Source organism: Lontra canadensis, unplaced genomic scaffold (genome assembly GCF_010015895.1).
Source record: "Lontra canadensis isolate GAN:19392208 unplaced genomic scaffold, GSC_riverotter_1.0 scaffold59, whole genome shotgun sequence".
Lineage (NCBI taxonomy): Eukaryota > Metazoa > Chordata > Mammalia > Carnivora > Mustelidae > Lontra > Lontra canadensis.
Genome location: NW_022631053.1, coordinates 2677320 through 2745649, shown reverse-complemented (window position 1 = coordinate 2745649; position 68330 = coordinate 2677320). Strand labels below are relative to the sequence as shown.

Below are 68330 nucleotides of genomic sequence, written 5' to 3'. Positions count from 1 at the left end.
TACCACTTGGATAGAACCAAGTTTATCTTTATTTATTATCTTTATTGTTTAGGATTTTAGCATATTTCTTTTCAGTTATTCTCCAGTGCATCAGCTTTCTTTTAAATATAATTAGAACTGAAATGCTACACCTTCCCTTCCTGCATGTTTACTGAAGACAAGAAGAAAAACATTCGCTACTTATGAAATACCAGTGTGTGCCAGGCTCTGCACACATTGTTTTCTCTGTCTCATTTAATCCTTAATGTGATCTTGCAAAGTAGCTCTTCTTCTGATATTAGAGATAAAGAAATCAAGGCTCAGGGAAACAGCGCAAAATGATTCTTCTAGGACTGGAACCCAGGGATATCTCTTTCCACTCTCTCTGAAAGTCAAATATTTTTGTCTGTATTACAACATTCTTTGCATAACTCTTATTTTAAATGAAGGCATTTTATACTCAGGAGGGACTGTTTCATAACTTACTCAACTACTCCCCTATTGTAGAATCTGTGGGCTGCTTCCTTCCCTCTCTCCCTCTCTCAGGCTATATAAACAATATATAAACAACAATGAACATCTTCGTAGATACCATTTTTCACCAATTGTTTTCTTTTTTTTTTTTTAAGGTTTATTTATTTTAGAGAGAGAGAGAGCGTATGAGCAGGGGGAGGGGCAGAGGGAGGGAGAGAAGCAGACCCCCCGCTGAGTGTGGATTCAGATGCCTGGCTCAGGTCCATCCTAGAAACCCAAGATCATGACCTGAGCTGAACCCAAGGCAGACGCTTAACTGACTGAGCCACCCAGGCATCCCTGCTAATTGTTTTCTAAGGGGTTGACCTCATCTGAATTCCATACTCAAACAACATTGGCATATTATTATTTCAAAAGATAGCCGATACTTTACTAAGCAGAAAAGCATCTTGATGTAACTAGCCTACATGTGAATACATTTGGTTTTAGTCAAGAAACATTTCAGGGGTACCCGCTGCGTATCAGGGATGATGGCAGGAACGGAAGATACCAAGACATTTTTATTGTACAACTCAGCCAGAAATCCAACACCAAGGTATTTCAGTTAAGTCAACCCATAACTACAGCTGATGGTTTCAGCGGCTGTGTCAGTGAGGCTCCCACTGAAAGGCTGAGGGGTGATGTGGGCGGAAAATAACAAAATAACGGGCTGGTTTCGTCAGCTCAGGAGAAATGATGTGGGGTGGATGGGATTCCCAGCTGACCGCTGTTAGACTTCCTTACTGGGTCTTAGCACCCAACCATCACACTTAATACTCGCCTTTGTGCTGTGGGGTTGGGACCGGCTTTGCTGGCCGGCTCTGTTAGCTTTTGCCAATAGGGGGCGCCAGAGGGAGCCCGGAAGGTGCTTGCTTTCTGTGCTTTTCGCTTTTCGTGGGAGCTTGGCCTCACAACAGCCTTCACCTTGCCTGCCACAGGGCCTTCCTGTATCAGGAGCTGAATCCAGTTGGCAGTCTTCCCAACACTTGGAGACTCGGCTTCACCGTGGCTTCATCACTCCCCGTGTGACTGTTGTCTCCTTGTCGGAGTCTGGCTGATAGAGGGCAGGCCTTGAGCCTCAGCACACAGAAGCTGGTGGGGTGTCTCCAGGCTCTCTCCCTAGATTAGCGTACATGCAGATAGGGGGAATATCCCAGGCCGGTGCACCTGTGGGAGCTGCCATGTTGGCTGAGAGAAGGCGGCCTCTTCCAGAACATTCTGGGGCTCTCTTGTCAGGTTTCAAATAGAATGTGTCTCGCTAGGCTGAGGCACTTCGGACAGGAGAAATTGCAGCTGGAACAGCTGGCTCCTGTCCGTTCCTTGAAGTCACCGGCATCCCCTGGATGAGAATCTATTTAAAACAGTCTGTCTTCATAAATGTCCACAATTATTTTGTGTTTGAAGCCTGACCTGGTTCCACAATAGCTTTCATTTCAGCTCCATTTCATGAACCTAAGTGAGCACCAAATGAAGATCAGATGCTGTGCAGACCAGAGGGGAGTTGCAGATAGAATCACCAGTCCTTGGTCCCGAATTCCCACTGGCTACTTGTGGGCGACACTCAGGAAAAAAAAAAAAAAAAAGACAGCTTCCAGTTAAATCTGGTAGATGGAACACACATATTTAACTTTGTTTTCTTCTGGAAACCCATAAGACTGCGATGAGGTTTGTTTATTTAAAAAAATTTATTTAGATACAAATATAGTTGGTTGTTTGGAAAATGAGAGCTGGTTTCCACATGATTGATATATTATGGGTCAATCTGTGCATACTGTGAATTTTGCATTTCCTTACGCACAATTTTGTGTGTGAGGAACGTGGGTGAATGCTGAAAACAGCACCCAGTCTAACCGAGTCACGGAGGATTACACAAAATGCAAACAACTCTGACACGTACCCTCTGCCAGCCCTCCCTGCCAGGCGGTACCCCCCTTCCCTGGACCTCAGATCACCCTCATCCTGACGGTAACTCACAGTAACTTCATGGTAACTGATAAGCTCTGACCCATCTGATGCCCATGTCCACAAGCAAACTTAGTCTCTTGCCGGATAAAATGCCTAATTTATGGTAGTCATTATGAACTTCTTAACGGTTAAATAGGTGTAAAACTGTTTTACCCTTTTCACTAAGTTTCTTTTTTTAATGTGTCACTGATGATGTTTCTTAGTATGATATCCCTAACCCGACTATTTCTCCCATAAGCCTTGTGGTTGTGTTGCACGTTTTTGTATAGTGTGGTGATTTTTAGGAATGCGTATGTTATGGCACAGCAGAACTGGCTATCCGTAAGACAAAGAAAACAGCAACGGAGATGATCGTAGAACACTTCTGAAAGCTAGAAAGAAAAACAACTTGTAACTAACTGTGAGGTAATACCAAAAAAGTGTATATTGGTCACTGCCCCCAGTTTCCAGGACAGAACTCCTAAAACCCTTGTAAATTCCTAAGTGACAAGAATATTAGGAGTGTCTCTTTGACCCTGTCCCTAACACAGGGCTCCTAAAACCCTTGTAAATTCCTAAGGGACAAGAACATTAGGAGAATCTCTTGTTCTAATATTTGGTCTTTGACCTGTCCCTGACACAGGACTCCTAAAACCCTTGGAAATTCCTAAGTGATAAGAGCACTAGGAGCACCTTTTATTCTATTGAGGCAACTTTGGATGGGCTCCTCAATGGCTCCCGGATGGGGGCCAGTCACCAGACCAAACCATGATTAGAAATTTGGAATTTTCAGCACCCCCCCATCCTCCAGAGAGGGGAGAGGGGCTGGAAATGGAGTTAATAATTGATTGTACCTACATGAGAAGCCTCCATAAAATCCCAGTAGTAGGGGTTTTGAGGAACTCCCAGGTTAATGAACATATCCATGTACGGAGAGGGTGACATACCCCAACTCTATGGGGACAGAGGCTCCTGGACTCAGGACCTTCCCAGACTTTACTCTTTGTCCTGTCTTGCTGTTCGTATGCATCCTTTATCATATCCTTTAATAAACTGGTAAACTAAGTGTTTCCCTTAGTTCTGTGAGCCACTCTAGCAAAATAACGAAATCAAAGGATTTTGACCTGAGCTGATGGCAGACTCTCAACCCACTGAGCCACCTTGTTGCCCTTGTTCTACTTTTCATTTCCCCTACTGAATTTTAAACTCAGGATTCTTTATTAGTTGCCCAAACCTCTTATTCCCAGATCATTCTTAGCAATGTGTCATTGAATCCTCATAGAAGTCTCTCTGTTGGGGCACATTCAATTCTACCTGACTTGTTCGCATACATTTTTCCCAGTAGGAGGCACTGGTTCTGATTTTCACCATGGTGTCCTCCCTTCAGGCTGCTGCAAGTGGTGGGTAGACAGGACTCCCTTGACTGAAATATGGAGAGAGGCTCTTTGGGGTCCCCAGGTATGAACAGTTCTGTCCCAGCTCAGTTACAGAGTGGATCCTCTCTGGGGTGACCATCATCAGTAGGTTTAGGGGGCTTCTCTCCAGAATTTTTGCGGAGTGGCCAGGGCTGAGTCCTTTCCTTGCACTGAGGAAGTGGATCCCAGGATCATGAGCCTACCAAGATTAATAAAAACAAGCTATATACCTCATCATATCCTGGTGAATTTCAGAACTTAAAAAGAAAGAAAGAAAAAGAAAAACAAAGTGAAAATCCTAAACAAAATCCAGGTGTAAAAACAAGAAACCACAAAAACAGGGGACCTGAAAAGGACAGAGAAAGAGAATTAGACTTTCACAACTTGAAAAACCCCAGGAATGTGGAACAGTGCCTACCACTTCTGGGGAAAAGACTCAGATCTATGAATCTTGGCCAAAATATTCTGAAGTATGAGGGAGGAGACAGACATTTTCAGGTCTGCAAGGATGTCTCCATCCATGAACAATTTCTTAAGAAGCGATTCAAGAAGGTGGTTAGTACAGGGGTGCTTGGGTGGCTCAAGTCGTTAAGTGTCTGCCTTAGGCTCAGGTCATGATTCCAGGGTCTTGGGATTGAGCCCAGCATTGGGCTTCCTGCTCAGCGGGGAGCCTGCTTCTCCTTCTCCCACTCCCCCTGTTTGTGTTCTCTTCTCACCGTGTCTCTCTGTCAAATAACTAAATAAAATTAAAAAAAAAAAGAAGGTGGTTAAGACAAATGAAAATTAAATTTGAGAAAACACAAAAACACCTCACAATAGGGGTAGACAAAGAGAATGTGAAACAGTGGAGAGCAAGAAATCTAGTAAAATCTGTAGCAAATTGATGGGTGATGATAAATGGATCCTAAGCTGTGTTATAAATTAGAAAAGATCTTTGAAACAGAACCCAAGGGGGAAAGTCCTCAGTAACAGGTTGAAACTGAGGTTACCCATTGACCAAGCCTGGGCTATGAGATGGACATACTGTTGGGGTGGAGAGGAAAGAGGGGATAAGTCTAGGGAAGGAAAGCCGTTGAGGTCTGCTCAAAGTTGAGGGAGGTCATTGAACTATATAATTTTGGTGTGTTGATAGTGAAGTACAGGTTGAACTATAACTTGAAATATAAGAGTAACTGTTAGTAAACTTGAGATAGGTAGACAAATTCCCAAATACTAGGAAGGTGTTTAAAAAAGAAAAATCTTAAAAAAAAGTTTGGAATGATACCTATTAATAGTAACGACCTATGGGATATGTGCGGGGATTTAGGGAAGTAAGGGAGAACTTGCATTTTCCCTTTCCACATTCTTTGATTTTCCATTCTTTTGAACAGTTGAAATGCACTGATCAATGGCCTTTAAAATTAAAGACAACAGAGCAAGAAACACTGAAAAATTAACAGTGTTCACAGGGGCAAGGTCATGCCATGTCTCTAGAGAAACTTTCTCCAATTCCTCCTTTTTTTCCCCCCCAGGGTGATTTTTCATTCTTCCACAAATGAATAATGACTAACTAGAGGAAAAAGCCCAGAGAATGGCATGCGGAGAATTCCTGAGCCCCACAGGAGAAACTGAGCATACGCCATAAATAGAGATAGTTATCTGCGTACTTATGGGTCCACATTTGCTGGAGAAGGGTGATGTTCTGGCACGCCCTGTGGGGGGCTCACTGTTGTCATCTTTAGGAAACAGAACTCTACGACGGGAGTTAGAAGACACCGGGTTTGAAGTCGCCAGAGATGATGAAATCTCTGGCCTGGTTCTTGACCTCAAGGTTAAGGTGCCTAAAGTTCAGTTATATCGGACATTTCTGTGAACCGTGCGCCTTTGTGCAAGTCATCTGACCTCTCTGAGATGAAGTGATCTCCCCAGACATACTGGGTTGTGGCACACAGTCAACGTTTCCCAAATCTTTTTTTCTAAAAGATTTTATTTATTTATTAGAGAGAGAGAGAGAGAGAGCATGCTGAAGAGTGGGAGAGGGAGAAGCAAACTCTGCTGAGCAGGGAGCCTGATGTGGGGCTCGATCCCAGGACTCCAGGACCATGACCTGAGCAAAAGGCAGGCACTTAACTGACTGAGCCACCCAGGCACTCCATCCAAATGTTTACTGAATATATAAGTGGTTAAAGGAAAAAGTGAAGGGATTTGCTTAAGGTCACCCTTCGTGGGAGCTATTCCTGAAGCCCAGAGGTGTCCCAGTGAGCACGCAGTGAAGATGGGTCTCTCCCATTGGCCTCAGCACTCGGTGCACCTCCTGGAGGAGGCGCTCCTGGCTGTCCACGGAGCACAGGACCAGGGTGCAGACCACCACGTCCACAGAGCCATCGGCCACCTGCTGCATGTTCTCCCCTGCCGCCACCACGAAGTGCTCCAACTTCAGATGTCAGTTCTCCGCAATGCTCTTGATCAAGAACTTCTCAAAGTTGGGGTTGGGGTCAACACAAGTCACCCGGCATCCGGGCGGGTAGAACTTGAAGTTGGCCCCAGTGCCGCAGCCCACCTCCAGCAGGGACAGCTTCCCAGAGGGGCCCACAAAGTCCTGCAGGTTGCTGAAGAGCTCCCGCTTCTTGCTTGCCATCTGCTCGTTGTAGATCACGGTGAACCTCTGCGTGAAGTGGGGGAACCATTTTTTGCATATCCAGTTCCACAAGCTCAGAAAGTTCAGCAGGAATGTGGGAGATGGATGTACCAGAAGGTGGGTGAGGATTGCTGGTGTGCAGGAAGGAGAGCGCAGAAACTCGGGGGTGGAGGACGGGAGCAGGGTGCAGGTGGTGGCACCCCCGTGGGTAATGTTAGACCCCACAGACACCCCCACTAGCACAGACTCGTCAAATGAGGGACAAATCAGAGAGGCAGTGTCTCAAGTCCTAAACTTCTTGGGTTCTTACAGAAGAGAGAGGATAGAAGTCACCCAGAGGCCGGCAGATGTTCCAATGGCCATCGGTCACAGTAACTTTAGCATCAGCAACAACTCCCATTTACTGAGTCTTTAAGTACATTTTATACTATTATCTTCTTTGCTACTTAAAAGAACCCATGAGACAGACACTATTAATTTCCCACTTTATAGAAGAAGCTGAGTCCCATAGAGGTTAGTGACAAGGTCGTGGCTAGTAAGTGACAGTCCAAGAGAAACCAGATCATCGCCCTGGCATTGCCTGGTTTCCCCCGAGACTGCCGATCTCTTTTTTGGGGGGGGTAGTTGTCATTCAGACGGAGACCAGAGAAAGTACATGCACAGGGTGACCAGGTGTAGACAGTGTAGACAGAACAACACTATAAAATGTCTAGCACAAATAGCTATTCTCATAGTCTGTAGAAACTTCTCTGAACAAGCCTCCTCTGTCCACCTTTGAATATCTATAACTTTTTTTTTTTTAAAGATTTTATTTATTTGACAGAGAGAGAGAGAGAGGGAGGAAGAAGCAGGCTTCCTGCCGAGCAGAGAGGCTGATGCAGGGATCAATTCCAGGACCCCAGGATCATGACCCAAGCCAAAGGCAGGTGCTTAACGACTGAGCCACCCAGGTGCCCCTGAATATCTATATCCTTGTCCATCTTTAGCTCCTTCCTGCCACGCAGAAGTGTTTCTCCTCTGCACCAAGGCCGGTCCCACCTGGACTCTTAAAGCCACCTGCCCCTTAAGGAGCTCCTCCTGCCCCCCATATTTAACCTCTCTCCTTATGGTCTATCTCCTTTTTCTCCACCAACTCGCAGGCTTGAGCCTCTCCAACCTATAAAAATCCTTTCCTTTAGCTTGCTTTCCATGCAAGCTAACTTCCCACTTTGCTTTCTCTTACCGCCAAACTTCATGAGAAATTGTAGCTGGCACTCGCGGTTTCCACATTCTTGCCCCATTCGAGCCTCTGCCTGCTGACATGGGGCTGGTGTCTCCACAGCCCCAGTGAAGTGCATGCAAACGGGAAGGCAGGCAGAGGGAGAGGAGAAAGAGAAGGTGACAGTCTTCAGAAGTAGTGACCAGTGAACGGAATGTTCTCTCTGAAGTGTTGAGGGAGGCCGGTGTCCCGGTGGAGAGAGAGTCTGTCCTTAGAACCTGGAGGAAGGAAGAGAAAGATGGGTGCAGAGCTAAGTTTGGGGGGAGGAGGGAAGGGAAGGAGTTTTTACCAGAAAGTCTGATTTTCTCAGTGAGGAAGAATGCTGTGTTACATTGTTGAAGGCAAGGGTGGAGAGGGTAGGATGGAGCACAGGGGGAGAGTGGAGAAGCTTTGCCGTAGCAACTAGGGGGATTGCAAAACTTGTTGACCAAAGGCAGAGAGAGGTTCCCAGGAGCAGGGAGGATGCAGCTGAGCCTGGGGACTGGGAACGAGTGGTACGGTGAGGGTACGGTGTTCGCCAAGGCTGTGCGGTTGGGAACTCAAGTAGAGTTCAGCATTGAGCCTGACCCAGGCTGGGGGTTTGTCCAGGTGGAGGACACTGAAGGGTAAGAGCTCAGAGACTGAGAGGAGTAAGGGGCCCAGATTGGAAAGGAAGTCGGGGGCGGGGGTAACAGGTGGGGAGAAAACAGAAAAATGGGGTTCATGCCTGGGGATGCTGGCACAGCAGAAGAACCCGTCTGCTGAGTGGGATGGTTATGACTGGCTCCATAGGATGAGACCAGAGTTTGACACTCCTGAGATGCATCAGGTGAGGTTCTAGAGCGTGGCCACGTGCAGAGATAAGAGGAAAAGGATGGATGTGAAGGTCACCGGAATTGAGGAATTAAGGAACGGTCAGGCTAAGATGCTGGGTGGAGAGTGGGGGTGCCAGGCTGGAGAGGAGCTCCCGAAACCAGGTGTCAGAGTGAGAGGGAGGGAGTGGCCAGGAGGTCAGGAGGTGACTGTGGAGCCGGCAGGGGACCAGCCACAGGGGAGTTGTGTTGGATGGCTCTAGCCTTTTGGGTTTTAAAAATAGCAGTGATCTGTGCAATCAGTATGTAAAGGCAAAAACTCAATCAGCTTGAAAGGATTTCATTTTAGTTTTTTTTTCAATAAACAGCACCCCTTGAATGTATGTAACTTAAAAAAAAAAAAGATTTTATTTATTTATTTATTTGACAAGGAGAGAACACAAGTAGAGGGAGGGGCAGGTAGAGGGAGAGGGAGAAGCAGCCTCTCTGCTGAGTAGGGAGCCTGATGTGGGATTCAATCCCAGGACCCCAGGATCATGACCTGAACTGAAGGTAGATGCTTAACGAACCGAGCCACCCAGATGTCCTGAATATATGTAACTTAATCCATTTAATCTCCTTCCACTAATGGGCATTTGTGTCATTGCCTGGTTTTCACCTATGGAAAAGGATGGCAGCAGAGACCACATGTGTGCTCTTTGGGTGAGAGCATCTGTGGGGTAAGTTCCTGGCAGTGAAGTACTTAGTCAAGAACAAGTGTATTCATTTCGTTTGTCTTATTTATTGAAGGAAGGGCAAATGACTTTAATTTTGAGAGCGAAGCCTACCAGCCCTCCAAAGAGGATGTGCCAGTGGACGATCCCATGAACAAGGGACAAGACCCGCATGCTCGCCATCAGTTAGCAAGCTCTGTAGCTGCCAGTGTGACAGGTGACAAGGGACAAGGGCCTTTCATTGTTTCTTGTTGTATTTTTTTTTTTAAGATTTACTTATTTATTTGAGAGAGAAAGTGAGAGAGAGAGTGACAATATGCAATCAAGGGAGGAGGAGAGGGAGAGAGAGAACCCTCAAGCCAGCTCTCTGGTGAGCACTGAGCCCAATGTGATGTGGTGGGGGGGTGGGGTGCTCCATCCCACAACCCTGAGATTATGACCTGAGCTGAAAGCAAGAGTTGGACGCTTAACTGACTGGGCCACCCAGGCGCCGCTTGTCGTATTCCTTTGAGTTATGTTGAGCATTTTTTTTTCCATGTTTGCTATTTAATTTTCTTTCCTTTTCTTTTTTTGTAGGCAAACTAGTGGCTCAAACTGCCAGAGTTCAAATCCTGGATTTTCGACGTCTTCGCTGGGTGACCTTGGGCATTTACTCAACTTTGTTGTGCCTCTGTCTCCTTTCTTAGGATGGGGAGGATCACGCTGTGCCGAAGAGTTGTGGTGGGAGCCGCCCAGGCTCACAGAGGTGGTGCGCCTGCAGACAGGCCTGGCACCGGCGGAGTAAGCACTCTAGAAGGACCGCTAGCTCTTGCCATCTCTGCCTGTTCCCCACTTTCCTGCTGCATCGTTTGTCTTTTGCTTATGGATTCGTGCGTTCAGGAGAGCAGCCTGCTGGCTGTCCTTTATGTCGTTTTCTTGTCTTTCATTATTTGGCATAAAAAAAAGTACTGTGTTCTATGCGGAAATGTGAAATGCTTTTTGTTATGATTACAAACATCTAAGGTACCCAAAACAGACCTTCTTGAGGAATGAGAGGCTGTGTCTTCAGGGGATGGACATGAGTCATGGCTCTAAAGTGTAGCAGGGAGGCAAAGACTACCCCTCCCCTTGACCCCGGTACCCCCTATTGGCTCTCTGCTGTTCCCCCTGCAGGGGCTGTAAGACCACCGTGTCTTTATGAGACCGGCTGCTTGCTGGTTCCTCGCTGGGGTCCAGAGGGCGAGGCTGGAAGCCAGGCTGGGAGCCGGAGGGCCAGGGAATGTGGTGTGTGTGTGTGACAGAACACTGCAGAGATAGGGGTGAGCCTCTGGGCAGGAAGAGGATGACTAGGAAAAGCGTTGAGGATTATCTTGTTAGAAGATTCTGTCCAGGGGTGCCTGCGTGGCTCCATCATTAAGTGTCTACAGCTCAGGACATGATCCCAGGGTCCTGCGATAGAGCCCTATATTGGGCTCCCTGATCAGCGGAAAGCCTGCCTCTCCCTCTCCCACTCGCCCTGCTTGTGTTCCCTCTCTCATTGTCTCTATGTGTCAAATAAATAAATAAAATCTTAAAAAAAAAAAAAAAGATCCTGCCAAGAATGCCTTAAGGGGTCTCCTTGAGGCTGGGGCAGCAGAGGGAGTTGAGATGAACCCCTGTGCCGTGCACCCTGCAGACAGGAATGTGAGCTCCCAGGAAGCCCTACCGAGGGTGTTTGTTTGCGGCCTGGCACAGAGTGGGCCCATGGTGTTGGCCGGTAGATGCAGAGACCGGAGGAGACCGGCGGGCAGGGCTGGAACTGCCAGGAATGTTTCAGGGAGGGGATGGGGAGGCTGAGGGCTGGTTACTGGGCGGGCCCTGGAACGGGGAGATGCCTCTCAAGGCGGTGGAGGGGGTGGTGTGCTGAGGCCTGGTAAGCCTGAAGACCTTTTCTTCTTTGCAATGTCCTCCCAGTTCCTTCCCCCCCGTGGAACCCAGGGATTTCTTCTCTGGTGAAGAAAACATGCCCAGGCAGGAGCAGTGACTTGTACAGGGTCACAAGGCAGGTCACCAGCAGTGTTGTGCCCAAGATCTCTCAGGCCAGGCTCTAGGGGAGAAGTGGAAGGGTTGGGGGGACAGATCCTGTGGGGGCTGTGGGTGGGAGAGGGCAAGAGTGGCCACCCGCAGAGCACGGATGGGGTTTTGGGGGTCGAGTGGTATGGGGCTGGCATGGCAGGTGGTAGGAGAGGGCTGAGGATGAGCCCTGAGGGGTTAGGGAGTTACAGTGTGTGTGTGTGTGTGTGTGTGTGTGTGTGTGTATGTGTGTGTGTGTGTGTGTGTGTGTGTGTGTGTGTTTGAGCCATGTGTTACATATGCACGTATGAGTATACGTGAGTGATATGTTGAGTGTGCATGTATATATGTGTGGAAATTAAACAGCTGGTCTCTTTAGGCTGCTTGGGGGGGGCCTGGGGAGGAGTGGGCTCCCTGCACCTGCAAATATCACACAGCCAGGAACTCTGCGTGCTCTTTTTTTAGTATATGTGCTGCCGAAGCGAGCACCTCTGCGTGCTCTTTAAACCACAACTGAGAATTCCAGGTAAAATCTCAATCTCTGTCTACTCCCCCCATCTCTCATACACACATTCACACACATACCCCCTACAGCAGAGACCACTGAAGGTCTCCTCGGGCACCCCTCTGCCTCTGGCCCTAGCTGTCCCAATACTGATATGGAGAAGAGGGAAGGCAGGGGGCATAGACCCGCCCTGAGGTCACTGAGCTGGAGCTGCTGCTTAGCTCTGTTAGTCTCCCTGGAAGGCCTTCTTATCTAACTGAAATGAAAACACGGAAGGACATTCCTTCCCCACCCTCCACCACCCAGGATGTCCCTGAGGGCTTGCTCTGAGGTGACAAGCTGGCCAGCTCATTGTGGGGCTGGCGGTCAGCTAAAGGTGGCCAGGGCCCATCAGCTATCTTTTCCAAAGGCTCCCTAGGCGGCCCCTCTCACCAAACAGGGTCTGAGGAGAATGCGGGCAGAGCCTGGCACAGGCCAAGGTCAGGGGCAAGTGTGTCTGGAGGCTCCTGGGAAGTGAAAGTGGGTGGTGAGCCAGCTCTGTCCAGGGCTCCCTGTTCCAGCACGATGTGTCTCCCCATCTTGGGCTGGGTTTAAGACTGCTGGGTTTAAGGGTGTTGGTGGACGACACCCTGAGAGCTGGGGACCTTTACACAGGAAAACAGCAGCAGTGGAAGATGAGGAGGAGTGCTGGAGTGCAAAAATAAGTGGGCTCACAGACCTGCTTCCGAAAGTGTGCAACAGTGTATCCATGGACATCCTGCCCCGCACTGAATGCAGACCCCCATCTGTTTGAGAACACAGACATGCACACAGGTATGTCTCTGGTGAGCATGCAGAGAAATCCAGTGGCCTGCAGGTATGTCCACATGAAACTGTGCAGACATCCACAAAATATCCCAGCGACACGCACGCAGGCGTCCCCTGCCTCTACAGGGACAAATAAAGTAAGTGGATAGGAATGTGTGGGGTGGGGAGGGGACGGGAGAGCCCAAAGCAACCATTCCCACGTGGCTTCTGGGCCTCAGATGCCTACTGGAGTGAAAAGGAGAGGGGCCACAAGAGGGGTCATGCCCCACTTGGCCAAGTTTCTGTATGGGAATGAGGCGTAGTGGTCAGGGAAACCAGCGAGGCCGGGCCACGTGGGGTCAGATTACTCAAGAACTGAGCAGAGCTCTCAAGGAGGAACTGGACATGGGGTAAGGAGGCTGTTTGGTAATGCCTTTCTGGAATGCTTTGCAAAGGGGGCTGGGTGCTGACTCCTGGACTAGAACCCCCCCCCCCACCCCCCACCCCGCCTTCCGCCATCTTTCACCGCTTGATCTCTCTGCTCTGGCCTCAGGAGTCTTTTCGCAAGCCTTCCCAGGAGCCTTCCCAGACTGAACCTGTTTCAAATCTGCTCAAATGGTCGTCTCCCACTGCTCGCTGTCAGCCTCTATCCCGGGCGCTGGGGACCCATGGCCCTCTTCCTCACTCTGGGCTTTCTGGCTTGGGCCCCAAAGCCTGGCCTGGGAGCGGAGAGCGGATGTTTGGCCCGGGGTGGGGCCAGGCTGGCAGAGAAGGGTGGCCGGCGGCCAGCCCCGCCCCTACCTTTGTGAGCCTCTCCGCCCGCGCCCCGGCGCCTAGCCTAGCGGATAAAAGCGGCGGACCGGGAGGTCAGCGAGTTCGGCACTCTCGCGCCCGCCCCTAGGTCTAGCGCGGTCTAGCCAGCATGTCCATCCACTTAAGCTCCCAGGTTTTCAGCTCGCGCTCAGCCGCCTTCCCGGGGCGCGGGACGCAGGTGCGCCTGAGCTCCGTGCGCCCCGGTGGCTTCAGCAGCAGCAGCGTGTACGGCCTGGGCGCCTCGAGGCCGCGCGTGGCCGTACGCTCCGCCTACGGGGGCCCCGTGGGCGCCGGCATCCGCGAGGTCACCATCAATCAGAGCCTGCTGGCCCCGCTGCGGGTGGACATCGACCCCTCCATCCAGCAGGTGCGCCAGGAGGAGCGCGAGCAGATCAAGACCCTCAACAACAAGTTCGCTTCCTTCATTGACAAGGTGAGCCACCATGACCTGCCCCACGCCATGCTCCAGGCCCCAACAGCCACTTGGGCGGAATGCACGCCTGCCAGGCACTGGGAGGCCTGGTGCGCTCTCCTTCCGCTAGGATCGGGAACCTTCCTCCTCATGAACCCTGTGACTGTTATCCTCCTTGGGGCTCCAAGTCTCCAAGCGTCCACTTCCAGCGAGCTGCCCGGATAGCCCTGCTTTTTCCTCCCAGGGTGTGTGCCTGAGTCTGTCCGGCGGAGCCCGCAGGCTGTGTCTGGTATTGGGCTGCCACTCTTGGGCACATTCAGGTTGGGAGCTCCAGAGGTCAGTGCCAGGAGTCTCTCTGAGAGGGGGCTGTGTGGGGTGAGAGACAGGTAGGGGTGACACACTCTTCCCAGCTGAGGATCTCCTACCTCTCCCCTCCCACTGCTTGTGCTGAAAATAGAGGGCTGGAAGGAGGGAGGGAGGGAAAGGAGGAGGGAGGCTCACCGACACACCTGCCCACCGACCTGGTCCTCCAGCCTCCCTGTGGTGGTGGGAGGTGAGGTTATACCTGCCCTTGGAGATAGCCCATTTGTGTCCAGGGAAGGCACACTGAGGGGCCCTGGGAAAGGGCCATTTGGAAAGGGGTTTTTCCTGGCTGTTTTGGTCTCACAGGGCAGGGAGGGAGTGGGGAAGTGAAAGTAGGAGTTGGGAAGGAGAGGGGCCAAATTGACTCGTGGGTCTAGGAGGGCAGCAAAGTAGGGCTGGACCAGAAATTAGGGGCTAGCCCAGCTGGGCTCCTCTGTCCAGGACCTCCTCCCCAGGGGTGTTAGACTGTTAGACCAGACCTTCCCTCTCCTGCCTCAGTGTAGCTCTCTGCTTTCCCAGCCCCCCATGTTCTCTCCTTCATCATTCAGACCTTGCAAATCCTTAAGTCTGCCGAAGCCTCCCCAGTCTCAGGATCTACCCCGGTACTGAGCAGCTCTGCCTTGCTGTCTGCAGCTCCCAGGCCTTGCTGCTCTGAGTTGCGGGTTTGGGGAGGGTTACTTCCCACTCCCAGTCATATTGGATGCATCCAAGGAGTCTTGTGGGCCCCAGACTGAGCATATAATAGTTGCTCATTTTAGTACCCTGTCCTGAGACCTTGGAGGAAAGGGGCAGCGGAGAGAGGACACAGAGAGAGGAGACCAAGGACAGACAGGGAGGGGGCAGCTCTGCGGAGAGGGAGGTGGAGAAGATATTCTGTAATGTGATGGGGAACACAGGAGATAGGAATCACATTGGCGACTGGGCCGATCTGACCCTTGCGTCACAATCTCAGCCACTCAGGACAGAGGGTCCTGGAGGAGAGGTTGGTTCAGTGTGGGCTTCCTGGAGGAGGGGAACAAGGTCCAGGGTCCCGGGTTGGGGGAACAGCCAGTGGGAGCACGGGCTGTGCTGGGGGTCTGGAGATGCTCCCAAGCCCAGTGTGGGGGGCCACGAGCTGCCCCTCGGGAGTGTCCTCCTCTCTTTCCCTCTTAGGTGCGCTTCCTGGAGCAGCAGAACAAGCTGCTGGAGACCAAGTGGGCCCTGCTGCAGGAGCAGAAGTCGGCCAAGGGCAGCCGCCTCCCCAGCATCTTTGAGGCCCACATTGCTGGCCTGCAGAGGCAGCTCGAAGGGCTGCAGTTGGATGGAGGCCGCCTGGAGGTGGAGCTGCGGAACATGCAGGATGTAGTGGAAGACTTTAAGAACAAGTACTGACCCTTGTGCCATCTGGGGGAGGGGGGTGCTCCTGGACGCATGCACTCCTCGATCCTTGTCAGCTGATCCTCGACAGGCCCCCTCTGGGGTTAGGGGGTCAGAGGGTGCAGCTGCTCTGCACAGTAACCCCCCGGGACAGAAGGCCTTGACCCACACATGCCCTGTCTCTTGTCTCCGTTCTTTGTCCCTGGGAACAGTTTCCAAGTCCTGTCCCCTGACTTACTCCCAGGGAAATAGCCCCACTTAGCTCTCACCTGCACTGTTCCTTTTGGAGGCCGGGCCAAGGCCCCAGGAGAGGGTAAGGCAGAAGGTGTCCTATGACGAATGCACTTCGGGATTTGCACGACCCTCATAGATTATTCTAGAACAGCCCCTCTGGTCTGGTGAGGAGGTAGAGGAGACCAGAGAGATTCGGGATCCTGAGGGAGATCACATGGCAGGTCACTGGGAGAGCTGGGACTGGAATGTTAGGCCCCTGACTCCCAGGAGGAGATCCAGAGCCGACCTGGGACAGAAAGAAGGAGAGAGGGATTGTGCATGGGGAGCCACGTCTGGTCTCCGAGTCCGAGGGCCAGCTCTGGCCAGTGCAGGAACGAGAAAGGAGGCTGTGTGTGTGTTTTTGGGGCCGGGGGGAGTGTAGAGTGTAGGGGCCTGGAAGACTAGGGTTGTAAGGACAGGCCTTCGAGGGGCCCCGTGAGCTTTCTTTTCCCATGGAAGAGAAACCAAAGCCTGAGGCTTGGGCTGGGCCCCACCCCGGCAGACTTGCCTATTAGTCTGGTGAGTGGTGAGTAGTGAGTAGTGAGCGAGTTCTGTCCTCTGCCCTGGGGGTGAATGACTAAGCGGGCAAGGACACTGACTGCAGGCAGAACAAACAAAAAAGGCTCCGTGGAGAGTACCCACTTCCCTCCCTCCGGAGAGCCACAGTCAACAGGATAATTCCCCAGCAGGTGGGAGCAGACAGGTGCAGGACCTAGAAGGCTCTGGGCAACCAGCGAGCCTTTGTTGTTATGTGGGTGTGCCTGTGTGTGTGCTCACACATTACTCATCCTGGCCTATAGGTAGCGCTTTCCTGCAGAGTCAAGCCAGACTCTGAAGTGGGGCTGAGGGAGGCTGGAAGGGGCACCTGAAGGGGCCATTGGCACACCGCGAGGACAGGGGTGGACAGATGGCCTCCAGGATGTTTCCATAACTGTTCTGTAGGACCTGCGGGAGTGGGCCCTTGTGAGTCTGGCTCCTTGGGGGCTTCTGCTTGCAGGAGCGTCATGCTCCCCACCACAGTTGTCCTGCTGCCCTCCTGCAGCCCATGGACACTACTGAGCTCCTGTTTCTGACACTTTCTAAAAAAAGTTCCCAAGTAAATACCGGGTCAGGTCCAAGGGCTCTCTTGCTCTGTGCCCTGTATCTCCAGTGTCCTCCTGTGGGCAGGATGGGCTCCTTGGGAGAAAAAGGAACTTGGGGTTGGGGTGGGGGGGGGGTCTGTGACCGTGGAGATGGGGCCAGACCACCCAGCTGGGGCTGGGTTCTTCCAGGACTTGCTGCGCCATCTGCCTGTGTCCACAGTGTTCCTCCGCTGCGGGCTCCCTCTTCACTCTCAGAGGGTGGGGTTGGGTAGTGATTAAGGCGTGGACCTGGGGTCAGACTGCCCGGCTTGAAGTCTGGGCTTTGCCACTTAGCAGCATAGTGACTGGATGGATTATCTGCTTTTCTGTGGCTCCATTCCTTTCCTGCGAAGCATGGTACCATTGTTATAGGATAGTTGTGAAGATTAGATGAGCTAATTCGTGCAAAGCACATAACTGTGCAGGCCCCATTTGAAGTGGTCCTTAAGCTATTATTCCTTGCTTTCCCCCTCCCAGTAGATGCGACTTTTGCCCTTTAATTCATGTACGTTCCCTGCTCTCCCACCTTTCATCCTGTGCCAAGACTCCCAGCCTTAGACATAGCCGCAAGGGAAAGTTTGGTTTCCTAGCTGATACCCACTTTTCCAGGTGTGTCAGTAAGAAGGGGTGAAGCCCATGCGGGGCAGAGTCTCCTGGGTGGAGAGGGCATGGAGGCAGAGCCGCACCCACACCACGCCCCCTCCCTCTATTGCAGGTACGAAGATGAAATTAACCGCCGCACGGCGGCTGAGAATGAGTTCGTGGTGCTGAAAAAGGTGAGGGGGGGGCATACAGGCCAGGTGTGGGGGGCATTGTCTGAAAATGCGTGGGACAGGGGGCCACGTGGCCCTTGCACCTAAGCAGCCGGTGAGGGACGTGTGGCCAAAGTCTGGTCTGGGGACTATAAGGAGGGAACGAGGGGCTTGGAAAAGGGGAGATCTGGAAGCCTCATAGCACAGCCTGTCCTGTGTGCGTGTGTTTGTATGCATGTCTGGTGAGTCACTGGACTTGCTCTTGGCCCGGAGGCATTAGAATTCGGACGGAGAGATGGAGGCTTGAAAGGGAGATTTCAAGCCCAAATACGGGAGTGCTCTATCGCAGTCAGAATGTTTCGTGGAGGACAAAGTCTGGCACCCGGCAGGGCCGAAGTATGTGTTGAATGAATGGGATGGGCCTGAGGCAGAGCCATCTCCCTGTCCCTGGAGAGGAGCAAGCTGAGGTTGGAAGGCCTTAAGAGTATCTTAGCGGAGCTTGATTTGAGATTCTGATGCAGTACGCTCACTGAGCAGCTCGGGGTTCAAGTCGGACAGCAACCTGCCCCAGAGTGCTGGGCCCTTAGAGATAGAGGTGCTTCGGGGATATATAAAAGCAGGCTGTGTCCACATGAGTTCGAGCACAGGCGTGTATTGCTAGAAGGGCCCCAAAGCCCCCCAGGCCTGCGCTGTTCTTCGTGGGTCACTTGTCTTGCCATCACTAAGCTGCATGTTAAACGTGTAGGCTGGAGGTCTTGCACTCTGAGAGGCCTGTCCTGCACCCTGGATGATTTTCAGCTCTCCTCTCTCATCAGAAGTTGAGGCGCAGGGAGTTGAAGTGACTTGTTCAAGGCCACATAGCTCAGAAATTGTCGAGCCGGGGCTGGGTCCAAACCACTGAAGTCTTTAGGACCTGGTAAAGTGCTAGGTTTGGGGTACAGGCTGCTTTGGCTACCAGTGATGGGAAGGCCCCTGTGTTCACTGGGATGCTTGGGAATGAGGTTCATCACACAGCCTCGGAGGATCCAGTAGTGGAGACTTCCTACTGTGGCCAGGTCAGGCAGCCTGGAGAAACGGCATGTCTCTTGGTAGGGCCCTTGTGTTTGACCCTTTGGTTTGGACAGTGCTGGCTGGCCTCAGTCCCTGCTAAATATTCTGTGTACTGACGCCCCGGTGTCTGCCCCTTCTCGCCGCGCCCTCCCCCTCCCCCAGGACGTGGATGCCGCCTACATGGGCAAGGTGGAGCTAGAGGCGAAGGTGGATTCCCTGAATGATGAGATCAACTTCTTCAAGAGCCTCTATGAGATGGTGAGGACCTTGGGTGTGGGAGACATGGCATGTCTTCCATGTCTTAACAAAGGGGCCATCTGGTTTACACCCTGCTTCTGGGCCAGGCTGAGTGTGTGTTGAGAGTGTGTGCAGGCACTTACCCTGTCCTTTATCCTTTCTGGACTCAGGAATCCACGTTTAGGAGGAGCTGAGGGTGGCAGAGCATGGTGGGGTCAGCCAGGATTGGCCTTCCAGAGACACAGGATGACCATTTGTTAGGAAGGGTGTTGGGAAGGAGCCATCACAATCCCCCACACTCTGTCACTTTTTTTTTTTTTAAAGATTTTATTTATTTATTTGGCAGAGAGAGATCTCAAGTAGGCAGAGAGGCAGGCAGAGAGAGAGGAGGAAGCAGGCTCCCTGCCAAGCAGAGAGCCCGATGTGGGGCTCAATCCCAGGACCCTGGGATCATGACCTGAGCTGAAGGCAGAGGCTTTAACCCACTGAGCCACCCAGGCGCCCCTCTGTCAGTTTTTATCTGCTGTAATCCCACCAGACTCTTTTCTTGAGAAGTTGCTAACCTTCCTGGGCTGACAGGGGCTGGGTCTGTGCCCCCTCGCTGCCTTGTGACTCACGCCCACTCTGACCTTTTCTCTCTTTTTCTTCCTTTAGTGTGAAGAGGGTCCCAGGTTGGGTGTGGGAACAGGGATGGGTCACGCCCTAAGTCCTGATGTTCTGTCCTGTCCCTGTAGGAGTTGGCAGAGCTGCAGTCCCAGATCTCAGACACGTCTGTGGTCTTGTCCATGGACAACAGCCGCTCCCTGGACCTGGACGGCATCATCGCTGAGGTCAAGGCCCAGTACGAGGAGATGGCCAACCGCAGCCGGGCCGAGGCTGAGACCATGTACCAAATCAAGGTGTGAGGCTGCGGAGGACTCTTTTTCCTTCCTGGCAGGGTCCCCCAGGGCAGCTTCCCTTACTCCGCACCCTGTCTCAGGCCTTGAGGACTTGGGTCCCACTGTTCCATCAGGCACCAGTGGTTAATTCTGTGGTGCTCCCCAGGGCCCTGGGAAGAAGAGGAGGTGAAGACCAGGGCCCTCCCAGGGAGAGACCCCAGCCAGATGGGTGGACAGTGTGGAGGCACCCAAAGAACGGAGAGGTTAAGCAATGTGCCTAACTCTACACAGCTAGTAGGTAGAAGAGTAGTGACTAGATCCTGGGTCCTAGGCCTCCAGACCAAGGAGGTTTAATCACTGCACCTGCCATGTGGAGGCAGGGTAGCTGACTGTGCAGGGGCTGAGGGTGTGGGCTGGAGTAACCTAGTGTTCTGGGGGAGGGAGCCTGAGGCAGGGTTTAAAAGCAGCAGAGAGAGGTCTCTGCAGAGGTAGGAGTCATCTGTGGTACATGGGGTGAGAACACAGAGATGCCAACAAGGAGACCTGGGTTCAGACTTGCCCTGTGATCCTTGGGCAGTGGCTTCCATTCTCCAGAGTTCATTCTTCCCATCTGTGAAATGGATACTGCTGATGTTTTTAACAAGTGTGTTTTTCCTAGGGGTTAACAGGTGAGGATTTCAGGCTTCTAGTGATTCTCCAGCCCTTGGGACATGATGGGGATGGGGAGAGCCCCAGGGTCAATGGGGATGGGAGCCAGGGAGCCATCCTGGCCCTCCCTGTCCTGACTGGGAGGAAAGCAAACCTCGGCTCTACCCCACTGCGCAATAGTCTGGCTTGCCAGCAGTGGGCGAAGACTGCTGGGGTCAGACAGTCCTTTCCTGGGAAGATACTTTGGGCCTTCCTTGGAGGAGCAAAGGATGAGTCCCCTGTAATCACTGACCACTCCTTGTCATACTTTTCTGTGTGGTCCCTCCAGTTTGAGACCCTACAGGCACAGGCTGGGAAGCATGGGGATGACCTCCGTAATACCCGGAATGAGATCGCAGAGATGAACCGTGCCATCCAGAGGCTGCAGGCTGAGATCGACAACATCAAGAACCAGGTGGGAACAAGTCCCCAATTCCCAACTCCTCCCTGTTTCTTGGGGCCCATAAAGGGTTGCCATCTGAGAATGAGGAGCCCGAGGCTCTCCCAGGCCAAGGCTGGTGCAGCTGAAGGCCCACATGTGAGATCTCCAGGACAGAATGTTCTTGGGTAGATCCTGGCTCAATTCGGAGGAGGAGAGGGGTCGTGGCTGGCCATGCAGCCTGGGGAGGGCGCCTCCTACTGGCCATCCCTGAGAAGAACCACCAGTCATTACCAAACTCTGAGCACTGTCCTTGCACCTTGTTCTGGGGGCAGTAGGCTGTACCTGGGAGCTTCCAGTCTGTGGGGAGTAGGGGCACAGAGGCCAGCAGAAACCCTTGTGGTGGCTCACAAGGCCCCGTCCCTCACCTCCCGCCACTGTGTCTGACTGTGCTCCAGCCACGCTAGCCTGCTTCCTGTGTCTTGGATCTGCTAGGCATGTTCATGCTTCAGAACTTTGGCCCCGGTGTTCCCTCTACCCGGAATGGGGTTCTTCCCGCTCAGCCCATGGCTGCCCCTTTGTTGTCCCTGGGATTTTTGGACGTGAGTCCCCTTTTCAGAGATGGCTTCTCTAGCCACTCTGTCAGCAGGATGTCTGAACTTTCCCAAAGCATCCATCACTATTTGAGATCTTTTGGCTTATTAAGTGGTTGGCTGTCCCCCACCTCTGCTGAAATATAAATCATGCCTTGGGAGCCGGACCCCATCTGTCTGACTCACCGCTGCTTCTCAGCTCTGGGTACATGGTGGGGCACGGGCTTCTGAGGACAGACTGTTGGGAGGGTGTGCCATGTCGGTGGCAGGGGAACAGACCCTGGCCAAGGTGTGGGGATGTACAGGACAGCTAAGCCTGAGCAGTGGGGAGGGAGGGAGGGCCGGTAACCAAGGCTGCAGCTTCAGAGAGCTAATCTCCAGATGAGCTGGGGGGATGGGATGTGTGGGTGACATACCCAGAAATGCCCTCCCCTTGGAGCCCCACAGGCCACTTTACACGAGGGTGGAGGCTGCCTCCTGGCAGTAATGCAGAGCTATGAGTTGCTGGCGCAGCGAAGAACCTTCCAGGCCGGGAGGGGAGGCACAGAACAATGAATGGTGGTTTCCCCGACCCTGCAGCTTCTGCCATAGCTGCTTCTCCTCGGTACAACAGGGCAGAGCCAGGTCCCAGAGTTGGGGTGTCCTAACCACCATGGAGGGGCTCTGAGGCAGTGGGATGAGGCACGGCCAAGAGGGCACCAGTGTGATGGAGAAGGGGACTGGCAGGGGGACAAGGGGCAGAGGGCACGGGAGGGCTTCCTGGGGGGATTGGGAAGTATGGCAGAGAGGCAGAGCATGTGGGGGACAGGGGAGCAGCTGAGGAGGGAGAGCGGCTGGTGAGAAGGAAGGGGTGTGCTGGGTAGGGGTAGGAGTGGGAGATCTCAGAGCCCAACAGCATGAGGCCCAGGGATAGATAGGTTCCGGTGTGGGGATGAGCCACAGACAGAAGGAATGCTCATTCTGGGCAGGAATGAGCAGCTGCCGCTCAGGTCCATTGCAAATCCGACCAGCCTGGCCCAAACCAGAGGGGCTGCTGGTCATATATTTTGAGTCTGGGGGTTCCAAGCAGTGTCTCCCTGCTCCAAGTGCCCTGTTCTGGACATGTTTTGAAGATGGTGTTTGTTCTTGTCAGCTGCCCCAAATCTGAGGACTCAACTAAGATCCTGTGGCTTCAGATCTCTTCCAGATGGGGACTGGGGGGGAGGAGCATTTGAAAATCATAATAGCATTTATTAATTATAGTGATTGTAACAAGCGCTAACAAGTGTTGGTGAGGATGTGGAGCAAAGGGAGCCCTGCAGACTTTCAGTGGGGATGCAAAATGGTGCAGTCACTGTGGAACACAGTATGGAGGGGACCTCAAAACATTAAAAATAGAACCACCGTAGAATCCAGCAATTCAATTTCTGGGTATATATGTGAAGGAAATAAAATTATTATCTCAAAGAAATCTCTGTATCTCCATGTTCGTTGCAGCATCGTTTACGATAGCCAAGATGTGGAACAACTTAAAGTATCCATCAGTGGGTGAATTAGCAAAGAAAATGTGATTACATATATATATATATATATACACACACATACACACATACATATATATATACACACATATATATATAAAATATTATATTATTCAGCCATAAAATGGAATATTACTCAGGCACCAGAAAGAAGAAATCCTGCCATTTGCGACAACACAAAACTTGAGGGCACTTCTGCTGAGCGAAATATGTCAGACAGAGAAAGGCAAATATTGTATGCTCTCAATTATAGGTGGAACTTAGTTTTTTCAGATTTTATTTATTCATTTGAGACAGAGATATGAGAGAGCGAGCATGAGCAGGGGAAGGAGAGGCAGAGGGAGAGGGAGAAGCAGATTCCCTGCTGAGCCAGGAGCTCGATGGCGGGCTCGATGCAGAGCTCGATCCTAGGACCCTGACATCATAACTTGAGCTGAAGGCAGACACTTAACCATCTGAGCCACCCAGGAGCCCCTTACAGGTGGAATCTAAAAAAAGCGGAATTCCTAGCAACAGAAAACAGATTTGTGGTTGACAAAAGAGTAATGGTTATAATAGCATTTATTAAGCACTTACTGTGTGCTGGACACTATGCCAGGGACTTGCAGATTGCCTCATCTAATCCCTGCAGTATCCCTATGAGGTAGACACTGTGATTATTGCTGTTTTAGAAGAGAGGCGACTTTGGTCTGGAAGGGTTGATGTGTCTGAGATCATGCATGTGGTCAGTAAGTGGTGGAGCCAGAACTGGAGCCCAAGCATTGGGTATCAGAGCCCATGTTTTGGGCTTCCCTGATGCCGGTGGAGTAGACTGGTGCCAGTGAAGCCACTGTAAGCGAGTCACCCGGGTGCTCACTGCAGGATGGGAAGGCAGGAAGGCGGTGATTGGTAAGACCAGCTCCCCCCAGCTCACAGCTATCACTGCTGCCCACAGCGTGCCAAGTTGGAGGCTGCCATTGCCGAGGCCGAAGAACGTGGGGAGCTGGCCCTCAAGGATGGACGTGCCAAGCAGGAGGAGCTGGAGGCCGCCCTACAGAGAGCCAAGCAGGACATGGCCCGGCAGCTGCGTGAGTACCAGGAGCTCATGAACGTCAAGTTGGCCCTGGACATCGAGATCGCCACCTACCGCAAGCTACTGGAGGGCGAGGAGAGCCGGTGAGAACACAAAAGCCAGGAAGGGGATCCTTCTGGGGCTTGGTGGGGCCTGGGGCTTGACATTCATCCGTCTACAGACATTTCCCGTACCTCTCTTCTGCAATGCCCTGGGGTTGGGAAGTGTAGGGAGGGTAAATGATGCTTGCTCCTTTGCTCTTGATGGGATGACCTTCTAGTAGGAAAGACCACGTGGTGTAAAGCTCAACGGCCAGGGTCATCTTATTTGGTCCTCACAGTATACTCAGGTAAGTAGGTCAGGTATTGTTGCGTAGTTTACAGAGGGGAAACTGTGGTTTACTTTTTTGAATTGAGGGGAGAGTGTGTAGTCAAGCTTTGCTGATTCCTTTCTTTCATGATTGCCAAGCTGCTTCTCCTGCTTCACTGAGTGGTAAGTTACTTGATATTGACTGAACGTCAGGAGGTCCCACAGATATTTGCATACCTGCTGCCAGAGAGCAGGCTGGGCTGGGTTAGTGTTATAGGAACTTTTCATGAAACACACGGAACCTATGTCCATGAAGTTTGGCCTTCGTTCTCACCTGGATGGACTGGTTGATTCATTCAGTCAATTTGCCAGGCTTTAGAGTCGTGCCCTAGGCGAAGGTTAAGGTGTGGAGAGGGTGAGAGGGAACAGCGTGGGCCAAGACTTGGTGGTGGGACTTATCAGGGCTTGGCTTCTGTTGGCCCAGTAAGGAGATAGAGAGTATATAAGACAGGCTTCTGCCCTCGGGGAGCTCGCGCAGGGGCCGAGGACAGCAAACATTTGTAAAGGGAGCACCTAGAGACCACGCACATGCATTTGTAAAATGCTGAATGTCCACAGAGCTTTTCTCTTTGGGGAGAATTTTTCCCGAGGGGTTAGGGAGACAGGCTGGAAGATGGATGATGTGAACAGGAAGGAACTGGGGAACGAGGGAGTGCTAGGGCAGAGTGCTGTGCAGGGAGGAGGGAGAGAAGAAACATGGCCACAGGGTATGAGTCAGGGAAGGAGAGGAAAGAGAGGAGGAAGGGTCTCGGCCACTGCAGTTGACCTATCCCTGCCTGGGTTGGCATCTGGTCTTTTTGGGAAAAGAAACTGAACACCAAAGGCCCCTGGGAAGAGAGAGCAGATGATCTGAGGCACAGGGCAGCCCTGGGGCCCAAATGTCCTGGCCATGATGCCGCTCTCTGCACCCTCGGCCACCATGGGTGTGGGAGCCACACTCTATTGGGAAGACACAACCTGGGCTTCTCTTCCTCATAGAACCAGAACTGGGGACGCTTAGGATGGGGCCAGACCCATTTCCTCCCATGGGCTGCTGAGCAGGCTGAAGTTCAGGGCCGGGGAGCGGCATGCCCAAGTTCTCACAGAGTGCAAACATTCCGTCTTAAAGCCTAATCTCAGCGTAGATTGTTATCATCAGGGCTTGGATCCCTGTTCTCTGAGAGGCAACTCTTCTCTCTCCACTTCTTAGAGGACATAGAGATGGACTCCCTCCTTTTAATCCCGTTAAACCCTCCACCCTTCCCAGGGGCAGGTGTAGTATTTGTGGATTTAGAAACTCATGCGATTTGGGGCACCTTCTTTTAGGGATACAGAGTTACGAATATAAAATTCGGCACAAAACCAAATATTTACTTAGGATGAGAAGAGACAAATCACACTCATCCCCAGAGCTTTAGACATTCAGGTCTCTTCCTCCCGAGTTCTTAGGCACGGCACCAGAAGCTGTTCCTGGAATCTCTACCTGACTGCCGCCTGTCTTCCTTCCCTACCCACAGATGCCAGCAACTCCCAGCACTCACCGGGGTCCGTTGAACAAGGGGCCTGGCATCTTCCTAGCGTATCTATCTCTTGCCCTTGTCCTTTGCTCTGTCCTCTTCCTGAACTTGGGGCTGATGAGGCCAGCTGGGCTCCCCTCACTCCTTCTACCAAGGCAAAGGCTCCCCTCCCCACTGCAGAGCAAACTCAACCCCAAGGCCAAGGGCTTGGTGACAATGGAGCTGTGAGTCACAAAACAAACACACCCAACTGTTTCGTGGCTTTTTGATTTCCTGTAGGGCTGCTTAAAGCCAGCCCAACTACCTTCTGCTCCCTCCTCAGTCCCAGCTTTAGCTGCATTCAGGAAAGCAACAATTAGCTAATTATTTCGGTACATACAGAATAATTGCTACATGCCAGACCCCATGCCAGGGGCCAGAGATCAAGAATCGGTAAGCTACAGCCCACTTTGAGGGTTTTATGAGTTGGTTAGGGGAGGCAGCTGTCTTCATAAATAATCACGACTACCCTTCATCACACCCTGTGTGCCCAGGGCTCTGGGTAAGTTATATTATGCAGCCCCCACAAACAACTCGTGAGGCTGGGGCTAAGTTAGCTCTGATTTATAGGTGGGGAAATGGAGGCTTTGAGACCTTGCCCCAGGTCACCAGGGCCTGTATGTAGGAGGGTCTGCATGAACTCTCCTCACACCACCCCCCCTTATTTTGTAACAGTAACACTGAGGTGTGGGACTGAGGAAAGCATACCAGTTCTGCTTGGCTCCTGGGGGGAAGGGGCCCCGGTGCTGCTTTCTCCAGCTTGGAGGTAAGAGCTGCTCTCACAAGTCTCTCCTCTGCCCCCAGGTTGTCCGGAGATGGAGGGGGAGCTGTGAACATCTGTAAGTCCTTGGCTGATGCCCATGTCCTGTGCTGTCCAGACTAGGCTGGGTCTGTAGGATGGCACATTGGCTCCAGGGCCCGGCCTTGTGTGGACCAGGAGCTTCTTTCCCTCACCAGCTTTTAGCGGGTGCCCTGGAGCTCCCTAGCCAGTCAGGCTCAGGGGCTCAGGGAAGCCGTGCAAGAGGGCAGAGTGGGATAGGGGGGTACCTGGGCAGGCCACTGCTGTCCCAGACTCCTTCTGGGCTGGCCTGAGGAGGGTGGGGGTGGAGGGAGGAGAGGCTGTGGGGAGGGAGAGGGGCAGGCACAGCAGGAGAGTGGGTGTAGTGAGGTCTGGGGCCCCAGGTGCTGATGGAGCCCTCTTCCCTTTCCTTCTAGCTGTGGTGAACTCCACTGGCGGACGGGGCGGCGGTGTGGCCTTTGGGGGAACCATGGGCAGCAATGCCCTGAGCTTCTCAAGCGGCGGGCCTGGGGCCTTCAAGTCCTATTCCATCAGGACCTCAGCGGCCACACATAGAAGCATACGAAAATGAGCCCCAGTGTGCGGAGACCTGCACCACTGGTCCCCCGCGGTCCCAGGAGGACTCTCGTCCCTGTTATCAAGACTGGCCGGCAGGCTGTAAAATGATGTCTGGGGGCACCTGGGTGGCTCAGTCATTAAGCGTCGGCCTTCGGCTCAGGTCATGATCCCAGCGTCCTGGGATTGAGCCCTGCATTGGGCTCTCTGCTCGGTGGTGGGAAGCCTGCTTTCCCTCTCCTAGTCTCCCTGCTTGTGCTCCTTCTCTCTCTGTGTGTCTCTCTCTGTCAAATAAATAAATGAAATGAAAAAAATCATGTCCAAATAGCTTCTAGTAAAGCAGCCTTTCTGAAGCCTGGGTGATGCCCATTGTGGTACTTGGTATCCTGGCTTCATCAGCTGGATGGAGAGGGCTGGGGAAGAAGGGGCCTTAGAGAGCATAGGGTCTGCTCTGAGTACTGAGGAGTCACCCATGCAGGAGACTGGGAAAGCACATTGGGGTCGTGCTGCTGCTAGTGATTTAAGGGGCACGGCTCATAGCCTGTGTGAGGCCTTGGCCTCCTCCCAGGGCTGGAGCTGAGTCCAATTCCTCTCCTGAAAGCCAGAAATAATACCCAGGGAAGTCTGGCTCTGCTACAGAGGGGCACTGAAGTCCTCTCCTGCTGAGGGAGTGGGAGGGCTGTTGGGACACTACAGCAACCCGGCCTGTGCCACCAGAGTACATTCCTGGCCGTGAGCAGGCCCCAGAGATTCAGTTGTCACAGGCCTGGGTTTCAGGTACACCAGCCAACTCGCAGGCCAGCCAGCGTTTGCTGGTGCTGGGTCTGTCTGGCCCTGGGGCCCTGATGGGGGTTTTCTGGGTCTGGGATTCTGGGGGAGGGGTGGTGATGGCATGGGAGGAGGTCTGTGTGTTTTGGAGAGGGAGTGGGGTGAGGAGGTTCCAGAGTCTAGATCCCTGGCAGGAGGCTTTGTGCCAGGTCCATGGGCTGGGGATCTGGATCCCTGGTAGGGGGAGGGGCGTCTGTGTGTTGTCTGCTTGGTAAGAATGTCTGTGTGTCAGGGTGTCTGAAGGGGGGATATCTGTGTGTCTATGTAAGTGTGGGGGTGTTTTTGTGGTCTATGTTGGGGATATCTGTTCTGGATGGGCAACAGCACATACAATGGATAGTGGGGAAGAGGAAGTGGGGAAGTCTCTGTGTCTGGGACACCCGCGGGGGTGATGGTGCTGTGCTGGTGGTGGGTGGGGGTGGGAGGCTATCAAGAGAGTGTTGGTTTCTGGGGGGAGGGGAAGTCTATATTTGATCCCATGGCCAGGAATTATCTTATATTCAGGTAGAGGTGGAACTGGGAGGTGGAGGAAGTGGTGTCCCACCAGCCATGAGTGATAAGGTTTCCCACCAAAGGTGGCAAGAGAGCCAGCCCCCACTCCCTACCCCCCACTAAGTCTCCCAGTTGTTGGCCTTCTCCCTTCCTTTCCAACTCCCCCTCATGCTGGGTAGCTGGGCATTTGGGGCTGTCCACCCATCCCCCTGCAGTCTTCTAGGTGTATGAATGAGGCATTAGGGGTGGGGTGCCTTGGAGACAACCCTCTTCTCACCCCCCTCCCCCCCACTAATCATGGCTGTGAACACCTTCTCTGTCAGCCTCCGAAAAACTGGGCTGGAAGCCCACTTATGTAGGCACAAATGGGAGATTTTCTGAGCACATTACGTATGACCCATGAGCTTTATTGGAACCGCGGAGACTAAGCACTAAGCGCAGGGGAGAGGGAGCCAGAGCAGCCACCAAACGGTGTCCCCGTGGAGCTGCAGCCTCGGTCACTCTGAGGGTTAGAGGGTTAGGAAGGCAGGAGAGGTCTGGCAGGATAGCGGCACAGACGCAGCACCCACGGACGTGCACAGCCTAGGGGATTGGGACCAGTCTGTCCCTTTGAAGCCACAGGTTTCTGCCAGGCCAGACCCCCCAGAAAAGCCCAAGTCAGGATGGGATCTCTGCGCAGGCTGCGAGAAACCCAGGTATTTAGACTCCTGGGACTGGCGGTAAGGACGAGGGCAGCTGCCAGCTGGGCAGGGAGCCCGGCCCTCCCCGGAAGAAACCGCGAGTGAAGACGGAGAGAAGGCGGAGGAGATGCAGAAAGATAAGGCTGCACTTCGGGCAGGTCAGGCCGGCTGGGTCTGGAAGCCCTTCCGCTTCAAGCCCAGGGACTTGGGCTGCTGCGGGCCTCACCGCTGGAGGCAGGGACTGTTAACTCGGAGAGCAGTGTGTTGACGAAGCCCGAGGCACTACTGGAACCGCACCAAGGAGCTGGGGCTGCACCTCTGTCCGCAGGGCGCGCACATGCCCGTGCTCACCGCCAGGTTCCCACTGCAGGGGGCGCTGCACGCACTGCCGGTCACAGGCCGGGAGCCGGACACGCAGAGATCCCCGCAGACGACCCCGCCGCGGGAGCTGCTGACACCTGCAGGAGAACAGGGCTTAGTCCCGCACCTCCCCCTCCCCCCGCCCAGGCAAAGTCGTCCCCAGGGGCCCCTGCCTACTGGAGAGCGCCCCCTTCTCTTGCTCAGATCTCCTTCCCTCCATTTCTATTCCTGCCTTCCCCACAGACATCCTCATGCCTCCTCCCTCCTTCCCCTTCATGCACTCAGGCCTCAAGAATCTTTGATAAACTCTTCTCCGAGGTCCTCCCTATAGGCAAAAATAGCTATTTAACTTATCATAAATAGTAATTTAACTTATAATTATTCACTGCCACCCACCCCCTGCCTTTCAGGGTTTCAAAGATGGCCTGTGGTGGCCTCCTCTATTTGCAAATAAAATTGTATTGGAACTAAGCCGTATGTACTCATTAGGTATTGCTTATGGCCAAGGCTTTCACATTACAACGACGAAGTCGAGTAGTTGAGACAGAGACTAGATGGCTCACAGGCCTGAAATATTTGCGATCTGGCCCTCCTCCCTGACAGGAACCCAAGCCCTTATTTCAGAACCCACAGTACGGATGACTTACAGACATTCACAGCACCAATGCCCTCACATAACCTTGGAGGGAGAGCAAAGAGACAAAAATTAGCTGGGGAGAGCAATCCTTGCAAATCCCCTCCTCCACATAGGCTTGATGCAAATAACATGCAAATGACATGCAAATGACACACAAATAGGCGCCTTGCTCATGCACAGTTTCTGGGAGACTGAAGAGATGCTCTTCCCACAGATGTGGGACTCACCTCAGCTCCTCGCCCTCCAGCAGCCGCCTGTAGGTGGCGATCTCGATGTCCAGGCCCAGCTTGGAGTTCATCACCTCCTGGTACTCCTTGACCAGGCAGGCCATGTCCTGCTTGGCCTTCTGCAGGGCGGCCTCCAGCTCTGCCAGCTTGCAGCGGGCATCGCTCAGAGCCGTCTGGCCCTGCTGTTCCGACTGGGTCACTGCGGCCTCCAGCTTGGTGTTCTGGGGACCCAGAGGAAAACAAGGTAGGTTATGGTTCCAGGTCCCTCTGTCCATTTCCTGGAACACCCCAAGAGCAGGCCTCTCCCTTTCATTAGCTGAGTCTCCCCCAGGGACCACAACCAGGGACACTGGTCATGCAGATGGCCTGGAGCATGAATGGTGAGATCCACTGGGGACACACATGCCTGTGTGACCTGGGGAGGCCCCGGATGACCCTTACCTGGCACTTGGCATTCTCAACCTCGGCCGTCAGCCTCTGGATCATGCGGTTGAGCTCGTTGATCTCCTCCTTGGTGCGGCGCAGGGTCTCCCCGTGCCGGATCACCGTGGCCTTCATCTCCTCACACTGGGGGGGAAGCAGAGATGCTCCTGAGACTCAGGACATGTTATCCCACAGAGCCCCACAACTTGCACATCTGCCACCCTGTGCTGACAGCTGCCTGTCCTTCTCTTGTCCATTCCACATAGATAAAGACCAGAGCCCTTTCAGCCTCCCTCCTGCTGGAATCCTGGGAAGAGGGAGCTGGGCCCCTCACCTTGCTGCGGTACCAGGACTCTGCTTCAGCCCGGCTGCGGCTGGCGATGTCGTCGTACTGAGCCTTGATCTCGGCCACAATGCAGTCCATGTTCAGGTCCCGGCTGTTGTCCATCTTAACGATGACCGAGGTGTCTGAGATGTGGGCGTGGAGAACGCGGATCTCCTGTAGACCGTGGGGGGTGAGAAGACAGAAGGATCTTATTTACACCCTAGCCTTACACACCAGTGTGGATCCAATCTTCTCAGCCCTTCCTGGGTCTCTAGCCCCTGCTCCCACCATAGCCTCATGGACTGTAGCCCCAGCCCAAATCCCTGGCCAACTCCAGTTCTAGGCCACGGCCCCCTCTTCCAGGCTGGCTGCCAGGTTTCTACCTGGACAACAGCCTCTCACCTCCTCATACAGGCGCCGCAGGAAGTCAATCTCCTCAGTCAGGGCTTCCGCGTTGGCCTCCAGGTCTGACTTGCGGAGGTAGGCGCAGTCCACATCCTAAAGGGGAGAGGGGGCCACAGGTGTCTCTTTGGGAAGGCCACACAGAGCTCTTGCCACCCAGAGAGCACTCACTGGGCTGGGAAAACTCCCTGGAAACCCTCCTTATGCCTGATATCCTGGAACTGGTGGGGTTCTTTATACCGTGAGAAAGGTCAGGAGCAGGTTTGGGTAAGGGAGGGGGACTGTGAGGTTTCTAGGCACTTCCTCTGGTACCTACGCGATGATCCCTCCAGAACCCACACCTTGCCCTATCACTGAAACTTAGGCTCCGGTGTAAAATGGGTCCATTCTAATGGTACCCGAGCCCTCTCTGCCCTGACACCTCAGGGAAAGAAAACTAGGTCTGTGGTCAGAAGAAGTCTCAGGGATCAATTCTGCCCCTTCCAAACCAGGGCAACTCTGGACAAAAGCCTTGACCTCAGTGCCTCAGTTTCCTCACAGTAATCCCTGCCTTCCTCCTCTGGAGGTGGTGGGAAGGACCTGGGGGTCCACGTGATGGCACTTGTGGCAGATCAAGTGTAAGGGGTGAGGAACAATAGCACTGCTCAGGCCAGCATCTCCCCGCTGTTGGGGGGCCTGAGGATGTGACTGTCCCCTAGCACTCATGGGCTCTTTTACTCACCATAGTTAGGAATGTGTGCTCTCTGGCAGGCCCAGGGCAGAACGGGTGGGAAGCCATAGGCCAGATGGGAGTTATCTCAGATGGGATGGACGAGGAGAGTGCCCTGTTTGAAGCAGGCAGTGTACTGTGCTGTTGGGGGCCTCCCTGGGAGGATTGGGCCCTTTGGGGGTGGGGGGAGAAAATAAGAGCGGGGTTGCTCTATGTGCTTCTGGGGAAGTCGCTCAGCCTCTCTGAATTGAAGATCATTCCCTCCTGCCTCTGCCCTGCTTTCCGAGTTGGGGGATGAGTATTCCAGGGTCACTCACCTTCTTCAGGGCCACAAATTCATTCTCAGCGGAGGCCCTTAGTGCCACCTCTTCTTCGTATCTGGAGATAAAGGGCACAAGGTTCAGTGGCTAGACACTTAATATGCTGGGATTTGAAGAGACAAAAAGAGAATGGAGGCCCAGACAAACACAGTCCAGGAATTGGATCATTGGGAGGAAGTCATAGAATCAAAAATCGCTGGACCAGAAGGGAACTTGTCCATCCCTTTCTTGTGGGAGCTCCATCCAACGTGTCACCCAGGGGACTTCCGGTTTCAGGGACTCTCTTTCCTGATGTTGGTGGCGGGTGTGTGGAGGTGGTCTGTACCTTTCTGTAGATCTCCTGTTTCTGGACTGTAACTCCCTGGGGTGGGGGCAGGAACCTCATAGGAGTTCTGGTGCCCCTCGTCCCTCCCCCATCCCACCTCAGGTCCTAGCACAGCACCTGGGACCTAGAGTAGATGTCAATAAATGTTCGATGAATTAATGAAACAGACACATAAGGACGAGGTAGCTGGAGCAGCTTCCACTCTCTCCAGTGTGTAAACGCCCAGAGCATTTGTCCCCACAGGCTTCCTGTCGCTGTCTTCTTCCTATTGGGACGTTCCTCTTGTGGTCTAACCCAAATCTATCCTGCTTGGGCTTAATCCCCCTTCGTTTCTTGAGACTACCCTGCGGGCTGCACTCACTTCTTCTTGTAGCCCTCCATCACCTCCTGCACGTGGTTGAGCTCTGAGGCCAGCCTCCCGCTGTCAGCCTCCACACACTCGGCCTCCCGCCTCAGCGTCTCGATGTAGCCCTCGAACAGGGGCTCCAGGTTGCTCTCGCAGCACTTGCGGTTCTGGTAGAACTGCCACTTGGTCTCCAGCAGCTTGTTCTGCTGCTCCAGGAAGCGCACCTGGAGTGCAAATGGGAGAAAAGTCTGTGGGAGAAGCCAGTATCCCCAGACCCTCCTTGGGGAGCAGGGGGAGTCAAGCCAGAATTAGCAGTGAGCTGTGCAGAGGAAAGGGGTGGACAGCAGGGTTCCTGCTGTGCTCTCTTGGCCTGACAAGGCACTGGGAGAATTCTTATTTAGGCCCGAGTGAGGGTCAGTTCAGGTGGGCCTGGATGGGCTGAGGGAGAAACTGAGGGGCATATGGGCTGGGTTACTGTTGGGCTGGGGTTACTGTTGGGCTGGGGAGGTAGTGACAACCACGGAAGGCTTCCTGGAAGAAAGGAATGTAAGCAGTGTTGGGAAGGACAGAGGAGGATGAAAGTCTTTCACTATGAGCTCTCCTGGGGCAGGGCCTATATGGTTCATTTGCTTCTGTTCCCCATACTCAGGCTGAGGTTGCTGAGCACTTGTTTGTGTGGAAGTTCAAGGTGGGAAGGGCTACCTAACTGGGGTGGTTAGAGAGGGCAGGCTCTCAGCAAGGAAGATGGCTGGGGCCCGAGGAAGTCCGGGGGAGGGGGAGGTACTGTCTTAGGTGGTCTAAACTCCTGTGTGGGATGCTCATTCTTTTCTGTAGGCCAGGCAGCTGATGCGAATGGGGAAAATGGGGAGGGTGAAGACTGTGGGGAAGTGAAGCTTGCAGGCCTTTACTGGAAATCATTCACACTGAAGACAGGCAATGATGAACAAACACCGTGCAGGCCAGAGAAGATGCCAGCAACCAGGACGAGCCTCATCCCTCCTCCCCGCCCCCCACCTCCAGTGTTTCATTGCTCTGACCTTTTAGCTGGAGTTGAGACATTACCTTGCTTTTTAGCCTTGGTGTCCTTCTATCCACCTGATGAGTATGGCTGGGAATTCCCTACTTTGAACTTCCAGAAATGGGGACCAGGGGACTGCTGATAATATATGGGTTCACTTCAGGGTGGGTCTTAGCTAATAGGGTTCATGCTGTGGTAGAGACTCTTGTGGCTGCCTTAGCCCCTCATCTCATAGTCATGGCCAGCTCATACACTGTGTGGCACCTAGTCCTGCTGGTGTAGAGAACACTGGGGCCAAGAGGGGGGAGTGACTGCCCAGTGTCACACCAGCAGATCAGGGAATAGACAGCATGTGGAGCCCAGATGGCCTGTTCCTGGGCCAGGACACTGTTCACGCTCCACTCCCTGGCTGCCTTTCCTGGTGTGAATGTCAGCACACTCGGGTTGCAGAACCCACTGAGATGGACCAGCTCCTCTGGAGGGGAGCACAGAGCTGCCCCCAAGCTTTGGACCCTCTAGCCCTGGAGCACCTGGAGAGCTGGAGAGAACGTGGGCTTGGAGTCCACCCTTGGTGGGCAAGCCCCCTGCCCTGTACCCCTGTCTCTCTTATCTTCTGTGTACTGAAAGGGCGAGTCTGCTGGCAGCGATTCTCAAATATGAAACACTTGCAGGCTGACTCCAGGATTTGCCATCCCCTTGTACGATTTTACTCACGATTTATCTGCAAGTGGACTTGCTTAGCATTTACACTTAGATGGGATTCAAGGGCTAACTCTATATTACCACCATAGTTGTAAAACCAGTATCACTAGGCATACATAAAAGCAAGTCATAAAACATTTAATTCGAGCTGAAACTGTTGTCCTAGGCAGCTCTGAACCTGAGGCTTTCTCTCTTTATTACAAGTGGAAGAACAGCCAGTATTAGAGAGATACTGAAGACTATTAGCCTCTAATGAGATTTAATCTTAAGGAAACAAGCATGAGAAGAGATGAATTTTCCCATCTGGTGTTTCAATGTTATTTAATGCTTTAATGTACCACGTGCAATATGAGCAGCTCCCATTCCCCATTTCTAGAGACTGGCCTGGGAATTCCAAGGTTCTCCCAGGACTTCCACGTTCACCAAGAATGTGAGCAAAAACATCCCCCTTGTCTGTGGAGACCCTGCCTGTCTGGACAAAGGCTGTATATAATACTCATTTGATCAAATCAGGAGCTGCTGCCCTATACTCATCTCTCTGTCTGTCCGTACCCTGAATGTGTGCCCATGTCCTCCATCAGACTAGGAGTTCACCTGGGCCACATCCCTCCTGCCTCTGACTCTACCCTCAGTGCCCCAGCTTGAGTCTTAGCATAGGTGGGGTTCAGGAAGGGTGTGATCAAGGACACCCACCTTGTCGATGAAGGCAGCAAACCTGCTGTTGAGGCACTTGATCTGCTCCTTCTCCTCATGCTTCACGCACTGTGCATTGGGGTCGATCTCCAGGTTGAGGGGCGTGAGGAGGCTCTCATTGACAGACACCGTGGTGATGCAGGGTGGGCTGGGTCCACACACGCCTCCAGAGCGGTAGCCGAAGCTGCGGCCGCAAGAGCCAGCGCGGAAGCCCCCGCAGACACTGCGGCTGCCAAAGCCCCCAGTGAGGCCGCGGTAGCAGGAGACTCCGCGGTAGGGGGCGGCCGTGATGCAGCAGCGGCCTGGCCGGGGTCCGCAGGCAGAGGCGCAGCTGAAGGCGCGGACCCCGCAGGGGGCGCCAAGGCGGGAGGAGAGGCAGGACATGATTGCGGCGGCGGCTCTGGCTGCGGCGGGTGGCTGGAGCCCAGGGCCCGCGCGGCGCCTTATATCGCGGCCCACCGGCCCCGCGGGAGCGCGCGGCCCACACGTTTACGAGCTTGGAGGTCGGCCCTCGCCCTAGTCGAGGCGGGAATCAAAGCGGGCCGGGCCGCCTCCATAAAACGGCTTCACATCCCGCCCGCGCTTTATGGGGCCCAGAAACGCCCGGTCACGTTTGCGGGCCGTGCGCCCCGGACTCCAGGCACCCATTTGCGCCCCTTACCGGGCGGGGGGGTACTCGGCCTGGGCGGCGCTGAATCAGCGGCTCTGTCCTCGGGCCGGCACACACCCCCCCCCCCCCCCCCCCCCGGGCACAGCCGGTGCCGCTTGGTTCCCAGCCCGGCGCCGCCGCCCTGCACGCCCAGCAGCCTTGGTCTCTTGAGCACCCCTGCATGGCTTCGGTTGCGCGCGCGCGTGTGTCCAACGGGAGGGGTCTGGGAAGTCTGATCTGCAGATTCTTGTCTTGACCTTGGACGAGTGAATAACCTGAGCCTCAGTTTCCTCATGTGCAAAGTAGGAATAATAAATAGTAATCATCTGCGAGCTGTTTGCAGGACCTAATGACATAATGGACAGGAAAGCATTTAGGACCCTGCCTAGCACTTAGTAAGAGCTCCATAAATGTTTATTTATTTGTTTGTTCTATTTATTCTACTACGGTTAATTTGCCATTCATCCTGTTTCCTTTTGGGCAGGAACTTTCTCTTCTCTCTTTCTCAGAGCTCATAGCTTCTCTCCGTGTGTCTTGCCCCCATCCCCCAGTCCCTTAAACTGCTTCTTGTATCCCTCTCCTGCATCAATCCAGTGCCTATAGTGTGTGAGGGCTCTATAATGCATTATCTTATCTTTACCCTCAGGGCGTCCTTCGCAGGTCAGAGTTATTGTGCCCATTTACCTGACTGGGAAGGTGAGCTCAGAGTGGTTCAATGACTTGTTTAAGGTCAGACACAGAAAGCTCTATAGAGGAGGGGATTCAGAATCTGAAAGGAGGCTCTCAGCCCTCTCTCACACTGGCCTCTCTGAAGGTCTGAGTCTTTGGGGGCTTGGTGGGGGTGGAGGGGTGGGGGGGTAGGGGTGAGGGGGTTGAGTTCTCCTGGGCAGGAGTCCAGACTGTTGGGCTTTGGGCTCTTAGAACAATAGGCCCAATCCGAAGCCTTCCCCTCCACTGGTGCTTGGTCATGGCCACCAACTCTAGAAGGCCATGATCCATTATAATGGAAGTTAATTATATGTCCAATTACGGACAGAGGAAACTAGAATGTGAACTCAGCAGGCAGCATTAAAGAAAAACATGCAAATCATCCTTAGCTTCCTTTGCTTTTAAATATAAGTTGTTATTATGCAAAGGGTAATTAAATCCTGGAACTCCAGAAGTCATCATGGCCACCTCTGCTGGGCACCCTATTTCCGGTGAGTGCCCCTCGGTCCCCTCTGCTGTCTTTCCCAACACTCTGGTGGACTTGAATGCCTTTGGTCTAGCCTTGACTTCGCAGGGGCTTCATCCCAACCTCAGTGCCGTCCTCTGTGGAAGGTGAAGTCCAAGACCAAGGTGTCTTGTGCTCCCATGCCCAGCTTTAGCTAGGGCGGCCCGTGGTGGGACTGATGGCTTCAGTAGAAGGCATTCCTACTCCAGTGTTCTGCAGGGAACAGTAGTAAGTATTGGAGACGTCTTCCTGTGGTGTCTCCCTCCCTAGAGGAAATGGAATTACCTTGAAGCATGGATGACTTAAATTAGATTTTCGGAGGCCCTTATGTAATGCTTGTTGGGACCTCTTTCTGGGTTTTGGTGGGTGGATGGAGCTGACTCTTCTGAGAATGTCTCCAGAGGGAGCCCTTTGAAGGAGACTGTCTAGAGAGTGTGGCCCTGAACTTGTGGTTTAGCTGGGAGAGACACTGTATTGGGTGGGGAATGAGAAATCTTAAAGGGACCCCAGGAAGGGGTGGAGGTGAACAGGCAGGTGGTGGGTTTTGGGTATCTGGATATTTGGAACCCTCCCACCCCCACATCCACAAACTTCATGGGTCCTGTGGCATGAAGTAGCTGAGCAAATACCTTTTTGGTTGTGTGGTTGACTGCCGTGTCTTGGTAGGAGTATACACAGTCTCCTCGCCCGGCCAAGGGTCAACTATCATGGGTTGCCTTGGAAACCTGTCCTCTGAAGCCTTGCCCATGGATCCCCTGGAATGTTTTTCCCCCTCGAAGCTTCCAGGGTCCCCTGAAAGAAACCGTCCCAACCCAGATTCCCTTCCCCTCTTGAATTATCTCACCAAGTGTGGAGTCCACAGGCTTTGGCTGACTTGGATTCTTTTGGGCAACGTCAGGCCCCCAACTGTGGAAGAAATGCTCTCAAGGCCTCAGAGTTGCCTGAGTGTAGGATTTTCTAAAGCCCCATCTCGACGATATTACCCCGGAAAAGAGGAAAATGGCTGTGATATCCCTCAAGCCCATAAAGGTGACAACATGGTCACTCTACTGGGTGAGGCAGGTGGACCCAGATGTGTGGGTTTCTAAAAGGGAGGGGCAGTGAAGGAGGGGTCAGAATCCTCTTCTTCCTCTGGCTTTATCTCTTCTAGCCTGGCTCACCATAGCCTGTGGATCAGCTTGGATTAGCGCCCCAATGGAGTCCTCAAATCCAGTTCCCTTAGGACCGCTCAAAGATACAGTTCAGGCTGCACATTGCACGGTCCCTGGGCCAGTCGCCTTGCTGTGTCACACAGTCCCCTGCCCCTAACCAAGTGCAGGAGGGGCTGGAGGGCTACAAGAAGGGAGTTGGTGGGGGAAGGTCTGTTTTCTTGGAAGGGGTTACATGATATGACAACTGGAAGCCACCGAACCAAATGGCCTTGGAAACGTCTTCCTTCGTTAACCCACTTTGTGTTTTTATCAGCATTAGAGGCAGTGACAGGCAGACCCAGGAAAGGAAGAGAAGCTGACATACCAGCTAAGAGCCTTTCCATGGCATTATGACCTCAGGACAGGGGCTGTCTCCTGACTCATCCATCTATCCCCGGGACCTGTTCTGAGCACTTACTCTATTCCAGAAGTATGCCGGGTACTAGGGCTGAAAAGCCATGACCACCTTTGGTCTGCTGTTCACACTCAACGGCTCATGCTGTTAATTCCACCCACCGTCCCAGACCCAAGCTCAGGCAATCAGCTTATTATATTAGAGTAATAAAAAAAAAAGACTCAGGACCTTTAAAATGAGTAATGCTTATTTAAGGTAGAGAAATGTACTATTAGGGATGTGGGTGAGAGGGATCTTTCAGGCATCCTGGGGGAGGGGGGGGGCAGAATAGGTCATGTTGGGGGTGGTCTTCCCTCCCTGGCATTACCAGCCAAATCTCTGAAAAATTCTCCTGTACCAAAGCTCTTTCCCTGTGGAAGTATGAAGAAGAGGTTACTTTGGGAATCATGGCAGAGAATGGGGTTGTCAGAATCAAGGAAGTGAGTGGCTTGCCTGTGGCCGCCCTCAGGGGCACCCAGTACTCTCTCCTTTGGTTAATGCGCTCATATTTTATCTCCGCCCATGGAAGGGCATTTTCCTTCTCACACCCCAGGAGATCCACAGGGCAGGAATTCTCTGCATCTTCCTCTACAGAGAGGCCCAGAGAGATAAAAGAACTCCCCAAAGTCTCATACTACGTTTTGCTAGAGCAGAAGGGAGAGCTTAGTTCTCCATCCCTTGGTTTCTGGATCTATGCCTCCGACTTGCTTTGCAGGGCTGGCAATGGGATAAGAAAATTTCCAGGGTTGGACTGGGGAGATAGGGTCCCCTGGAAAATCTCTGCAACCACAAGGAACCACCTGAACACTGTTTCCAGGAGGGTAACTGCACCTATGTGCTTGAGGGAGAGCTGGAGGCCGATGCCCGCAGGCTGGTGGAGGAGATGGTGTTCCCTCCCGAGCTCCATGTGTGACAGGTGAGCACCAGCAGGGGCCCATCATCCATCCCTGTTCACTCTATCCCAGGTCAGCCTTTGTACAGAGGAAACAGACAGAGGGGTCTCAGACATGAGGGTGTTGGATATGGTGGCTCTGTGATATGTGTGTGTCTGAAGGGGGAATGTGAGCTTTGTTCTACCTAGCTCTGGATGGTATAGGTGATGTGGATGGCTGTTGGCCCCACAGGACATGAGGGTCCTCCGCGTCCACATCTCGGACACCTCGGTCATCATCCAGATGAGTAACAGCCGGGACCTGAACATGCGCTGCACTGTGACTGAGACCTAGGCCAACCATGATGACACTGCCAGATGGAGTCAGGCTGAGGCTGAGTCCTGGTAAGGAGAGGGGCGCAGGACACTTGTCTCCTAGACATGGCAGTGGGCAGAAAGCCAGGTGTATAATAATGAGGCCTCTTTTGTCATGTATTATGATCTCTTGGACGGCAACAGGAGGGCAGACAGCTCTCAGGTTATAGTGGTTGGGCAGGACTGTCACGTATGGTCTCACAGGCTGAGCACTGTACAACCTGCCAATGGTCTGTGGTGTCTGGGTGGGTGAGAAACTGCATCCTGAGCCTCAGGAACATCTCTGCTTCCCCCACCCCCCACCCCCCCAGTGTAAGGAGATGAAGGCCATGGTGATCTGGCACAGGGAGACCCTGCGCCGCACCAAGGAGGCGATCAGCGAGCTCAACTGCATGATCCAGAGGCTGATGGCCGAGGTTGAGAATGCCAAGTGCCAGGTAAGGGTCACCCGCGGCCTCCCCAGGCCACGCAGGCAGTGTGTGTCCCCAGTGGATCTCACCATTCATGCTCCAGGCCATCTGCACGACCAGCGTCCCTGGTTGTAGTCCCTGGGGGAGACTCAGCTGATGAAAGGGAGAGGCCTGCTCTTGGGGTGCTCCCAGCTGGGGGACGGCTGAGACAGGAAATGGACAGAGAGACCCAGGCCATAACCCACCTTGTTCTCCTCTGGGTCCCCAGAACACCAAGCTGGAGGCCGCAGTGACCCAGGCTGAGCAACAGGGCGAGACTGCTCTGAGCGATGCCCGCTGCAAGCTGGTGGAGCTGGAGGCCGCCCTGCAGAAGGCCAAGCAGGACATGGCCTGCCTGGTCAAGGAGTACCAGGAGGTGATGAACTCCAAGCTGGGCCTGGACATCGAGATCGCCACCTACAGGCGGCTGCTGGAAGGCAAGGAGCACAGGTGGGCACAGCCCTCACCGCTGTGGCAGATTCACTGGGCCTGATGCACTGTTTTGCTCCAGGACTTCTCCATTGTCCATTTCTTTTGCTGCCATCTTGGAAACTTTTCAGGGCCCCTCCCAGCCCTGAGGAGAGGCTAAGGAGAAAAGTTTTAGCTGAGGTCCACCACCTGATTTATTTATTTATTCCTTACTTTTCTTTCTTTCTCTTTCTCTCTTTCTTTCTTTCAGATATTATTTATTTACTTGTCAGAGAGAGAACGCACACAAGCAGGGGGAGCAGCAGGCAGAAGGAGAACCAGGCTCCCTGCTGAGCAGGGAGGCTGATGCGGGACTTGATCCCAGGACCCTGGGACAGTAACATGAACTGAAGGCAGGAGCTTAACCGACTAAACCACCCAGGTGTCCCACACCACCTGATTTCTAACACGCCTCTTGTATGATTTCGTTAGGGACAGCGGCTTGCTGGTAAACGTTTAAGAACCAGCTCTTGTGGGGAAGAAAATGCCCTTTTACAGTGCTTGCCAATTTCAGTGTGTAATCTCTTCCGTCCTGGCTGACTGCGGCTTCATGAAGGTTGGGCTAGAAATGTGTAAAATATTAGACAGTGGGAAGAACATTCTAGCTCTGAGGGTGGAGAGACCCAGGGAGAAGGGGTTTCCTTCTTTCCTTGTCCCACAGTGACGAAGAAGAAGCTGGATGGCAGGTCGTGAGTGGACCAGTTCCTCATCCCACGCCTGTTGACGTGCAAATCTTACTTTCCCGTTGTTAGGAAGCTCACATTTTCTCCCTGGCCAAGCACACTTGTCCACATTCAAGATGTCACTAAACTGACGTTAGATGGACTAAAGCAGGTGTTTCATCAGCTTGGTTGTCACCAGGCAGATCTTCTTGAAGTCAGTGGCAGAAGAATAGATTAAGAAGGGATTAAGATTAAACCACAAGGTGGACTCCCAGTAAAGTGTGGGAGTCTGGGGAACAGGCCACAGGGAAGCTTCTGTTGGCTTTCTTTACTGTTGGTGGATAAGCAGGAGACATCCCATCCATCTGGGTGCTCTTGGCTGGTGGGGAGGGGTTCTAGGTGGTGAAGGCTGGCTGTTTGGGACCAGCTCCACACCGCCGCCAATGGTTTGGACTTCTTACTATCCCTGTGCTGTTGTGGTGTGAGCAGCTCTCGGCTGGATCTGTACGTGGGGACCTCTCAGTCATCCGTTCCTGTGGCATCAGGTGCTGTGGGATAGGAGTTTGTGACAGCAGCTCTAAAAAGTATCAAGCTGGCTGGGCTTGATGGAACAACAGGCCCCCAGCCCTCATACCCTCCCTGAGGACCCCAGTTGGCCCTCTACTCAACCCGCCATGGAAGTAGGGTATAACCTTTTGATCTCACCGTGGGCCATCTCCCATGCTGTCCACTTCTTATTTCTTGTTGTGTGGGAGTCCTCCTCCTTGTCTCCTGTCTCCCTCAGGCCAAGGAAGGATATTGGGAGGAGAGGCACATGGTATGTTCTGTTGGAGGAATCTGGGCTGCCTGACTCCTGAAAAGGACTGTCCCTCAGCTCCCATCCCTCACCCTGACCTGCCTCTGAACTCTTGCTAATCCCTTCCTTTCCTAGGTCTTCCTTCCCTCCATGCTGTCAGTGCTTAAAGTCACATGGTTCCTGTCATGCTTTTTATCTTTCTGTACATTCTTTCTGTCCTGGAAAGGGTGGGTGGGATTTCTAGGAGGACATTCAATGTGCTAAGGTCATTTCAGCTATTTATTCAAGTGAGTGTCAAGGTTGGAGACACTGAGGAGGGGTGTTATAATGGCTCAGGGCTCCAGAGGGAATGCTCCAGTGTCAGAATATGTCTGGCTCAGTGTTCGCTTGTAGTGGGCCCTGAGAAATGTTAAGAGAATAAATGAATTCATCTCTAAGGTTTCCAGTTTCCCACAGGGCATCTCCACTTAAATGTTGCACTGATTTTGGGAATTCAAAATGCCTTGAAATCACCTCGTTGTTTCCCCCTGTACTGATGCCCACTTGTCAGCTTAGCCTCTTTCTACCAGTTCTTTCCAACACTCCAGCTTCAAACCCTTTGATACCATTTTCCCCACCCAAAGAGTCACAGAAATATACCTGTTTTTTTCCTTTGAAAAATGCCACCAGGAACTTCTTTCCTTGCAAAATGTCAGACTAGGACCTCTGGAAAACCCTTTTGTCATAAGTCACTTACAGTTCTGAAAAATATACTTAAAAAATATATTTTAATGCACCATGGAGCTAGCAAGAAGATATGACAAGTTAGAAAGAGGAACAAAATGGAAATTCCAGAATTGCAAAGTATAATCATTGAAATGAAAAGTTCAATGAATGGGTTTAATGAAAGATTGAAGATGTCAGGGGGTAGGGTCAGTATACTGAAGACAGATGAGTAAAAATTTTCCAATCTGAACAACAGAAAGAAAAGATCAAAGAAAAACTAACAGAGCTTGGAGACTTGTGGGACAGTATCGAATAATCTGTCATATGCATACTTGGGGTTCTAGAAGGAAAAGGGTGAGAATGATGTGGGAAAATATTTGAAGGAATACTCTTCATATTTGATCCAAGAACTCTTGTAGTGGCCAAGAAGACAACTGGCTGTTTAAAGCAAAAATAATGATATTGTTTATAACATTGTTGAAGGAAAAGATCTGGCAATGATGACACAGATGATGGGGAGGTGGGCCAATGAATTACACTGTCATGAAGTATGGAGTAGCACAGTATTAATTCCAAATAGACTCTGATAATTAAGGATGTATAGTTTTAGTTCTAGAATAATCACTAAAAACAAATATTTTTTATCATAAATAAAAATAAAACATTTAAAAAATTTTTGTTTTTTAAAAAAGATTTTATTTATTTATTTGAGAGAGAGAAAGACTGAGGAGAAAGAGAGAGAGCTCGAGTAGGGGGGAGGCAGAGGAGCAGAGGGAGAAGCAGGCTCCTTGCCCAGCAGGAAGCCTGATGCAGGGTTTATCCCAGGATTCTAGGATCATGAGTTAAAGGCAGACAGTTAACCGACTGAGCCATCTGGGTGACCCCAAAATAAGATATTTTAATAGAATAAATAATGTTAAGTATTTAAAAGTATTTGATTAACTCAAAAGCAAGCAGAAAGGAACAAAAGAAGAGGAGGACAATTGTCTCACCTGAGACAAATAAGAAACAAAAAACAAGATGGCTGACTCAAATCCAATCACATAATAATTACATGAGGTGTTTATGTTAAAAACTAACCCCTCAAAACAGGAAGACAAACAATTCAGTGAAAACGGGCAAAAGATTTCAATCAACACTCTACAAAAGAAGATGTATTAAGGGCCAAAGCCCCATGGGAGCTTGCTCATCATTATTAGTCATCAGGGAAATTTGCTATGAGAAAAATCCAGCAGCCACGAGAAGGCTAACATTTAAGAGACCGAGGATACTAAGTGTGGAGCAGCTGGAGCATTCACGGGGAATGAAATGGTACGGTCACCTCGGCAAATGGTTTGGGAATTTCTTATCAAGTTAAACATATACTACCAAAGGACAAAGCAATTCCACTCTTGAATTTGTTCAAAAGAAATGAAAAGTAGGTTTACATAGAGACTAGTACATGAATCTCATAGGGGCTTCATTTAGAATAGCCCCCAATCGGAAACAACAGGTGGATGGACAAACAAAACTGAGATATTTTTATACAACAGAACATGACCCAGACATACAAAAGAATGACCTACTAATTCAAGAAATGACATGGATGAGCCTTAAAAACATTGTGCTGAGTGAAAAAGTCAGACACAAAACAGCACGTACTGAATGTTTGCTTCTATTCAAATGAAGTTCTAGAAGTGGCAATACGAACCTATGGTGATGGAAATTGGGTGAGTGGTTGTCTGGAGTGGGGTGGGGAGATGGGCTGCAAAGGGAGAAGAGGGAACTTTCTGAGATGGTGAAAATGTTCTGTACATTCATTCAGTTGTGGTTAAATGGGGCATGCATTTTGTCAAAACATGTCGGACTGTGTGATATGTGTGCCTTTTATAGTGTGTATTTTTTATATCAATAAATTAATAATAGAATAGAATAAGAAATACTAATTATTTTATTGATTATTTTATTATTAATAATTAATATTAATAGTTATTTTTCTCAATAATAAAGATTAATAAAATGACTTAAAAACCCAGTCTAACAAATATGTGAAAGATGTATCTTTTTAAAAATTTTTTTTATAATTTATTTTTATTTTTTTATAAACATAGAATGTATTTTTAGCCCCAGGAGTACAGGTCTGTGAATCATCAGGCTTACACACTTCACAGCACTCACCATAGCACATACCCTCCCCAATGTCCATAACCCAACCACCCTTTCCCTATCACCTCCCCCCTGGCAACCCTCAGTTTGTTTTGTGAGATTAAGAGTCTCTTATGGTTTGTCTCCCTCCCGATGCCATCTTGTTTCATTTATTCTTTTTCTACCCCCCAACCACCCCATGTTGCATCTCCACTTCCTCATATCAGGGAGATCGTATGATAGTTTGAAAGACGTATATCTAAAGAAATATAAACATTATACTAAATGAAAGATAACAAAGAAGCTCTAACTAAATGAGGAGTTAGATCGCATTCATATTCAAAATTCAATTGACATATATTATATATAAAATATAGCATATATTATATACATATCAGGTATGTTTTACGTACAATATTTTAATTATAATATATAATATTGCATACACACATAGGCACACACATATGTATAATATATAATATGTATAGCATATAAATATAGATATGGTACAACATACATTATATATAAAACACATCATGTATTATAAACATGTATTTTATGTATATAAAATACATAATATATGTCAATTTAGGGGCTATCTAGTTTGTTCTATTGATCATTTGTCTATTCTTTTGTGTATATATTATATAAATATATTAAATATGTTAAGTATATATAAATGTAATATATGATGGGACACCTGGGTGGCTCAGTTGGTTGAGTGTCTGATTCTTTTTTTTTTAAAGATTTTATTTATTTGAGAGAGAGACAGAGTGAGAGAGAGCATGAGCAGGGGGAGGGGCAGAGGCAGAGGGAGAAGCAGCCTCCCCGCTGAGCGGAGAGCCTATGTGAGGCTCCATTCCCAGACTCCAACATCAAGACCTGAGTTAAAGGCAGATGCTTAACCGACTGAGCCACTCAGGCACCCTGAGTGCCAGACTCTTGACCTCAGCTCAGGTCTCGATCTCAGGGTCATGAGCCTGAGAGTCATACATCATCATGTGTGAATGTACAACTAACGTTATATGTAATATATAGTTATAGATATACTTTATATATCTATGTCTGTATCTTTGATATGCAACAGCAGTGACCGTGAAGATCAGTAGTAAAGGAGGGACTATGCATTGGTTATATGCATGGGAAACAAATGGAACTGGAATCCTGCCTTCTATTATACACAAAATCAATTCCAAGTCAATTCAAATTATAAATGTCAAATGCAAGACTTTTAAAAGTTTTAGAAGAAAAAACTGGTGAATTCTTTTTGACCTTGGTATAAGGAAGGATTTTTTTTAAGTTCTTATTTCTTCATTTGAGAGGAAGAGAGAGAACACGAGAGCACAAGCAGGAGGGAGGAGGGAGAAGAAGATTCCCCACTGAGCAGGGTGCTGTCGTGGGGCTCGATCCCAGGACCCCAGGATCATGACCTGAGCGAAAGGCAGAGGCTCAATGGACTGAGCCACCCAGGCGCCCCTATAAGAAAGGATTTTTATGCAAGGCACACTGAATGCTTAATATGAAGGAAAAGGTGGGTAAAGTAGACATTGAAATTAAGAACTTTTATTCATCAAGTAGGGACAAGGTGAAAAGACAAGCCATAAACTTGAAGGTGATATTCATGATACATGTAAGTGACAAAGTATAATATATAGAAATAAGAGATTTATATAGAAATATAAAAGTACTTAGAATCTAATAAAAATAAGGCAAACAACCCAAAAGAAAAATGGCAAAAGAAAAGGAAATCCATAGAGATAATAAACATTTAAAGAGATATTCAGCCTCGATAGGACTCTGAAAATGCAAAGCAAAACCAAAAATAAAACTGATTATATCCTTTCATTATTAAAAATTAAGACGTGTCAGAAAAGATATGAATCTGAAATCTGATCAAAGTCTAAATTGTTATTACAGCAGCTTTGGAAAATAATTTTTGTCTTGTATTATTGAACATTTGATCCAGAAACTGCAGTCCTAGACATGTAACACAGAGAAATCCTCACATATGCCCAACAGGGAACATTCAGAAAAATATTCATAGGACCATCTTTGTAAGAGAAAATAGAACAAAACAAAACAATAACAGAGTTACATAAAGTATTGTGTATTCACTTAATAAGATGCTATGAATCCTAGCAGAGGACTCCTCTTTAATTAAAACAAAAAAACACACAAAAAAACAAAAAAACCTTCCTTTGTAAGTTATATCTTTAAAAAAAACCCAAAACCAAACCTCAACTAAACAAGGAAAACTGATAACACATGTGTGTGATAAAACTGGAAGAAAAGAAAGCAAGGGTATAATGACCCAAATTCAAGGAAGGGTTCACCCCTAGAGAGAGAAGGAGTAGGGGACAGTCTGGGGACAGAGTGTGCAGGCACATGTAAATTACTAGCAACGTTTGGCTTTTGTGCTTCTAAGTGGTCTCCTGGGTACTTCATTTTCATTATAGTATTAGATAATAAAATCAATATACTATTTATAAGACATGAAACCTCAACAGAAGGCCTAATTGAAAACCTAAAGATAAAACAGAAAAACCTAAACAGAAAGTCTTCCCTAAAACCTAAGGCCATAAATTCAGAGTGGAAGAGCGTGTTAAGGTGAGTGGTTAGGGGTTCAGAGGACATCGTACACAGGAGTGAGAAGTTCTTCACGAAACTTATTTCCGCTTTTGGGCGTGAATATGTATGTGGGTACTGATCCACGATATCAAATGTATTTCTTATTTTGAGTTATGGTTAAAAAATGGTTTGACAGGGGCACCTGGGTGGCTCAGTGGGTTAAAGCCTCTGCCTTCGGCTCAGGTCATGATCTCAGGGTCCTGGGATTGAGCCCCACGTCGGACTCTCTGCTCAGCAGGGAGCCTGCTTCCTCCTTTCTCTCTGCCTGCCTCTCTGCCTACTTGTGATCTCTGTCTGTCGAATAAATAAATAAAATATTTAAAAAAAAAAGGTTTCACAGCCAGTACCCTAAACAACCTCTTGTCGAAGCACAGCAACAGATAACATACCTAAAAGCTCCTACCAGCGGTATTAGCACAAAAACCAAAGTACCCATGCGTGTATACCTGTAGGAGAATGGAGAAAGAACCATGACAATGAAAACTACTAACTAACTAACTAACTAACTAACTAACCTACTAACGTTACATGCTTCAAAATCTCACAAACAATGTTAGGGAGGGAAAAGCAAGTCATAGAATGTGTAACTCTACTGTTATAAAGTTTAAAGTTAGGCAGAACTAACCAATTGCTTAGGGTTTCCTATGCACATGGCAATAAAGAACAGCCAAGGAATGCTTAATACAAAAGCCCAGGATGGTGGCTACTTTGGAGATCGGATGGGGTCAGAGACAGAGGATGCTGTGATCAGGAAGAGTCCCATGTGGAGTTCCGAAGCTACGGGTGGGTACGCAACGATTACTTTTATTAACTGCTCCCCATTTCTCACTCCATTCGCCCAAACTACTTGGCTCCACACATTTCCCCCACCTGAAGGACCCTTCCTTCCCTCTCCTCCTCCTTCCTTCAAGACGGGACCGCCACGCTTCCACCCGGGCTGACAGAACAGCCCCTCCAGCCCCTGTCAGAATTCTGCAATTATAACAAAGTGAGGTCACAAAGCCCCCTGGAAGGAGAGACTACGTCCTCAGAAGCAAGGATTCTGGGAGCTGCTTGGACTGGAGCTGGGCTTTGGCGCTCACCTGAGGCTTGGAGGAGACGACAGCTCTCTTCATCATGGTGAGACTCGTCCACGTGGCGCACTGCGTCACATGGGGTGAGAAGTCTTAGACTCTGCCCAGATCTGTTGGACCCAGCCGGGCTCAAGCTTGTCTGTTGTGTCTGCAGCTTTTGGGAATGGGAGCAGGAAAAGGTGGGCTACGGGACCAGGGCAGACATAGAGGGGAGATGACGTTTCTTGCTGTCTGTTTCATATCCATTTCCCACTCCCCATCTGCCCTGGAAAGCAGCTGGGGCTGGGCTGGTGTGAACAGTGCCTGTTCCCTGGTTAAAGAGTGTGTGGCTTCGTGTTCCTCCGGGTGTAGAGCAAAGGGCATGGGCTTCAAATGCAGTCTAGCTCAGCTGCTGACTGGCAGGCTCACTCACAGCCTGCTGGGTCCCTACTTTCTCACTCGGCAGATGTAGTGAGACTCAGCTCGCTCAGGGCAAGATAATGGAGACCGTGACATCCACCCGGCCTTCTTCATAGGTGGTCATGAGCCCCAGTGAGATGGTGGAAATGAAGGACCTTGAATGGTATAAGGCACCATGTATGGTCCCGAGCCCAGGCTGGTTATGGACCAGCATTCGGGTACAAGGCACAGGAAGGGGAAAGGCCCACTGGTCTTGTCCCTTGCAAACAGTACTCTACATAGTGGCCCTAGTTTTGGGGAAAGAGCTGGAATCGGGATCCCTGTCACTACTAATAGCATTCATCGAGTTAAGGAAGTTTCTCCCCATTCCTAGATTTTTAAAAGTATTTTTAAAATTAGGAATCCCTGCTGGGTTTTTAAAAGTGGTTTTTCTATTAGTTGAGGTGATCACATGTGGTGAAGGACCATAACCGAGTTCCTGAAGTTTAATTACCTCAATGCTCAGAATAAGCCCTATGTGATGCCAGTCCACAGACTCAACAGAATGTCACCACACGTGGGGATCGTTTGTGCCCTCTGCTCCCGTTACTTTAGGCAGTTCCAGACCTGATAGAGTGCCCGCCAGGGCACCTGCCAAGAGCATTTCATTCTCTACACAACCCTTGGAGATAGAAAAGATTACCGTCCTCACTTTACAGATGCAGAAACAGAGGCCTGGAGAAGTTAGAGGATCTGTCCATGATGGATGGTGGAGGGGTTGGTACTGGGACTGTCTTGCCAGCTTCAGCTGATGGCCTTGTCAGCTCTCCTCATTTCCCTGAGCCTCCCTGTGCTGCTTCTACCCCACCCCGCAGTGCGAGGAGGTACAGGCGACCGTGCAGAAACCCACGCAGAGCCTGAGGCACAGCAAGGAGGAGCTGAACAGGCTCAACCAGGCCATCCAGCGGCTGACTGCGGAGGTGGACAGTGCTAAGAGTCAGGTGAGGGGTGGCGGTGTGGGGGCAGCAGTGGTGTGAGGAATGGTAGGAGGGTGTCCATTATCTGTGACAACTAGTTGGTCATCCCCTACCCTCTGGAGTAGGTGGATAGAGTTTCTCCTTGTGAGTGTCTGAGCAAATGGAAGTGTGCCTGCATTTGCCTAGGACTCTCTGTCTTTCATGTGGGCAAGTAATTAACATGTAGGTAAATATGTATCCTATGTATGCTTGTTTGCATATCACTTTTTATGTGTTGTACATTTTTGTGTCTGTGTGTTATGTTTGTCCTACGTAACATTAAACTTGAGCCCGTCTTCAGAAATAGCAAGATTTTTCCTAGAAATCCAGCGTTCTGGGTCCTCTTCAAAAATGTGCAGATTTAGCGACGTTTGGCTAGAGAAGAGAGGTTTCTGTCTTCTCTGTTGCCTTCACTTGCATGCCCCAGACCCCACCGCCCCAAGTTGATTCCTTTAACACAGAGCCAGAGGACTCTCTGCCATTGACCATCATCTTGGCCGGCACTGTTATTATCCTTGTGGAAGACAGGCACATGACCCGTGTCTCTAAATTCGAGAAACTTAAGAGACTTAAATGTGCAAGAGGTCCTGGTGGTTGCAGGAGAATGAGACTGTGCATACTTCTTCATGGCACGGGACACTCGCTATACAGCTAACATTTGGTCTTTACCTTTTGATGCCTCTAACCGGGCTTCCGTTAGGCACTCGGTTTGGTGGCTCAGGCTCGAGACCTGAGAAAGGAGAGGTTCCCACATGAATGCTTTCTTTCTCCCCACTTCTCTGTCTCTCATCCTTCTCTCTTTCCCCCCAGCAGCCCCGTTGAGGCCCCGGCTCTTGCTCTACCTGCAGAGGGAAGGGCTTTCTGCAGGTACAAGTATCTCAGGCTTTGAGGGGCTCGCCTTTATTCAGGAACGGATGGCTGTTCAGGTTCCAGGGGGTGACCCTGTCACGGTTCAGTCTCCCACCCGCCTCAGCCGTTCTGATTCCCACCCCTCCCACCCCAGTTTCCTGAGCAGCAAACACACCTCAAAAGGCAAGTGTTTATCATCATCGTCATCATCATCAGCATCACCATCATCATCATCATCATCGCTGAATTTCCCCAGACACTACAGATGCTAGTTTCCTATGAGGAAAGGATATTCTTCTGGTTAATTTTCCTGATGGAATGCTAATGAGGTCTTCGGGAGCATTGGATGCTTCCTGGATCCGAGCTCCTATTAGAAAAGTCACACGGTAGGTGTGAAAGGTTCTCTCTCAGCCCGCTCAGATGGCTGGCCCCAAGTCTCCATCCTGGGAGCCAAGCAGACACACACACACACACAACACACACACACATCCATTTTTCAGACCAGGATCACCCATTCCTTACAATGATCTCTAATCCCTCACTCACTCTCCAACCTCTGAGAAAGGTCTGGATCCTCGATGTGGGGGAGGGTGGGGACCAAGGATGTCTTGTCCGTGGTCTTCCTTTGCCCCCAGCCCTGTGAACTAGACAGAGGCACGGAGCCACGGGCTCTGCCGGAGGAGGGTGCCTCAGACAGCGCCCAGGGCAAGCTGGCCTGGCTGGAGGCTGCCCTGCAGAGAGCCAAGCACGACATGGTCCGCCAGCTGCGTGAGTACCAGGATCTCATGATCGTCAAGCTGGGCCTGGACTTTGAGATTGCCACCTACCGCAAGCTGCTGGAGGGCGAGGAGAGCAGGTGAGGTCTGGCCAGTGCCTTGGATGTGGCCATGGTGAGGAGGGCAGGGACACAGGGAGGTCACTATCTGGGTCCTCGCCAGCTGGAGAGGGGTGGGAAGAGACGACCTGGGTATCCAGGGACTTGTTCTCCTGGAGCCAGTTTCTCCCCACCAACTTGAGGCCCTTAAGACAAAATGTTCCAGCTGATGAGCACCTTTGGCACCTGGGATGGGACAACTTGTGAAGTCATTCACCTGCAGGAGCAGAGAGCCGGGGTCAGTCTGTCCATCTAGACAGTTGCAAGGACCAAGGCCCAGCCGGGGGGACTAAGGGTCTCCTCGCCTTCTCCTCGGTTCTGCCCTTCTTCCCCCAGTCCTGGGGAAGGCATGGTTTATGGGGAAGGCATGGTTTATGGCTTTTAATCTTAGACAGCAGAGATCCAAGGGCTGCCGGTTGCAGCTGGGTTCTCCAGGCCGAGGGGAGGGAAAGGGAACCCACCATGCATCAGGCAGCCGGCACTTATTCTCTCCTTTCAACCCCACAAAACCCGTGGGAGGGAAGTGCTGTCATTCCCATTTTACAGATGGGGAAACCGAGTCTCGGGGTAAAAGACCATCTCAAGGCCTCACAGGTAGAAAGTGACTGGATGAGGTTCGACCAGTACTCTTCAGGTGGTTGAGCTATTTTCTCTGTAGTGTCCTTCAAAATGTCCCCCTTCATGGTTTCTTCTTTTAGGCTACGTTTAGGCTGAAGAAAGATCTCTAGCCTTCCCCCTCCTCCAGGAAGTCATCAGTAAAACCGAGCTATCTGAATTTAAGGAGGAAGGATTAAGTTTAAGTCCTGAGGAATGTGAAGCAAAAGGGTTGTGGTGATCTGAGAGAACCGGGAGCATGCAGGATGGAGGGATTTCTTCCTGTTGGGGAAAGCCAGGAGAGTTTTGTTTTAAAGGCTGGGGGTTATTATACCCAGGAGGTATATTCACTCACTTGCTTCCTCCTTCTCCCCTGCAGGCTTGGTCTGGGATTCGGGGCAGGGAGCTTCTGTAAGTAAATCTTAGACCCGGATTGGGTTAGGGAAGTCAAATCTTAGCCCCTCTTCTTTGGGGGTATTCTTTTGGGAAGGGAGAGGGGTCTGCTTCCACTGTGTCTCTCTTTTTGGGGGTCTGTTCCTTCTCCTGGGAGTAATTCTTTTTGTGTGCTGGGGAGGAGGTCTGGTGGTCTGTCCTTTGGGGGGGTGGTTCTGTTGGTTTGTCCTGGGCAGTGGGAGGAGCTTCTGTGGGTCTGTCCTTGTGGAGGAGACTGTTTCATTCTGGCGTGGGAGAATCTGTGTGTGTCCGACTCCAGGGAGGGGGCATTCTGGAGTCTATTTCTTGGGGGAAGGGGTCTGTGTATTATTACTTTGGGGAGTTTGCGCCTGTCTCCTGTGGGGGTGGAGGAGGGTCTTTGCATCTGCCCTCTTGGAGAGGAGTCTGTCTGTCTGCCTTCGGGGGCGGAGCGGGAGAAGAGGGCTTCCTGTCCCCGACAGCCACTGTCTTCTCAGCGCTGGGCAACGCTTCCACTTGCGGACTCGGCTCAGCCTCGGGCCCCGCCCGCCCGCTGCCTCCCGGAGCGGATTCCGGCGCCCTACGGACGGGCGCCCCTGGCGGCGGCTGCGCGCTCTGCGGCTCCCTCGCCTGCCTCGGCGGTTTAGGCTGCCGCGGCACCCGCGGATGCTGAACGTTTCTGCCCAGCTGTGGAGAAGTCAAAGACCCCTAGCTCCTGCCCCCAAGGACTTGACCCTGTGCCTCAGACGCCCCCTCCTACGGAACTGGACCTCACTTCATCTTTCCATCATGGTCACTCCCCAGCCCCCAGCCTCACCCCAGAGCAGAAAGTCTTGGAATCTAGCTAACTTGGAATGGTCACTGCCCTGCCCCTGGGTGAAGACAGCCGAGACCCTGTGCCACTGGGGAGGCTTGGTGGCTTACCTGGACCCAGTACCCTGCTCCTCTGACCTACCCCCCGACTCCTCTTTCCCTGGGACTCCTCCTTTGCAATAAAAAGTTCTTCAGTGGTCTGAGCCCCCCCCCCCCCCCCCCCGGGGGGGGCTGTTTGTGCCTGGATTCCTCAAGCTGTGTACAGAGCATGGTGGAAGCTGGTCGGGTTTAACAGGGACAGGAGAAAAGGAGGGGACACTACCAGGAAGTTACCTCCCCTTGTGGTGTGTGGGTCCACATGACTTCAGTTGGTGGTGATATGAACCAGGCTCCTAAGGGCTGGGCGGCTGCAGGCCCCTGGGGAAAGTGAAAGAAAGGGTTAATTCCTCCTCAGATCTGCTTGTTCCCCAGCCTCATGGCCCCTCTGCTGAGTGGCTGAGCTCTGCCTTCATTCATCCACTCACTGGCTCTGTGGACGCTTACAGAATGGCCTCTGAAGGTCGAGTGTAGTGCTTACTGAGCAAGGAACCTGGTTCTGGAAGGGAAGCAGGCCAGAAACCAGGAAACCAGGCCCGAAGAGAATGGAGTGAGATGGGGATGAGGACGAATTGTCCTCCCACTGCCCTGGCAGGGGCACTTGAAGACTCACCCTGGGGAAGATGGCCCTCACACACTGGGGCTGGGGGATATGAACAGCACTGGGTGGCTGGGGGCCCCGGGCTCTAGTTTAACAAGTGACCTGATGGCAGGTTGGGAATGGCATACCCTGGTGGAGGAGTGTCTTGGGCAAGTCTTTGGAATCAGATGGAGGGTTCCAGCTCTGCCTCTACTTCTAGGTCTAAGGTGTAGTTTGTTCTGAGTTTTCACAAGGCAACTAGACTTTGGGGGGCAGAAGATAGGCCAGTTTGGGGTGGTGGGTGGCCAGAGAAGGGCTGGGTTTCTGGGCTCTTTCTTTGTCCCTTAGGCCCAAGAGAAGCTTCCATTTGGTGAGCTCACATTCTTTTCTGTTGCACAAAGGGTTACATCATTAACACATCTGGGAACAATGGTTTCTACTTTCTGTGTCCCTGGGTGGGGTGAAGGTGCGTCATTGGCCGGAGGCCCTGGCTTTACCTTTTAAGGAAAGCTAGTGCCAGGGTGTCTGCTGTGTTCTCCTGGGTCCTTGCCCAGAAAACAGGTATCCAAAGGGCCCACTTCCCGGGTAAACAGAGCACTCTCATGCAAGAGGAATGAGATGGAAACTTGGCTGCAAGAGTGCCTCCCACCTGAGGAGTAGGGAACGGGACCCACTGGAGTCCCATTTGGTCACCACAGACTTGACACCCACGGTGTCAACGTTCTTGCCACACTCCCGAAGGGAAGTCACTGCCTGAAAGCAGAGCCACCCCTCTGCGAGATTTCTCAGTTGGGCTCTATGTTCCCTGCATTGTGCCAAGAGGTAATGACATTCTGTGATTTTCAAGGTCAGGTTTTTCCAGCTCCTGCTGTGTTGATCATGTCAAGGGAAGTGCTGAAGGAAACCTCACCTAGGAGCTGTTGGCAGGACTTACAGTGAGTGTTCTACAGCCTACATCCCTGAGGACTGGCTTGCTCCCATTTTCCTACTTCAAATCCCAAGCCTAATGTCCCTTCAGATCCCAGAGGCTGCCGGGTCAGGCTTGCGTGTCTTGCCTGGGCCACCAGCCATGCCTGCGGTTTGGGGACCGATTCTCTGAGTGGTTCCTCTGGCTACAGGCCACATTCCATGTTGGGGTGGGAGAGAACTGTCTGGTACATTTATAGAGAGTCATTTGCCAGCCTATTTAGAAGCATTGTTAGTAGAGGTGACTTCTGAAGGGAGGCGGGTTGACACCGGAGTCATCATGTCTCAGCAGAAGGAGGGGACCACTAGGGGTCAGCCTTCTGTTGGATCCTCATGTCTGCCTCACACTTAATAGTCCGGAAGTATGACAGATATAACTTAGCTGAGTTGGCATCTCTACATGAGCCTCTCAAGGCCGGTGCCTATCCCAGTCACACAAATCCAGGGCCTGCCATGCAGTTGATATCAACAGGTTGAGAGAGGCTCTATGTTTTGTCCCCTCTGTCCTTGGATGCATTGGGTCCTCCTTCCACCATTAACACGTCTCACCCTACGGAAACCCCTTGGGAGTCTCTCGATGAGTCTAAATGCAATCCTTCCTGATATCATTCCAACCGTAGTGTCTCAGCTAGGCCAGCTGGGAGGATGGAAGGTTCTGGATTCTGTTTCCAATCTTGCTGTTATCCTGGCCAAACGCTGCCTGTTTCTGAACCCCAGTCCTGCCCTCCCCAGATCTAACTGGTGTAGCTTCATTTATCCCTTTTAGTTGTCCTCCCTACCTGACCTCTCTGCACCATGGTTTACCCATAAAATACGAATATGCCTGTCACAGGGTTGTGTGAAAAATATATAGTGCTGAAAACATAGTAAGAATAACAAACATAATTAATATCTCATGGACTAGGCTTTGGACGCCTTTAAAGAAGGCTCTACAGGTCTAGAGCTGGCTGGTCTCTTGCTGCCCCAGCCGGAGCTTGGGGGGTGTTTACAGGGCAGGAGGGGAGCTAGGAGGACATACTGGTTAGAGCTGGGGCTCCCTGGCCAAAGGGCACCTCCCCAGTATGACAGCTGACAGCACCTCCCTCACCACTCCCATCTTAGTCCAGTTCTCCATCTGGGACCCCCCCCCCCCACCACCAACACGAGTCTCCCTGTGTGCTCACCCTAAGGTCCTATCCACAGGTACCCACAAAACAAAACTCCTCTCTTCGGCACATACATACAGGCAGACACACGTGCACACACACAATCGCACACCTGGAAAGGCTCACAGTCTCACACACATGCTTCCACACAGGGGCCTAGAGCCGTGCATTGATCTGGATGCAATCACATTTTTGTACTCACAGACAGCTGTTCACAGACAGTGAGCTATGCGGAACGAAGGTACGAACAGCGTGAACCCAGCACAGCTGCGAGGTCTCCCCACTTTCCTGAAGCTTCCATTCCCGTCCCAGGCCTTCTGAAGACTAACAGAGCTTTAAACTCGTAAGGGACCTTAGCAGCCATCTTATCTAAATATTTTATTTAACCAGTGAACACATGGAGGCCCAGAGAGAGGAGGTGACTTTTTAAAGGTCACACAGCAAGGTGCTCCATTTTTTTTTTTTCACCATTCCCACCCCCCACCACCATTTGGCATCACGAGTATTAGGTGCTTGATTCCTTCACTCTTGCTTCTCTCCCTGAGCCTGTGAAGGAGTGGGAACTAGAGGGAGTGAGGATTGTGCTCCTGGAGTAGTATAGGGCCGAAAGTCAGAGCTGGAGGGAGGCTGAGTGAGAGTAAGTGTGGCCAGTCATTAGGGCCCCGCTGGGCTGATAAGACCTGTGGGATATGAAGGGAAGAGTCAGCTGGCAGAGATGAGAAGTTCATTGGGACTGGAGTCACGGGTGGTTTCTAAACTGAGGGGTAGAGAGACGGAGCTGGGGTTTGGAACTCAGGTCGAGACTCCCGGAACCCTGCTTCTGAGCCGTGTGATATCACAGCACAGAGGGCTGGTTAGAGCAACTGCACACTCTGGAACTCTCCCAGGGTTCTGCCCTGCTCAGAATTCCATCAGGTGGGGGGAGAGGCAGTATTGGTGGGTGGGAGGCCCTGGATCCATCCTCTCCCTTCAAAGAGTGTCGTCTTTTCAGACCACTCACTTCTGGTCTCTCAACATTCTTCCTTATTTCTACTGCTCTGAGGGATGGGGATGGGGACTTAGATTTCTGCTACCGTTTTTTGGGCCTGGGTCTGGAAGGTTAGAAATTGACCCTGCTGTACAAATGCGTATTCAGGGACTTGCCTTTGCCCATAGCGAAGCCAAGAGGCCGTCTTCCTGCTTTCTTTGCTCCTTGTCAGAGCCTCATCAGTGTCAAGGGGGAAATAGTTCTCTGCATAAAGGAGCTCAATGGCCCCAGAAGACATGGAGATTTCTCTATTTGCTGTCTCTGATCACAGATATAAATTTAATATGATGTCAATGTGTACATGTATTCAGTTTATGGATGTTGATGGGAGGCTGGCCACTGCTCCCTGGTGGGATCTCCACTTTATATTCTGCAAATATATACTGCTAAAGGCAAGCCCATATCATGATTATTTTGTGGCAGGAATTGCCTAGACTTGTTACATGTATGAAATTCCTAGTCCTCCCATCTGCCCTATGAGGTGCTCTTTTTTCATTCTCATTTTAGAGATGTGGAAATTGAGGCACAGAGCAGATAAGTAAATTGCCCAAGGTCACTGAGCCAGGCAGGAAGAGAGCCCAGTTTTGGACCCAAGTCATCTGGCTCCAGGGTCTATGTGCTCCCCTCTGTGCCAGCTCATCTTCTGGCTACGTGCTGTTTCCTATCTCAGAGGTAATTTGTCAGCTATGACAGGTCTCCAAAGCCCAAAAGGACTCCATTAAAAGAAAAAAAAGAAGTAGCCACATCAAAGGCTTTTTGAAAGTTTAAACTATGTTCATGTATTTACCCTTCAAGGAATTCTCATAAATGGCTCAGACATGAGTCTTCCCCAGCAAAGCAATGAGTGGTGTTTCCTTAAGCTTTGAGTGGTTGGTGACTCGAATTTTCATTATCCATCAGTTTACAGATATGCACAGGAAGTTTTCTGGGAGGGAAGTGTGGGTTGGTGAAATGACCATGAGTGGTGCACACAGGGTTCAAGCCCCATCCAGACGCTGAAACTTGTAGGGTGCTGCCCCAATTCCTGAGCATCTCTGGCTGCTTCTTCTGCAAGGTGCATCATTGCGGATAAGATCATTACAGTCGTGTGTGTAAAATGACATCATGTAGAACCCTAGCACAACCCTTGGGTCAATCTGAGACCACTGTGAGCCCAGGGACAGAGGACTGTGCTGGAGACCTCAGACTAGACCCTTTTCTGCTCCACGGGACTTTGGGGACCCTTCCATACCTGGACCCTTGTGGATAACAGAGATGCAGACAAGGCTCAGAGTTGGCTACATTGATTTATTGGAAACACAGATCAAGACAGAGATGAACATGGCAGAGATGGAAGGGGAATATTGGGGGGATGGGGTGCGGCCATCACCCAGGGCAGTGTAGGGTGGGGCCCTTGTCCCGGCCCTCTGGCCCCTGAGCCCCCTTCCCATGGGTATCAAGGGGACGGGTAGCCTTTCCCAGCGCAGGCAGCACAGCTGAGGAAGAAGGGATCACGCACAGATATGAGAGGCTGGGAGTGGGACAGACCGTTCAAAGTGCCAGAGAAGTAGTTGAGAGCTTGCCCCACTGGGAGGCTGGGTGGGAGAGACCCCAGGCCAGAGGCTTGAGTTGGGGTGTCTAACATCTGCGGCAGCTGCTGGCGCAGGAGCCTACACCGCAGGAGCTGATGCCACAGGAGCCCACGCCACCAGTGCCCAGGCCACAAGACGTGACTGAGTTGCAGGGGCCGCAGGGGGCACAGGGAGCACAGGGGGCGCAGGGCGCGCACATGCCCGTGCTCACCGCCAGGTTCCCGCTGCAGGGGGCGCTGCACGCACTGCCGGTTACTGGCCGGGAGCCGGACACGCAGAGGTCCCCACAGACGACCCCGCCGCGGGAGCTGCTGACACCTGTGAACCCCAAAGTCTCAGTCAAAATTCTGGGGATGGGTCATCAGCTTTCCCGATGACGCCCCTCCCCATGCCCTGAGCACTGTATATTCAAAGTCAGGAGAATCTTGACTTACAACAGTAGGTGCATCTAGTTTCAAAGCTGCTCTCTGACCCCCAATCCCTCCTGCTGTGATGCCAGCCCACCCACCCTATCATATTTAGCTTTCAGTGGAAGCCCTCACTCCAAACTCTGCCATCCCGTCTAGGAATGAAATAAATCCACGCACACGGGGGCTGTTACTCACAGACATTCACTGCGCCAACGCCTTCACATAGTCTGAGGGGGAAGAAGAAAAAGGCAACGTTGAGTGATTCTACCAGAGTTGGAAATAGAGCACTCCAAATCCTTGGGGTGGGGTCCACCCCTAGTGGTCAGGGTAGGAGGAGAGAGTCTGAGAGTAGCCATCCCAAGCCACGACCTCCCCCAAGTGATGGATGAGAGGCTGTCCTAGATCCCTGGTCCTTCCCAGACCAGGAGAAAGGGTGCTGTTTATTTAAAGAGCAGGAATGAGCCCTCAGAGCCTGCTTGGGCTGGGCCCCACCTCTGTTCTTCGCCTTCCAGCAGCCGCCTGTAGGTGGCGATCTCGATGTCCAGGCCCAGCTTGGAGTTCATCACCTCCTGGTACTCCTTGACCAGGCAGGCCATGTCCTGCTTGGCCTTCTGCAGGGCGGCCTCCAGCTCCGCCAGCTTGCAGCGGGCATCGCTCAAAGCAGTCTCGCCTTGTTGCTCAGCCTGGGTCACTGCGGCCTCCAGCTTGGTGTTCTGGGGACGCAGAGGAGAACAAGGTGGGTTATGGCCTGGGTCTCTCTGTCCATTTTCTGGATGTATCCAGTCTCTCCCCTCCCCCAGCTGGGAACACCCCAAGAGCAGACCTTCATCAGCTGAGTCTCTCCCAGGGACCACAACCAGGGACTCTAGTCATGCAGTGGGCTGGAGCATGAATGGCAAGATCCACTGGGGACACACATGCCTCAGTGACCTGGGATGCCCCAAGTGACACTTACCTGGCACTTGGCATTCTCAACCTCGGCCGTCAGCCTCTGGATCATGCGGTTGAGCTCGTTGATCTCCTCCTTGGTGCGGCGCAGGGTCTCCCCGTGCCGGATCACAGTGGCCTTCATCTCCTCACACTGGGGGGAAACAGAGATGCTCCTGAGACTCAGGATGCAGTCTCCCACCCACTCAGACACCACAGACCATTCGCAGGTTGCCTGTGCGACCATACATGGCAGCCCTGCCCAGACTCTATAACCTGAGAGCTGTCTGCTCTTCTCTTACCATCCAAGGGATCAGAATCCATGGACAAAAGAGGTCTCGTTATTATACACCTGCCTTTCCTCCTACTGCCATATCTAGGAGGCAGGTGTCCTATGCCCCTCACCTTGCTACGGTACCAGGACTCTGCTTCAGCCCGGCTGCGGCTGGCGATGTCGTCATACTGAGCCTTGATCTCGGCCACAATGCAGTCCATGTTCAGGTCACGGCTGTTGTCCATCTTGACGATGACCGAGGTGTCTGAGATGTGGGCGTGGAGAACGCGGATCTCCTGCAGACCGTGAGGGGTGGGATGATGGAAGGATCTTATTTACATCCCAGCCTCACACACCAGTGTGGTCCCAATCTTCTCAGCACTTCTTTGGTCTCCAGCCCCTGCTCCCACTATAACCTCATGGACTTCAGCCCCAGCGCAAATCCATGGCCAACTCCAGTCCTAGGCCAAGGCCCCCTCTTCCAGGCTGGCTGCCAGGTTTCTGCCTGGACAACAGCCTCTCACCTCCTCATATAGGCGCCTCAGGAAGTCAATCTCCTCAGTCAGGGCTTCCGCATTGGCCTCCAGGTCTGACTTGCGGAGGTAGGCGCAGTCCACATCCTAAAGGGGAGAGGGGGCCACAGGTGTCTCTTTGGGAAGGCCACACAGAGCTCTTGCCACCCAGAGAGCACTCACTGGGCTGGGAAAACTCCCTGGAAACCCTCCTTAACCGCTCATCCTTATGCCTGATATCCTGGAACTGATGGAATTCTTTACACAGGAATCAGATGCAGGGGTAAGGGAGGGGGACTGTGAGGTTTCCAGGCACTTCCTCTGGTACCTCCACAATAATCCCTCCAGAACCCACACCTTGCCCTATCACTGAAACTTAAGGTCTGGTATAAAATGGGTCTGTTCTAATGGTATCCCAGCCCTCTATGCCCTGACACCTCAGGGAAAGAAAACTAGGTCTGTGGTCAGAAGAAGTCTCAGGGATCAATTCTGCCCCTTCCAAACCAGGGCAACTCTGGACAAGAGCCTTGACCTCAGTGCCTCAGTTTCCTCCAGTAACCCCAGCCTTCCTCCTCTGGAGGTGGTGGGAAGGACCTGGGGGTCCACGTGATGGCATTTGTGGTAGATCAAATGTAAGGAGTGAGGAACAACAGCACTGCTCAGGCCAGCGTCTCCCCGCTGTTGGGGGGCCTGAGGATGAGACTGTCCTCTAGCATTCATGGGCTCTTTCACTCACCATAGTTAGGAACGTGTGCTCTCTGGCAGGCCCAGGGCAGAACGGGTGGGAAGCCATAGGCCAGATGGGAGTTATCTCAGATGGGATGGACGAGGAGAGTGCCGTGCTTGAAGCAGGCAGTGTACTGTGCTGTTGGTGGCCTCCCTGGGAGGACTGGGGCCTTTGGGAGTGGGGGGAGAAAATAAGGGCGGGGTTGCTCTATGTGCTTCTGGGGAAGTCGCTCAGCCTCTCTGAATTGAAGATCATTCCCTCCTGCCTCTGCCCTGCTTTCCGAGTTGGGGGATGAGTATTCCAGGGTCACTCACCTTCTTCAGGGCCACAAATTCATTCTCAGCGGAGGCCCTTAGTGCCACCTCTTCTTCGTATCTGGAGATAAAGGGCACAAGGTTCAGTGGCTAGACACTTAATATGCTGGGATTTGAAGAGACAAAAAGAGAATGGAGGCCCAGACAAACACAGTCCAGGAATTGGATCATTGGGAGGAAGTCATAGAATCAAAAATCGCTGGACCAGAAAGGAACTTGTCCATCCCTTTCTTGTGGGAGCTCCATCCAACGTGTCACCCAGGGGACTTCCGGTTTCAGGGACTCTCTTTCCTGATGTTGGTGGCGGGTGTGTGGAGGTGGTCTGTACATTTCTGTAGATCTCCTGTTTCTGGACTGTAACTCCCTGGGGTGGGGGCAGGAACCTCATAGGAGTTCTGGTGCCCCTCGTCCCTCCCCCATCCCACCTCAGGTCCTAGCACAGCACCTGGGACCTAGAGTAGGTGTCAATAAATGTTCGATGAATTAATGAAACAGACACATAAGGACGAGGTAGCTGGAGCAGCTTCCACTCTCTCCAGTGTGTAAACGCCCAGAGCATTTGTCCCCACAGGCTTCCTGTCGCTGTCTTCTTCCTATTGGGACGTTCCTCTTGTGGTCTAACCCAAATCTATCCTGCTTGGGCTTAATCCCCCTTCGTTTCTTGAGACTACCCTGCGGGCTGTACTCACTTCTTCTTGTAGCCCTCCATCACCTCCTGCACGTGGTTGAGCTCTGAGGCCAGCCTCCCGCTGTCAGCCTCCACACACTCGGCCTCCCGCCTCAGCGTCTCGATGTAGCCCTCGAACAGGGGCTCCAGGTTGCTCTCGCAGCACTTGCGGTTCTGGTAGAACTGCCACTTGGTCTCCAGCAGCTTGTTCTGCTGCTCCAGGAAGCGCACCTGCGTTCAGGGTAGAAGGAGGGGGTCAGGTGGCTCCTGGTGTCCCAAGGCCAGTTTGGGGGTGGGCCCAACTGCTTTAGGGTAAAGTCCCAAGCCTGCAGCTCAGCAGAGATTTGGCAGAGAAGGGCAGTGGGAGACAAGGTGACTTCCGGCCTTCCTGATTGTCATGCGTGTCTGCAGTGTCCAATGTAGGGATGGGAGCCAGGGTTGGGGAAGTGCAGTCCCTACTCTCACGGAAATGGACTGATCTGGACCTGGTGAGTCCAGGTGGCATGTGGTCTGAGGCCAGCCAGAGGTGTCTGTTTTGCCTCTGATTCTGTGCTCAGCCTGGTTCCTGAGCATGGGTGGAGTACAGGAAGGGTGTGGCTCAGGACCCCCCCTCAGAGGATGCCCCTGTGGTCCTCTTCCTAGTTCTTCTGTTCATTCTTGTGTCTGTGTGTGCAGACTGACTTCTTGCTCTGGCCTGCCAGTTCCAAGCCTGTCCCTGTCTCTCTGTGGGAACCTGCCTGCCTGAGTGGAGGTCGCCTGTACTAGCAACACTGTCAAATCAGGAACCTCTGCTCTACGTACTGTTGTCTTTGATCCACGTGGGCCCTGGGTGTGCATCCCTCTCCTCCATCAGACTGGGAACTCCTCTGAACCATATGTCTCCTGTCCCTGACCCTCCTGAGTGCCTAGCCCAGGACCCAGAGGTTCAGGAAGGGTGTGATCAAGGGCACCCACCTTGTCGATGAAGGCAGCAAACCTGCTGTTGAGACACTTGATCTGCTCCTTCTCCTCATGCTTCACACACTGAGCACTGGGGTCGATCTCCAGGTTGAGGGGCGTGAGGAGGCTCTCATTGACAGACACGCTGGTGATGCAGGGTGGGCTGGGTCCACACACACCTCCGGAGCGGTAGCCGAAGCTGCGGCCACAGGAGCCAGCGCGGAAGCCCCCGCAGACGCTGTGGCTGCCAAAGCCCCCGGTGAGGCCACGGTAGCAGGAGACCCCGCGGTAGGGGGCGGCTGTGATGCAGCAGCGGCCTGGCCGGGGCCCGCAGGCTGAGATGCAGCTGAAGGCACGGCCACAGAATCCTGATCCGCAGGTCATGGTGCTTCTGGACGTTGGGGCTTCGGAGTACAGGGATGAAGTCTGGAGTCTTGTGGAAACTCCAATGTGTTCTGCAAGGTGCCCCAGTCCTATTTATGCTCAGATCTGAAGGGCTTGGCTGTGCAGTTGGGTCAATTTGTGCTTTATAGGCTTGGGCGGTTAGTTGAGTCCAGCACCTCTTTAGAATGTGCTTTAATAATGGTGGAGTGGCCCGCACCCTCCTCTGTGTATGGGATGCCAGCCTCTGGGCTGCAGGGGGACTCAGCAATGTTTCATCTTCAAAGTGCCCTGTCAGCAGGCGTGCACTTACCAGAGACTGGGGAGAGAAGGGCAGGGCAGGGAAGGTGGGAAGGGGTCCAGGGGAGGAGAGGAGAAGGAAGACTAGACTCTGGGAGAAGCCGGGGACCTGTGTGATTGTCAGGGGTAGGTGGGAGGGGACCTGGGAAACACTGAGGTGTTAACAAATAACATCTAGAAGTTTCTATCTCAGTAGTAGTGGCCGAAGTGCATTTGTAACCCATATCTGCATTCTCTATCTGTCTGGTAGGCTACTAAAATACAACCCCTTTCTCCTACCAAGCCAGCAGCCAGCAGCCGCCAGTTTATTAAATATCTGCTTCAACATTCTTCTTCAACATTCACTATGAGAGTTTCCGAACATATAGAAAAGTTGAAAGCAGAGCATAACAAACACCCTGAAATGTTCCCCCTTAGTTATCTGGATTTAACTGCGGTTAACACAGTGCCATCCTTGCCTGCCTATTTGACAGTTACAGGAAGTATGACACGTACAGAAATCAGGACCATACCCATTGCACATTCAAGAAAATTAATATTTCCAAAGAATCATTGACTAGCCATTCCATTTTCAATTTTCCTAGTAGTCTCAAGAGTTTTTTTTTTTTTTTTAATCGGCTTTATGTGACTTAACTTGTGGCTCTGTCCCTCGTGTTTTAAACTGGAAGTTAACACTAGAGTTGGGCTGTTCATAAGGTAGCCTGTAGGTGTATGTGGCTATTTAAATTTGAATTGGTTAAAATTAAATAAGCGCAGAATGGAGTTCCCCCATTGCATGAGCCACATGGCCACACAGCCACAGATTAACTTTTTGACAGAGCCGATAAGGAACATTTCCCCCATCACAACAGCATTGCTGGATAGTGCTGGTCTGGAGGCTTGATTGGGTTCGACTTAAACATTTTTGGGCAGACTACTTCAGAACTAATGCTATATTCTTATTATACCACCCCATGAAGCACAAATTATCAGCTTGTTCCATCATCCGTGATGCTAAATCGGATCACTTGCACACATTTCCCATTTATAATTAGAACACCCTAGGAAAACATAGGTCCTATTCTGATAAGAGGATATTTTCTTTTCTTTTCTTTCTCTTTTTTTTTTGCCACTTACTATATGATATCATACATGCCATAAACAATCTCCAATTCTTCCATCAACCCTATGAAGTACGTATCATCATCCCCATTTTACAAGAAAGGAAACTGAGGCTCAGCGAGCTTAAGTAACTTGCGTAGTGTCTCCTAGCTAGTTACCTTTGAATTTTTTGGAGCCCAGGAGATGCCATGCCTTCTCACCTACAAGCTATGACAACACCTGGATTTCCTAATCTCTGGAAAATTTCAAGAGGGTAGAGAAAGTTGTTTAGGAGAGATATCTGTGGATTTATGACTGAGGAGGATCAGTCTAAGGAACTGGACAGAGTCACAGGGGGTTGCGATGGTTAGAATTGGGAGGGGCCCAGGAGGGGTGGGAGTGTAACACAGGGACAATATGAGGCTGGCGCTGGAGGTGTCTGTAGGACACGTGGCTGAGAACTGAAGGAAAGAACAGAAAAAGGCAGCTTAAAATTTTTTTTTTAGATTTTATTTATTTATTTATTTATTTATTTGTCAGAAAGATAGAGAGAGAAAGCACACAAGCAGGCAGAGAGGCAGGCAGAGGCAGAGAGAGAGGCAGGCTTCCTGCCGAGCAAGGATCCCGATGCGGGACTAGATCCCAGGACCCTGGGATCATGACCTGAGACGAAGGCAGTGGTTTAACCCACTGAGCCACCCAGGTATCCCTAAAATTTTTTTTTAAAAGATTTATTTATTTATTTGAAAGAGAGAGAGAGAGAGGGAAGGAGAGGGAGAAACAGACTCTGCGATGAGCCGGGGGTCTAGTGCGGGGTTTGATCCTAGGACCCTGAGACCAAGACCTGAGCCGAAAGCAAATGCTTAATCGACTGAGTCACTGGGCGTCCCCAGAAAAGAGCAGGTGTAGTTATTTGTACACATCTGGTGTACTGTTGGTGTCTTGACAGAGAGTACTGTGTTCTCCTTACCTATGAAGCACCCCACTCCAATAGAACAGGTCCCGTAAAATGAGCTCACGAAGTACAGAGATCTGCATTAAGTCAAAGAGAAGAAAAGAGAAGTGTGAAACGATGGGGCTGGAAGCCCCCTGAAGCTGCTGTATCTTAGGGGTAAAGGCAGGCTGGGTGGCTTAGGGAAGGAGGAATGGGCGGGGTGGATGGGAAAAGGGAAGGTAGGAGAGCAGACCAGGGCGTGGGGGAGGGGTGCCTGTGTGAAACATTCAGGGGTGAGGCCTTGTGACAGGACAAACATGGGCCCAGGGACTGTGTCAGCCATCCGGCCATCCAGAGGAGGGTGTGGCACCTGGTGTCACTTTATGTGTTTGGGGAGCTGGGCCAACACTTCCAAGACCCTTTATACCCTCATCACAGTTCTGGGCACTGCCCACAATTGAGCCCCAGTGCTCCCTGCAAGTCAGCTGGTGACCTGAGGAGAAGCGCCATGAGTCAAGGTGCATCTCACACATGTGTTCCCTTCTGCCCCAGTGTAGCTCTTTATAAAAAAATGACATGCATAAACATGAGCTAATTACTAATGGCTGGCCCTTCCTCAACAATTTTAAAGAAACAAGATACAAAAAAATTCAAAGGTGACAAAATTTTGCTAAACTGCAGGCTGAAATATTTTGGAGACCTAAAAGGACATTCAATCTGTATGTTTAATTGGAGTAAAAAGACTTGTGGAGGGGGAGGGGGAAGAGAGAAGGGAGGAAGGTTGGCCAAATCCCCACTGTAGTTTTTGCTCTGGCTATAAGAGCTTTATAGGAGGTAAAATTGTGCTATAGGTCACCCACACGAAAGAATGTATAGGGGATGAACCTACCACCTATAGCAAGAAAGAACACAAATGTGTAACTTAAGAGCTTCCTAAGAGCCTCATTCTGATTGTTCTTCCTTTCTTTCTGGCCTAGGGACAACTCCTCTCTGGGATTTTTGTTGACTCATTCCCTTGCTTTCCTCTGCAGTTTTAGAACCAATGTAAGCCTCTCTAAAACATAAATTATTTAGCTTTCCAGTTTTTTTTTAAAGATTTTATTTATTTATTTGACAGATCACAAGTAGGCAGAGAGACAGGCAGAGAGAGAGGAAGGGAAGCAGAC

The 68330-nt window shown here is 51.5% G+C and overlaps 5 protein-coding genes and 1 pseudogene across 5 annotated transcripts; 3 read left to right on the top strand and 3 right to left on the bottom strand.

Moving 5' to 3' along the window:
• Positions 1-6045: 6045 nt before the first annotated feature.
• Positions 6046-7748, bottom strand: LOC116878755 (annotated as a pseudogene).
• Positions 7749-13420: 5672 nt separating this feature from the next.
• On the top strand, positions 13421-27467 carry KRT7 (keratin 7). Its single transcript, XM_032876730.1, has 9 exons — positions 13421-13798; positions 15293-15504; positions 17606-17666; positions 18855-18950; positions 19664-19828; positions 20784-20909; positions 23921-24141; positions 26746-26780; positions 27157-27467. Exons 1-9 carry the CDS (start codon positions 13475-13477, stop codon positions 27309-27311), a joined length of 1395 nt encoding a protein of 464 aa, XP_032732621.1. The 5' UTR covers positions 13421-13474; the 3' UTR covers positions 27312-27467.
• Positions 27468-29442: 1975 nt separating this feature from the next.
• LOC116878912 (keratin, type II cuticular Hb1-like) lies at positions 29443-36416 on the bottom strand. Its single transcript, XM_032876728.1, has 9 exons — positions 35783-36416; positions 33385-33593; positions 32696-32756; positions 31670-31765; positions 31277-31441; positions 30961-31086; positions 30520-30740; positions 30303-30334; positions 29443-29753 (listed from the first exon to the last, which is right to left on the bottom strand). Exons 1-9 carry the CDS (start codon positions 36164-36166, stop codon positions 29578-29580), a joined length of 1470 nt encoding a protein of 489 aa, XP_032732619.1. The 5' UTR covers positions 36167-36416; the 3' UTR covers positions 29443-29577.
• Positions 36417-40701: 4285 nt separating this feature from the next.
• On the top strand, positions 40702-41416 carry LOC116878754 (keratin, type II cuticular Hb6-like). Its single transcript, XM_032876508.1, has 2 exons — positions 40702-40911; positions 41153-41416. The coding sequence occupies exons 1-2, from the start codon at positions 40702-40704 to the stop codon at positions 41414-41416; spliced, it is 474 nt and encodes a 157-aa protein (XP_032732399.1).
• A 7980-nt stretch (positions 41417-49396) lies between these two features.
• On the top strand, positions 49397-54305 carry LOC116878917 (keratin, type II cuticular Hb5-like). Its single transcript, XM_032876734.1, has 5 exons — positions 49397-49425; positions 50633-50758; positions 52258-52478; positions 53470-53501; positions 53984-54305. Exons 1-5 carry the CDS (start codon positions 49423-49425, stop codon positions 54172-54174), a joined length of 573 nt encoding a protein of 190 aa, XP_032732625.1. The 5' UTR covers positions 49397-49422; the 3' UTR covers positions 54175-54305.
• A 5440-nt stretch (positions 54306-59745) lies between these two features.
• On the bottom strand, positions 59746-64853 carry LOC116878910 (keratin, type II cuticular Hb1). The gene is made up of 9 exons (XM_032876727.1): positions 64485-64853; positions 63553-63761; positions 62864-62924; positions 61835-61930; positions 61442-61606; positions 61065-61190; positions 60602-60822; positions 60305-60336; positions 59746-60017 (listed from the first exon to the last, which is right to left on the bottom strand). Exons 1-9 carry the CDS (start codon positions 64851-64853, stop codon positions 59746-59748), a joined length of 1551 nt encoding a protein of 516 aa, XP_032732618.1.
• Between the last annotated feature and the right edge of the window lie 3477 nt (positions 64854-68330).

Coding starts and splice junctions, on each gene's coding strand:
- KRT7 (XM_032876730.1), top strand. CDS start 13,475: ATGTCCATCCACTTAAGCTCCCAGGTTTTCAGCTCGCGCTCAGCCGCC. Junction 17,667..18,854: donor AGTTCGTGGTGCTGAAAAAG/GTGAGGGGGGGG, acceptor CCCCTCCCCCAG/GACGTGGATGCCGCCTACAT. Junction 18,951..19,663: donor TCAAGAGCCTCTATGAGATG/GTGAGGACCTTG, acceptor CTGTCCCTGTAG/GAGTTGGCAGAGCTGCAGTC.
- LOC116878912 (XM_032876728.1), bottom strand. CDS start 36,166: ATGTCCTGCCTCTCCTCCCGCCTTGGCGCCCCCTGCGGGGTCCGCGCC. Junction 33,594..35,782: donor TTGCTGCCTTCATCGACAAG/GTGGGTGTCCTT, acceptor TTTGCACTCCAG/GTGCGCTTCCTGGAGCAGCA. Junction 31,442..31,669: donor TGCGGCGCCTGTATGAGGAG/GTGAGAGGCTGT, acceptor CACGGTCTACAG/GAGATCCGCGTTCTCCACGC.
- LOC116878754 (XM_032876508.1), top strand. CDS start 40,702: ATGGTCTGTGGTGTCTGGGTGGGTGAGAAACTGCATCCTGAGCCTCAG. Junction 40,912..41,152: donor TTGAGAATGCCAAGTGCCAG/GTAAGGGTCACC, acceptor CTGGGTCCCCAG/AACACCAAGCTGGAGGCCGC.
- LOC116878917 (XM_032876734.1), top strand. Junction 50,759..52,257: donor TGGACAGTGCTAAGAGTCAG/GTGAGGGGTGGC, acceptor CTTTGCCCCCAG/CCCTGTGAACTAGACAGAGG. Junction 52,479..53,469: donor CTGGAGGGCGAGGAGAGCAG/GTGAGGTCTGGC, acceptor TCTCCCCTGCAG/GCTTGGTCTGGGATTCGGGG.
- LOC116878910 (XM_032876727.1), bottom strand. CDS start 64,853: ATGACCTGCGGATCAGGATTCTGTGGCCGTGCCTTCAGCTGCATCTCA. Junction 63,762..64,484: donor TTGCTGCCTTCATCGACAAG/GTGGGTGCCCTT, acceptor CCCTGAACGCAG/GTGCGCTTCCTGGAGCAGCA. Junction 61,191..61,441: donor AGTCCTGGTACCGTAGCAAG/GTGAGGGGCATA, acceptor GTTTCCCCCCAG/TGTGAGGAGATGAAGGCCAC.